General features: G+C 40.0%; 1 protein-coding gene across 2 annotated transcripts; it reads right to left on the reverse strand.

Moving 5' to 3' along the window:
• Window positions 1-25530: 25530 nt before the first annotated feature.
• snx2 (sorting nexin 2) lies at window positions 25531-53072 on the reverse strand. 2 transcript variants are annotated; one of them, XM_036980411.1, is made up of 16 exons: window positions 52768-53072; window positions 50443-50557; window positions 43144-43298; window positions 42805-42871; window positions 41176-41219; window positions 38432-38573; window positions 38135-38213; window positions 35004-35079; window positions 34404-34517; window positions 33805-33898; window positions 31247-31452; window positions 30750-30893; window positions 27795-27806; window positions 26901-26981; window positions 26508-26579; window positions 25531-26050 (listed from the first exon to the last, which is right to left on the reverse strand). In XM_036980411.1, exons 1-16 carry the CDS (start codon window positions 52873-52875, stop codon window positions 26000-26002), a joined length of 1560 nt encoding a protein of 519 aa, XP_036836306.1. In that variant the 5' UTR covers window positions 52876-53072; the 3' UTR covers window positions 25531-25999. The 2 variants fall into 2 exon arrangements, with proteins under 2 accessions (XP_036836306.1, XP_036836307.1); XM_036980412.1 differs by lacking the exon at window positions 27795-27806 and having other exon boundaries at window positions 52768-53063.
• Window positions 53073-55892: the final 2820 nt, after the last annotated feature.

Here is a 55892-nt window from a genome sequence, read left to right on the forward strand (position 1 = left end):
ATTTTTACAGACCACATTAACTCCTGCTATATTTTATTTTGGTCCTAACCAGGGATGTATAAGGTTCTAAAAAAGGTTTTAATACAACAACATTTGTTGAACACACTGAAACAACCAGTTTATAACAGCCAACTACTAGGACTGAGAATATTCTCAGCATCCTCACCAGAATGGTGCTGCTGCAGTTTTCCGGCAGTATTTGTCTCACTAATGTTTCTGCTCTGCAGTCATACACTGTGTGGCCTGGGCTTGGAGTAAGGAGCCCTCCGCTCCCTCTGAAACTAATTAACTGGGAAGGCAAGGAGGGGAGTGCAGGGAGAAGCGAAGGGCTGGGAGAGGAGTGACGATGAGACACAGAGGGCTGCGGGTGAGCTCTCTCTCAACCCTGGAAGCCCACTCAGCCGAGAGACAATGGATACTCCACTGTGTCCACCTATCTGAGCATCAAGGCCTCATTACAGCAATATCATTAGAGGATTATTTCCATTCACACTGATTTTGCCCCCAGATTGCCAATGGAAGCTGGTCAATATTCAGATTTAACTGAAACAATACATACTGTATGTTCATAGTTTAGTATGTATTTGATATTACATTAGTGAAGGAGATTATTAAAGGGTAAGATAGTCCTTTCTTTTCTCTGCTTCAAACCACTTTGGAAGAGGTCCATATTTCATCGACTGGATTAAAATGCTGTACAACTATCAGAAAAATCTGTCATAACTAATGGATTACATATGCAAATTATTCTTGCCGCATGGAGGAAGTAGACAAAGATGTTCATTATCTCTGCTGTTATTTGCTCTTTTAAAAAAAAAAACTTGGCTAACTCTACACAAGAGTGGTTAGTCTCAGCTCAAACTCCAGTGGATTATGCACTGTCCCGGTATTATTAGAATGGTGAAAGGTGAAGTTACCATCTAGTAGGCTCGCGACGAGCAATGGCGTTAGGGATGGGGGTGAGGATGGGCTAAAACTTTGAAGGTTCAGGCTGAAGTTTGGGTTAAAACAGAAAAAGTAAAGTGCCTAGCACCAGGATTGAACCCGCGATGTTCGGAGCCGTAACTCGCGTACAGTAGCCCCTAACCTAGGGATGGGCTAAACTTGGGGAGGGGGTCGCGTAGCCCCTAACCATAAACTGCAAGTTATGGCTCTGAACATCACGGGTTCAATCACTCTGATTTAATGCCTAAACTTAACCCTAGTGCCTAAACTTAACCCCAGTGCCCAAACTTAATCCAAACTTTAACAACTACTCTGAATGAATGCCTAAACTTAACCTTCGAGGTTAATAAACATGGGCTGAACCTGGGGAGGGGCTCGCGTAGCCCCTAACCCTAAACTGCAAGTTATGGCTCTGAACATCACGGGTTCAATCACTCTGAATTAATGCCTAAACTTAATCGTCGAGGTTAGTAAACAGACCGCAACAAACTCCGTAATTAAATCGGCAACACACTCAGTAATCTCTGTTGCCTGCAGTTATGACAACTCTCTCAGCTTGCCTTAGAGGTTGTGTTGCGTAGTTCCATGGTGAACTATCATGGCAACATTTAAATTTCTGCTGTGGGTTGGGTGTGATGCCCTCTGGTGCCCAATGTCAATGGGGAAGGAGGAAGGCAGGCCAAAGTAATTGTGATTTCACACACCTGTCTCTTCCTGGCCACGTATATCGTTTTTCTAATGAAAACTTAGTGAGAAATAGTGAACTTCCCCCTGTTGTTTCCCTTTGTTTAGCTGGCTGTAGCCTATGGGAGGATATCAGTGGGGATGGAGGGGCCCAGTATTGGTGCCCGCCCAACCCAGCCTGCCCCCCACTCGCCTGCAGGCCTTAGATCAATAACAGCTGAATGCCATCTGCTTGGGGCAGCAGAATGCCACCAGAGGTCCACGCCATGCATCTTCCCCTATTGAAAGGTTATTTTTATGCGAGTAAACAATTCATCCTCTGGCCGCATGCTTGATGCTCGTTTACCGCGCCCGATCAATACATTATGCAAAACGGGGGGGGAGGGGGGGGGGGAATTTAATCCTAAGAGCAAACCTGACGCCCAGGTGATGGCAAATCGATTCCCCCGACCACTAAACTCTGACATACAGTCAGGGTGTTTTATAGCCGGAGATGCAAATTATGCTCAACTCCAAATGTTGAAAATGTTTTGTCATTCCGAACATGCCTTAAACCTGCAAACAATGTAGACCAACGTGGAGAAGATGAAGATGTATTGCATTTCATAGAGATACGCTACAGACAAAGAGCAGAGTGGTAATGTTTAGGTATTACAAAAACAAAAATTGTCCCCTTTGGAATGAACTTCTCTATCTCACCTTTGCTTTAGCAGTTCCATGGGCCAGTGGCACCATTCTGCTGTCTGTCTAGTGGTGCTTTAATCCCTGCAGGGTTACAGGGGAGGGGGTTTAGTAAAGAAACAAGCGAGTGAGCGGCATGACGAGATGATGCGTGTGTTTGGGGGCATCATCGCTGTGATCTTGCCTGTCTGACATACAACACAGGCGTCGAGGGAGACAGATATTTCCAGCACACGCTCTGCTGGCCACACTGAACCTGTTACAGCTCCACAGGGGATTGTTCGCCTCTTATTAGATTTTCTACAGCACAGCCATTAGTGATAAATGTACTGGTGTATTCACTGTCAAGTTAATCAATGCTGCCAAAGTTTTGTTGACCTAACAGCAATCTATAAAGCAAACCGGCTCTTTTTTCTCCCCCACTATGACAACTCTGTCCACCACGGGGTCTAAACAAGGCTGATTCCCCTTCAAAGGGGGTAGTGCAGTTTGAAGTACTGTCTACAAATTGAAATACTGTCTTTAAAAGCACCCAATTGCTGTGACGCCTCGCCTGTCCAAGAAATTGTTTAAAAACCAGGGTCACTCAAATAGATCCAGTTTGATGGTTAAAACACTGGCAAATCGATAACTTCACAGATGATAGAACGTTGTCAAGTAAGAGAAAAAAAAATAATGCAATTGTCTTGACAACCAACTCCTTATTTCCAGTGGCGATAGCTGTTAAAAAGGAAAGGCGTTAGGTCAGGGGGTAGGCAGAATGGAGTATGGAGTAGAAATAAGACCTTGTTCTCCAGTCTCCATTGTAACCCACTGGGCACAAACTGGTTGAATCAATGTTGTTTCAATGTAATTTATCAACGTATTGTGATGTGGAATCAACGTGAAAAATACAATTGATTTGTAAACTGTTGTTTAGAGGGTGAAATTTCAACCACTGGATTATGTCATCATGGTAACCAAATTTCAACATCGACAAACATCGTATAAAATATGTTGAATTTGTACCTTTAAAACAACGTCAGATTTTCAACAGTACATCCAATATCAGGAAAAAAAACAATAGGCCGTGCAGCACCTCCTACTGGTGAATTGATCTAGCTAGAGCTACCCTCTTGTTTCCCATCCAAGGTTTTAATCAAGCTCAGCCATGGTATTCGTCTCTGACTATTACCAATGTGCTATCGTGAGAATGATTGTTGAGAGATCTCCACTTAAAAACGAAATAGATTCACTGTTTCTATAGAAGTAATTCCAAAGGGTAGGGTTAACAGAGGAAATTAAGTGTGACTATACTTTATTAATCATCAATGATGCTATTTGAGCAAAAACTGGTTAAATCAATGTTGTTTCCACATCATTTCAACAAAACAAATAAATCTGATGACGTTGAATCAACATGGAAATCTGATTAGATTTGCAAAAAGCCATCAACGTAGGGGAATTTCATTTTTTTTCCCACCAGACTATTAACCTAAATCCAATGATATGGTGACATTTTTTGTTGATTTCACATTGAATTCCCATTAGTTGACAACTCAACCAAATGTAAATCAAAACTAGACATTGAACTGACGTCTGTGCCCAGTGGGTAGCATTTGCAAAGTCATCAACAGCAATTGTTTGAATTCCTCCCAGAATTCAACTGAAAATAGACAATACAATAGGCTAGGGTTTCCAGCACTGTTTGATTTCAAATTGAATGTTATTTAGGGATATTGAATTGTGTTTGGTTGTCAACGCAACCAAATGTCAACATTTGAAGGAGATGTATCTTCTGCTTGGATAGTTCATACGTGCCACTTACTTAGCATGGCTTTAATTCCAGTTTGGCTTCAAATTAATAATTGATATGTTGGATTCAGGTCTCCATCTCAACCAAAAAAATCTAAGTAAAATAATAGGAATAAATAATATCAAACTTGATTTAAATTGTATTTAAAGTTTGATTTGATTTAATCCTATTCTTTAACTGAGATATATAATATATATATACAGTATATTATACTTTTATGTAATCATATAAAACGTGCATGTTCAAGATAGCATGCAAAGGTCATGCCAGGTCTCTGGAAATCTTTACAATTGCTGTAACAATCTTGCAGAATCTCAAACTGCATTTATCACTTGCAACATGTAGGCTGTTTTTATTGTAATCTCAACTTCGAACCAGGTCATTTGGTTCTGCTAGTAGAAGAAGAACAGTGATAAAACATTAATCTGTTATATAAATAAACAAATAATCTGACATTGTATTCCCATTTGAACTGCTGTGCTTTTAAATGGTTGAAAGCGTAGTGATAGACACTTGTTTGACAACTAAACCGTAAATCAAACACTTTCATTGGAATTGTTGTGCTTTATTATAATTATTTTGTACTTGTAGCCTATTCTCTCCCCAATTGGTAGTTACAATCTTGTCCTACCGCCACAACTCCCCTACGGACGCGGGAGAGTCGAAAGTCAAGAGCCATGCACCCTCCGAAACATGACCTTGCCAAGCCGCACTGATTCTTTACACACTGCTCACTTAACCCAGAAGCCAGCCACACCAATGTGTCAGAGGAATCACTTTCAGCTTGCAGGCGCCCGGCCCACCACAAGGAGTCGCTAGAGCGCATTGGGACAAAAAAATACCGGCCAGCCAAACCCTCCCCTAACCTAGACAACGCTGGGCCAAATGTGCGCCGCCTCATTGATATCTGAGCAGCTAACCGATCGCTGCAGCTGTACATAGTCTATTGGTAAATAGCCCAACCATTTTCACCTACCTCATTCCCATACTGTTTTTATTTATTTACTTTTCTGCTCTTTTGCACACCAATATCTCTACCTGTACATGACCATCTGATCATTTATCACTCCAGTGTTAATCTGCAAAATTGTAATTATTTGCCTACCTCCTCATGCCTTTTGCACACATTGTATATAGACTCCCCCTTTTTTTTTCTACTGTGTTATTGACTTGTTAATTGTTTACTCCATGTGTAACTCTGTGTTGTCTGTTCACACTGCTATGCTTTATCTTGGCCAGGTCGCAGTTGCAAATGAGAACTTGTTCTCAACTAGCCTACCTGGTTAAATAAAGTTGAAATAAAAAAATAAATAAATTGATCACGACACAGTCTGGGATCAAACCCAGGGCTGTAGTGATGCCTCAAGCATTGCAATGCAGTGCCTTAGAACGCTGCGCCACTCAGGAGACTTTATTGTGCGTTTAGATGGTTGAACATATTGGAACACATTGGAAATTCAACTAACTTTTTGCTGTCTTTTTGAGTGGGTGAATATAGGTTGCAATCTCATTGATCAACGTCTCAACCGAATATTACCCAATTACTCACGTTGAAATGGCGTAGTGTGCCCAGTGGGAAGGCCAGCCAGATCACCTGTGATATAAGTCAGTATTCGACGTCCATCCATGTCTGAGGATGTCAGGAGATGACGTGAAAACCGGCCACTAGGGGCAACAGTAAGCGCTGATGTCTTCAAGTAGGTTTCGGTTTTGTTAGGGCATTGTGGACTGGGATGGGTATCCGATTCTTAAGGTTGCAAGTTCAAATCCAACGATAGGAAGTTATATTTGTTTTATCCCAAACTTTAACCTTTATCTTAAAAAATGGAAGTTAATGCCTAAGAATTAGAGTTAAGGCCTGAACTTAACCTTAACTTTGAAATAGGACGTTGGGAACAACTTCGAAATTTGAAGTTTTAGAAACATGGATGGCCGTCTAATTTTGACGTGAGACTGTGAGAGCACCTTCCAAAGCAATTATAGATTTCTCTCATGGTCATTCTGTCACTTGTATAAACATTAAAATAACCTCTCTGTATAAATTGTGAGGGAGAGCTGACAATATTTGTGATTTTTGTTCTGTATTTTTGCCCTTAGTGAGAAATATAATCTCTGTGCAATCACAGATAATTAGTTATGGCTGGTCTGCAGTGAAGCCTTGCTCCGCTTTCCTTGCCGGTGAGGCCCGGGTTGATAGGGGGCGCAGAGAGGCACAATTACTCTGGAGAAAAGAGAGACCACTATAACCTGGCTGGAGAATACTGATTAACCTTTTTCACGCTGTTGACAAATGAATTGGATCAACGGTGTAAGACTGCATTTATCACGGACCTATCTGCACTTAGGCCCCCATTCAGCGGAGGAAAAATAAAAACGTTCTGCTAATAAACCCAACTAGCATGCCACAACGCATTACACTGTCATAGACCTCCCAGTGTCGCATCGATCTTCTTTGATCGCCCACAGAAAACCAGCAGACTGCTGTATTGACCAAACACATTACAGAATGTTGAATTATTACTGCATTTGTTACCGACATAGCTAGATATTAAACATTCAATACAGTACGTATACCATACTGTATATCATTGTAAATGTCCTGTGTCTAAATTGTACTATATAGTAGGCCTATAGTTTGTGTGAAACATGACTGTTTTCGGTGGTTTCTAAGATAGCACTTGATACACATTCTCGGAGTCTGTAACTGTATTGTAAATTGAGCATAAAAAATAGTTGGATGTTTTCTATATTACAATGTGGCCAGCAGGACTAGGTATGATATGTTTATTTATTTTTTATTATGCACTCTCGGGAAATGTCTAAGTATTAGTTGCAACTATCATTTCAAAGCTACTGAAATGAGCCTGTGAATCTGTCCTTCTTTCCCGCACAAAGGTGGCCTTCTGTGGCAGGTTACAGTGCCATTTGCATTTAAGTGTACACTCTATTGACCTTCAGTTGCAGTGTCCTGACTGCATGCCATTAATGTGTTTCAGGCTGTGATGTGTTCACTCAGCAGATGTAGCACAGAGGGTCAATTAACCATGCTTGCTAATTGCACATCCATTCAGCACCCTTTCCCTTTGCCATTCTGCTTGCTTTACAAATTAAGAACAATTGGGAGGGTGGTGTTAATTTGGTCTCTCTAATGAGTCATCTAGAGGAAATAGGCTCTGCAAATGATGATACAACTCTCACCGAACAATGTCCTGCAACCCTCATCCATTTCCCCCTTTATTAACTAGATTTGTTTTCAGGGTATCTGGCCGGTTTGAAAGTAACAGCCCACCCGGTAACGAGAACAAAGCTTTCCCTCCTCCTTGTCTGCACTCTGGAATAATTTCAGAATAGCAGGCGAATCAAGAAGAAGAAGGAATTATTTTTCTTTATTAAGTGACCCGGGTCCCTTGGGGGACAAAACAAAGCAAACAATTAATCTTTTCCTATTGGTTCTGTGTTGGGGCAGCTGTGGCGCTTGGTTCAAGGCGGCCCATACCTCTGGCAGGCCAGGCAGAGTAATTAGACTTGGCCTGGGAATAAATGGACTCGACTGAGCGGCCATGCTCTGCAGAGATTTTACGTCCAACAGCGAGCTTACCCTTCTAATAACATCACCCTAGCAACCATCAGTGAAAATGACCAATCAACAAGTGCATAATCAAGCAGGGCTGGCCATATTAGATGCGGCAAGCTTTGGACAATTTTTTCTGGAGAACATTACATTAATTGCTACAAGTAACAAAGTGTTTAATAAGATAAAAGCAAGCCCCCCTGTTCACAGTTGGCTTGGCAGCAAAAACCTCCTCTGGTTCAGAACAAAGACTCCTGTGGTTCAGTGACCCAAAATATCAATACAAGTGTTGGGCAATACTAGTCAAATGGACTACTGTTTTGCATATACCGTATGTCCCAAAATGTTGTTTTCTTTTTGATGAACTGAAGAAAAATAGCGATCTAGTTTTTCAATCTTTCTTTCAATTCAATCGTTTTCCAATATCTGTTTTGGATCCCAACAAATAGTGGGATACCTGTAGGATTGTACACAGAGAGGATTCAAATGATGAAACTGGACAGGTATATTGGAATTTATACTGAACAAAAATATAAAACGGTTTGCTGATGTCAATGTTGTGAACAGCGTGCCCCATGGTTGCAGTGGAGTTATGGTATGGGCAGGCATAAGCTACGAACAATGAACACAATTGATTTTATTGATTACAATTTGAATGCACAGAGATACCGTGACGAGATCCTGAGGCCCATTGTCGTGCCATTCATTCACCGTCACCTCATGTTTCAGCATAATGCATGGCCCCATGTTGCAAGGATCTGTACACAATTCCTGGAAGCTGAAAATGTCCCAGTTCTTCCATGGCCTGCATACTCACCAGACATGTCACCCATTAAACATGTTTGGGATGCCCTGGATTAACGTGTACGACAGCGTGTTATAGTTCCCGCCAATACCCGGAAACTTCGCACAGCCATTGAAGAGGAGTGCGACAACATTACACAGGCCACAATCAACAGCCTGATCATCTCTATGTGAAGGTGATGTGTTGCGCTGAATGAGACAAATGGTGGTCACACCAGATACTGACTGGTTTTCTGATCCACACCTTTTTTAAAGGTATGCATATCTGTATTCACAGTCATGTGAAATCAGTAGATTTGGGCCTAATTTATATATTTAAACTGATTATTGCATGTTACATTTATATTTTTGTTCAGTATAATTTCACTTTTCTCCTTGTCCATTGCAAGTACAGGATATAGGGCCACGGCAACTATAGTTTCACAGCCCATTGACAAATAATAGTCCAGCCTGTGTTGTCCTACATTCCTGGGCCTGCCCGCTCTCCAAAACCTGTGGACTCGGGAGAGGGAGAGAGCCCGGGCCTGATAGAAACAGTGATGGATTTCAGTTATTAGCAGATCAAAAAGATGGATGGTGCTCTGCTTCTTCCAATCAACATCATCATCTAGATCTATTTAAAGATAGTGGGTGTGCTAATCAACTTATTTAAGCCTGTGATAATATCAGGCAGAATAATCTTCTGTACTGTGCTGCATTCCCCAGTGATCGATAAAATCACTTGAGCCGGTACAAACCGAGGTAAGTAATGACTATCCCGGTCATTAATATTATTTAACACTCTTCTCACAGAGCCTAATGAAGAAGAAAAACTGTGTGTTCCTCTCCGCTCACTGTGCTTCTGTTCCAAATGGCACCCTATTCCCTGTGTAGTGCTCTACTTTTGACTAGGGCACATAGGGGTAGTGCACTACGTAGGGAATAGGGTGCCATTTGGGACGCATCCGTGTGTAATCTTACCGCTGCCTCCTCCAGACCCATCCGCACATCCTCTCAAGTTCAAATACAGGACTGTTGTATAATATCTCATGGAAGTTTTATTGGGGAGAAACTAACATTATAGTTAAAAAAATATAACGCTTCATCATTGGGACAAACATTGCTTCTATAAGAAAGGCAAAAGGTTGTAGCACAGACAGAATATGTTGACTACATTTAATAAAATGAAAGAAGTTTCACATAAAAAGGAAATTCATAAAACACAACAAATTAACAGACCAAAACTAGTGACATGCGTAATAGATAGTGCTGGTACAGTATGCTGAATAATTTGAAAGCAAAAAACTACCAACCAAGTTTTGTGTGTGAAATCCTTAGACATGAGATAATAACATGTCTAGCCGGATATCTAAAAGGTTGCATCTTGCTACAGATCTATAAAGATGGGTACCCTAAGACTGGACTAGGGTACTACATGACAAAGACTTGATGTTCTCTTGTCAGTGATAGGGATCAGCACTCTCCCATCATTCTGTGAAAATGTTCGTCACATTTCTGTCAGTTTCTCCCGCTTCACCAAATGACGGGGTCAGCTCCTCAGCTCCTCAGAAAACCTCCGATTAATGCACCTTTAAAACCATGACAGCTGAAAAACCCAAGTTTGATTCTTAGAATGTCTATATCTACATAAGGTCAGACACACCAGGAGCTGTGCCTTGGAGAATAATGTCTGCTCATCCTCTCAATTGATCACTATATGGAGTACCCTGGTTTAAATAGCAGGTTGCAAAAATCCCAATAAAGGACAGGCGCATAGAGCCAGTTTCCCGGACACAGATTAAGCCTAGTCCTGGACTAAAAAGCATGTTCAATGGAGATTTTCCATTGAAACAGGTTTTCAGCGCAGGACTAGGCTTAATCTGTGTCTGAGAAACCGCCCCACAATGTTGCATGGTTATGGCTTTCTCACCTTAGGTTGTATAGGTTGTATAATTTACATTGTCAGCCTTGTTAATTTTCCGTATTTTCCACCCACTTTGGCTACCCTGAGGTATCTGGACAGGTAGTGTGGCCGGTGACAGTCATTAACAATGGCTGGTGCTGAATGAAGACAAACGGTAGACAAGGCCAGTTTCCAGTAGGGCTAAGCTGCTTACAAGATAAATACTCACAGGGTGACCCTTCAGTCCATGATGAACAACCTCTTGTGCTCTGCACAGCCTCCGCCCACCACCTCCTATAGCCAGACCAGACGCTGGGGGAAGGGGCCACTATGAACTCACCTTCTTTAGCCCTAGATGGAATGTACCATAGTAGCTCATTAGGATACCTTCAGGTGAAAGAAATGGTGGCAAAAAAAGAAAAATAATATCATAGACTGGCAAGATTCTGTCCCCAAGAACGACTCAAGGTATTGAGCTACTTCAATTCCATCAACTCGCCAATCCGGTCATAAAGCAAGGACGAAAATGGATGTAAAGCAGCAGAGACGATCTCCCTTTTCACTTGTGATTGAATTACTTGGGCACTCTGGATACCTACAGTACACACTACAAACCCCAATATGTTCAACATTTACATTTAGAATATTGTATTACAAGGATGCTCCTGCCTGTTTAAAAAAAATGACTCATCAACTAAATGTTATATCAAGTTGGGCAAATGCTAGGTTTAAAGCTGTTTTTGAAAAGAGAAACACAATGCACCCCCTGCTCCTCCATGTAGTTACATCCAGAGGAACAAGGGCACTATTTTGGATGGTTTTCGACACACCTTGCCAATTAAATCTCAAAGAGGGATTCTCTGCTACAGTAGCTGTAATGTTTGTGGTTCCTGTCTGTTCGGGGACCAAGGTCAAGATAGGAACCCCTAGGCCACCCTAATTATGACCCAAAGCCATGCCACTCAAGAGCCACTGGGGTTGCAGGGTCAGAGGTCAAAATCAGAGTGGGGGTGCCTAGAAAGGGATGCAGTCCGCACCTATTGTCCATTGATGTCTAGTGCATACCTCTCTGATATACAAGACTTTGGTAGAGGTGTTTATCATTAACTTGTAAGATAGTGATACATTGATGTTGATATCTGGTGCAGATATTCATGAATCAATGTCACACACACAGTCAGTGTATTCAATGACTTCCTGACTTGATTAGTTTAGACATTGGATTTTCTTCTGTTCCATTGAATAGTACTTATAAGGCCTATATTCTGAGTACTTTGTGTACTTGATCTAATATCAAATTGTATTCAAATCGATGTCACAATAGATCCTTAGATTAAGGATCAACAATGTTTAAAGAGGAAGGCAAGACGTCTTTTTTTTTTTGTTTAAAAAATTTAATTGGTTATATTTGTATCGTCTGTATCGTCTGATCTCTGGGTGCTAGCTAGGTTGCCATTAAGAGCTTTTTCACCAGATTTTGCATTCCCCATACAGCAGTTGTCTTAACACCTATGTACTCCTGCATATGTTGTACATCACTTGTCATGATTGAGAAAAAGAAAACCCTCGTATCATTTCTGTAGATGATCAGCTTCACTTCTTGCTCAGTATGAAAACTATTTTCCTACTCTCTCCTACTGTAGAATCTAAAAATAAGTCAATAGTAAAGGTTCCCTGCTTCCCGCCAGCTTCCAGACCCCCAGCCCTTAACCTTTCCCAAAGTTGCAGATGAAATGTCAGCGGCAGACCCTCAGGTATAAGTTAGAGGCCTAACCGGACAGCACCATGGTATGAATCACTGTCATTCTAAATGTGGAATCAGCAATTCCAGACCCATCCTATCTGGACATTTAAAAGGGAAAAGGGCTGCTCCAGGAGCTTTGGTATTGATTTTTTCCCCGAACAAAGAGACTTTCTCTAATACATGATACATCATAATCACTTAATTTGTAACCTTGCCACAACAGATGTACAGGAGTTTCAAAACAGACATTTACCTGTAAGGGTACGGACCGACTCTTGTGTCTAACAATGACACACTGAGAACAAAAAGCATGTAGGCCCTAATGTATGGGGTATCTACAGTATATCCTCTATTGAAATTGTTTACACAATGAAAATGTTGGTCTTTATTTGGTCTGTTCATGTCCATTTTCCTTTTCTCAGTGAATTTGACATGATTGTAAGTCACAATGTACTGTCTATCTGTGTTTTGTCTTCAGTGTGTTACTGGTAGAAAAAAATACACATCTGAAAATGATGGATGGCCTCCAAACAAAAACACTGTTTGAGGAAAGGGGGACAGTGACATATACATAACTCAAAATCGTAGTGTCTGTTTTTGTTGCAGCATATTATAATATTGTATTTATTATTTTCTGTCCTTTGTCCAACATTCTGAAGTAGAAAATGACTATAATTTATCCTTGTGGATTGTATATGTTTTAAATGTTTGATACATTTTTTCCTGATATTTATTGTAAAGATGTGGGAATTTAAGCTTAAGCCAGGGTTCCCAAACTGGCAGCCTGCAGGCCAAATATGATTTTATTTGACCCCCCAAGTTTTCTGAGCAAACAAAGATAATATATATATATATATATAATTTTTAAAATTGTTGGCCATAAAAGAATGTAAAAACAGCAGCGAATCAGCTCCAAATAATTTCAATTTGGGAAATCTGTTCCAAAGTATTCCCAAACATAATAGAGAGATGATCATAAAGAAATGTGAGCAAGGTTTGAAATGATTATGTTTAAGTCAGATATTATATCTAATTGGGATTATTGAGGTCAATTTGCAGTCAATAAATTATTTTTAATTATGTTCCATTCCCCCTGACCATCCGTTCAAGAAAAAATCGTCCCGCGGCTGAATCTAGTTGATGATCCCTGACGGAAGCTATCATTTGCCAATAACTTCGTTAATTATTAATAGCCAGAGAAATGCACTTTCTTAACAACCACATTTACATTTTCATTTTGATTTCTAATAAGAGAATCATCAAACAAAAGGTTCAATCAGCCCCCCCCCCAGCCCCCACCCCTCCCACCCACCGACACACCCCACCCACCCTGAACACAATCTGGGCCAAGATGAGGATGGCGGCCCTTGAAGTGGCTCGGTGAACGATGTGAGACACACACTGATGCCTCCTCTGTCTGATCTGCACTGAATCTCCTCTCCTCCTCTCCTGGGCGGCGAGCCTTACAGCAGATGCCACACTGCATCAGAACCAGTTTGCCTTCCTCTCTCGGACAGTCTAAAACACTTTTCCTGATCTCTTTCATCTTGATGGATTGTCAATATATGGATTGTCTTGCTCTCTAATTCAGTGAAAAAATCTAGTTTTCCATTAGTCTCTGCCTCTCTAATTTTCACTACAGCTTTTCTAAGTGTAATTATTAAAGGCAGATTCAAGAAAGCAATTACTGAACTAGTGTTCGTATCTTTGAAATCTTAATAAGCAGACAGAATGGGGTGTGGAGAACACAATACGATGGTACAATTCCCTGCTAGCCTTGTTATCACCTGGCACTATCAATTTATGTTCCTCAAATTTAGCGTTTAAGGGTATTTACCAAAAAAAAAAGAAATTCAATACTAAGCCAACCGATGATGTGAAAGTAATAGCTATATTACATTGCATGACGCAGACATTCATTGGTCAAACATTTTACAATTAAATGTTACTGTATGAAAGGATAAACTCAGACCGGCATCTACAGATTACTGCAGTATTGAACTGCAAGAGATGCAAATTCATGTATTAGAACAACATGTAAAAGTATTGCAAACAATCAGGGATGGACAGAGACCAGAAATGGTCTCTTTTTTTACGAAGCATTGTCATCGAACTATACAACTGTATGTACAATGCGATTTATGCCCCAAGACAACAGAACATACAACACTTCCAAACTAAATGGGTACAACAAAAACATCATGAAAAGAAAAGGAAAGAAAAAAATCCTGAGACAAGACAAACAAAAATGTAAAAAAAATGTGTTACCCCTGAACCCCCTCAAGTTCAAATCAAATCAAATGTATTGGTCACATACACATGGTTAGCAGATGTTAATGCGAGTGTAGCGGAAAGTTCCTCTGCTGCTCAGGTCCAATCTCCTGATGAGTTGAGGTGGTCTGAGCATGGTTCTTCCTCTGACCCAGTGGGCAAAACTGGTTGGAATGACACCATTTCAGTGGGTCTTCAAGTCTTTGACATGAGACAGTATTGTTTTAGTCAATACAGTGGGGATGATCACAATGAAGCTATCTACACCACAGTAAACTCAAGCTATTGTACCACATTCAAAATAGATGCTTGGTACTGACTGCCCTGGTCCTCCCTGCAAAAATGTATACATCTTCTCTCTAGAACACAAGTCTCAACCATGAGGAATGGTTAGGCACTTTATGTTGGCGACAGCTCAGCTTTTCATTTATGATATTACGCCTCTCAATATACATCATTCACAACATCACATTGTTCATGTACTGATACTGACGTCGACATTTTCATACGCTTTTATGTGCAAGGTGTTGATTTGTCATGTCGTGCACTTCTAAGAACTTTGCTGCCATCGACAGAGACTACCCACTGGGCACGCCATGTCATTTCAACGTGGATAATTGGGTAACATTTGGTTGAGACGTTTGATCAACAACCTATATTCACCCGCTTAAAAAGACAAACAAAAAAGTTTGTTGAATTTCCAATGTGTTATCAATTCTAAAAGCACAACCAAATTCCGATGGAAAAACAATGTCTGTTTTTTGGTTCAGTTGTCACCCAAACGTCTTTCACTCTGCTTTCAACCATTTAACCAACACAACAAAATTCAAATGGGAATACAATGTCAGGTATTTTGTTTATTTATACAACAGATTAATATAATAGCAGAACCAAATGACCTGGATTACAGTAAAAGCACAGGGTACGAGTGATCAATGCCATTCGAGATTCTGTACAGATTAATACAGCAATTGTGAAGATCTCCACAGACCTGCGATGACCTATGCATGCTATCTTGAACATGCTTTATACGATTACAGAAGAAGAAATGTATAGTTGCAAGTAACCTCAACATTTAGCCATGGTTGTGTTACTCATTTTAAGGTTCATGTCACGCCCTGGCCATAGAGAGGTTTTTATTCTCTATTTTTGGTCCACACCTTCTTCATACGACGACCGTTACAGTTCAATGGTACATTTGTTTGTAAAAAAGCTTTCCCTTTAGGCTATTTATTCTATTTCAAAAGTGATATTGTGTTTGGTTGTCAACCAAAACTAAACATTTGAAGGAGATTTATCTTCTGCTTAGAAAGTTCAAATCTGTGCCACTGACTTAGTCTGGCTTTAATTCGAGTTTGTCTACAAATTAATCATTGATGTGTTGGATTCACGATCTCCATCTCAACCAAAAATCTAAGTCAAAGTATAGGGCTAATTCAAATCAAACTCTGAGATGGAGAGATATAAACTATTCATTTGTAGACAAACTGGATTAGTCTACAACTCATTCAAATTTTGATATTTGGTTGAGTTGACAACCAAACACAATTCAATATCACTAAATCTCTTACAATTTGAAATCAACCAGAGCTTGAAACCCTATACCGATTGTATTGTCAATTGTTTGTTGAATTCTGGGTGGAATTGAAACAATAGCTGTTGATGACTTTGCAAATGTTATATACAGTGCCTTCAGAAAGTGTTCGAACCCCTTGACTTATTCCACGTTGTTGTGTTACAGTCTGAATTCTAAATGGATTCAATTCCTTTTTTTTCTCAACCATGCACACACAATACCCCATAATGACAAAGTGAAAACATGCTTTTAGAACTTTTAGCAAATTCATTGAAAATAAAATACAGAAACATCTAATTTACATACAGTAAGTATTCACACCCCTGAGGCAATACATTGTAGAAACACCTTTAGCAGCGATTACAGCTGTGAGTGTCTCTGGGTAAGTCTCTAAGAGCTTTCCACACCTGAATTGTGCAACAGTTGCCATTATTATTTTCAAAATTATTCAAGCTCAGTAAAATTGGATGTTGATCATTGCTAGACAACCATTTTCAGGTCTTGCCATAGATTTTCAAGTAGATTTAAGTCAAAACTATAACTCGACCGCTCAGAAACATTCACTGTCTTGTTGGTAAGTCATAACTACCATCGATAAAAGACAGTACTGTGCAGCTGTCTTCATCGACCTGGCCAAGGCTTTCGACTCTGTCAATCACTGCATTATTATCGGCAGACTCAACAGCCTTGGTTTCTCAAATGACTGCCTCGCCTGGTTCACCAACTACTTCTCAGACAGAGTTCAGTTTGTCAAATCGGAGGGCCTGTTGTCCGGACCTCTGGCAGTCTCTATAGGGGTGCCACAGGGTTCAATTCTCGGGCCGACTCTCTTCTCTGTATATATCAACGATGTCGCTCTTGCTGCAGGTGATTCCTTGATCCACCTCTACGCAGACGACACCATTCTATATACATCTGGCCCTTCTTCGGACACTGTGTTAACTAACCTCCAAACGAGCTTCAATGCCATACAACACTCCTTCCGTGGCCTCCAACTGCTCTTAAATGCTAGTAAAACCAAATGCATGCTCTTCAACCGTTCACTGCCCGCACCCGCCCACCCGACTAGCATCACTAATCTGGACGGTTCTGACTTAGAATATGTGGGAAACTACAAATACCTAGGTGTCTGGCTAGACTGTAAACTCTCCTTCCAGATTCATATCATACTCACACCGTCAAACATACCCTCGTAAAACTGACTATCCTACCGATCCTCGACTTCGGCGATGTCACCTACAAAATAGCTTCCAATACTCTACTCAGCAAACTGGATGCAGTCTCTCACAGTGCCATTAATTTAGTCACCAAAGCCCCTTATACCACCCACCACTGCGACCTGTATGCTCTAGTCGGCTGGCCATCGTTACATATTTGTCACCAGACCCACTGGCTCCAGGTCATCTATAACTCTATGCTAGGTAAAGCTCCGTCTTATCTCAGCTCACTGGTCACGATAACAACACCGACCCGTAGCACGTGCTCCAGCAGGTATATCTCACTGGTCATCCCCAAAGCCAACACCTCCCTTGGCCGCTTTTCCTTCCAGTTCTCTGCTGCCAATGACAGGAACGAATTGCAAAAATCGCTGAAGCTGGAGACTTATATTTCCCTCACTAACTTTAAACATCAGCTGTACGAGCAGCTAACCGATCGCTACAGCTGTACATAGCCCATCAGTAAATAGCCCATCCAATCTACCTACCCCATCCCCATATTGTTTTTATTTACTTTTCTGCTCTTTTACACACCAGTATTTCTTCTTGCACATCACCATCTGCTTATCTATCACTCCAGTGTTAATTTGCTGAATTGTAATTACTTCGCTACTGTGGCCTATTTATTGCCTTACCTCCTCACGCCATTTGCACACACTGTATATAGACTTTATTTTTTTATATTGTGTTATTGACTGTATGCTTGTTTATTCCATGTGTAACTCTGTGTTGTTGTTTGTGTCGCACTGCTTTGCTTTATCTTGGCCAGGTCACAGTGGTAAATGAGAACTTGTTCTCAACTAGCCTACCTGGTTAAATAAAGGTGAAAAAAACTCCAGTATAGAATGGCTTTGGGTTTTAGGTTATTGTCCTGCAGAAAGGTGAGTTAGTCTCCCAGTGTCTGGTGGAAAGCAGACAGAATCAGGTTTTCCTCTAGGATTTTGCCTGTGTTTAGCTCCATTCAGTTTATTTTTCATCCTGAAAAACTCACCAGTCCTTAACGATTACAAACATACCCATAACATGATACAGTTACTGAGTGGTACTCAGTAACGTGCTGTATTGCATTTGCCCCAAACATAACACTTTGTATTTTTGACAAAAGTTCATTGCTTTGACAATTTTTTTTGCAGTATTACTTCAGTGCCTTGTTGCAAACAGGATGCATGTTTTGGAATATTTGTATTCTATACAGGCATTCTTCTTTTCACTCTGTCAATTAGGTTAGTATTCTCCTATCACAGCCATTAAACTCTGTAACTGTTGTAAAGTCACTATTGGCCTCATGGTGAAATCCCTCAGCGGTTTCCATCCTCTCCAGCAACTGAGTTAGGAACGATGCCTGTATCTGTATAGTGACTGTAGTGACTCGGTGTCAAAGGGACATTCAATATTTGCTTAAAAAATATATATTATTACCCATCTACCAATATGTGCCTTTCTTTGCGAGGCATTGGAAAGCCTCCCTAGTCTCTGTGTTTGAAATGCAGTGCTTGACTGTGGGACCTTACAGATAATTGTATGTGTTGGGTACAGAGATTTAAAAATCATGTTAAACACTATAATTGCAGACAGAGTGAGTCCATAAAACTTATTATGTGACCTGTTAAGCCAAATTTGACTCCTGAACTTATTTAAGCTTGCCACAACAAAGGGTTCAATTTGAATTCATTTGTAAACATTTTGAAAAACATAATTTCACTTAGACATTATGGGGTATTGTGTTTAGGCTAGTGACAAATAATCACAATTTAATCCATTTTAGATTCAGGCTTTAAGACAAAATAATGTAGAACAAGTCAAGGGGTGTGAATACTTTCTGAAGGAGCTGTAGGCCTAAATAGCATCATTGATTACATATGAGTCATAAAGTATGGTCACATTTAATTGATCTATTAAACCTATACCCTTTGGAAAGACTTTGATAGCAACAGTGACTCTATTTAGTTTTTAAGTGGTCTAATTAGTTCTCAGTCATTCTCATGATAGCACATTGGTAATAGCCTGTGACAAATATCATAGCTGGGCTGGGCCTGGTTAAAACCCTGGATAGAAGACCAAAGGGTGGCTGTAGAGAGATCATTCCATTCGCTCCTTGCCAGCCATTATTATGTGTCGTCCTCCCGTCAGCAGCCTCCACTGGTGGTTATAACTATGAAGATCTAACGTATTTTTAAATGTACAAATTCAACATATTTTATACAAGGTTTGTCTGTGTTGAAATTTGGTTACCATGATGACATTATCCTGTGTTTGAAATTTCACCCTCAAAACCACAATTAACTTTTTTTTCAAATCCAATGTATTTTCCATGTAGATTCCACCACCACAATACATTGACGAATAAACGTGGATTCAACTAGTTTGTGCCCAGTGGGAAGGAACTTTGTGTTTGAAAATGACCTCCGCAGTAGCCGTCAACGTTTGAGTAATTTCCAAAGTAGCAAAAGGAAAACTGTCAAGCTAGTTTCTGACATAAATTTCCATCCCTCAATGTCAAGTGACACCAGTGAAAGGCCAGGGGAAACTGTTTATTGATCCGTGTAAAACTATTCAAGGGAGCAGATGAGGTTATATCTGAGATAGGCACTTACCAACCAAGACATTATGCTGCCCACCAGAGTGCTTTAAAGAACACAACTTCATTACATCACGCCACTTGTATTTATATCATTTTAAAGACCCTGCTGATTGGTTTGTATAGGTGTTGATGGGAGCGGCTTCCTAGCACATCAGAGCTATTAACTGATAATCGTGCCCATTCATAATCTCCTGCATACTAAATGCTTGGATGTCACAGTGCATTTACAGGGCCAGGAATTGGAACGTGGCCAGTTAATGAAATGGGAAGAACTCCAGCCCAAGCCATTTGACACTGCCAGCTGCACCCTCTCACAATTAAATTAATTCAATTTGCAATTCTGACCTTTCCCCGAAGCGAACAAAGAAAATAGGCAGCAGGAGACTCGATTTTGGACCGCTCACAATGAGGCAAATGATCTTTTCTCAGCGCATTCATAATGGCTTTGATTGTTGGTGACATTAATAAAAGCACTTGATCAATATCTTAAATCAGATTCTCAAAGAAGTTCTATTAAAATAAAATAACAAACTGAATTTTATAACACCTGCACTCTATTGTTTTGCCATTCATTTCAATGGAAAGAGCGGAAAAGCAGTTAACTGCTCGTATTGCCATGAGTAGACAGTGAGGGAAAACTGTCAGAGTCCATAAAATGCCCATCACAAATGATAATGTGCTGTGCAGGAGTCAGCACCACAGCTCTCAAGATGGGAAAATATTGGCAAGTGTCAGATAGCCAATAGATTTATGTATGCAAATGCGCAGGATCAATATGTCTGCCATTGCTGAAATTCACAATGGCTTTTGTGGTTCTCAGGAATATTTTCTGTCAAATAAAATCAAGTCGCAGAAAAAACTAAATATGAAAGGAAAACAGTCCTAACCCAGAGGAAGAGCAGAGATATTGTGAAAAGGCCACTGTCAATGTTCCACAAGGACTATCAGCATGATTAAATCAACAATGAATGTCACCAAAAGGACAAGCGAGAAGTATAGCTACATCACTAAAGCATTTACATTGTGGTATTGAAATTCACTTTGTGTCCTTCAAAAACATTTATTACATTAAATAAATATCTCTCCTCCTCCACGCGTCCTACAAAATGGTACACCCGACTACTTTACAAATAAAGAACTGAATAGATAATATGAACGAGAAATAAAAAAAACTAACTAAGCACAAGGGGACAGACATGCTTGTAACAAGACAGTGGCATTGGTACCCATGGGAACTCAAGTCAAACGTAAAGGTTGTGGTATCTGCATAATCATTACCACTTGGACAGTAAGTCATTCTGTGAAGACAATCAATGTTTTTTTAAGGAATCTTAAAAACAAGGGAGAGTGCTTTAACGAAGATCTAGTGGTCATGTAAATGGCCAAGTTGACAATATTGCTATAAGCAATTGAGAAGTAATCTGAATTCACATACATATTCTAGTTTGTTAGCAAACAAAATACTATTACATTATTCGGAGTGGCTGCACAACCTTTGTTCGACCCATCCCTAAGGCCGCTTTTCCCTCATTTTGAAACCTCCTTTTAATGTCTATTATTCACCCCATAGGATGAGAAGCACCTCGTGTATGGCAGTCGCTAACTTTGACTAAAGTGATAGCACTCTAGGTTCAAATGCTCTTAAACAAAACACTTCAACTCCTTTAAATGCTGTGTCCACGCTTGCAGACAGTGACCCTCATTTGGAAGTGCAGATTGAGCCCAGTTTAATAGTCACCCATGGATAATATCACATCTTCTGCATTGAACCAGAACAGAGCGACTTGCTCATCTGAGCACTTTTCTAGTTATCAGGCCTCATCTCCTCTGACTCCAATGACCCGGAGTCCCTGACGCCAGAGGGCCACATGCTCAGTGTTGAGCTGTGGAATTAAGGTTAGGTGGTAAGACACAGAAACTAACGGGAGCGCAATGGGGAGTCATTTCTCTTCCAGCCACAAAATGAGCAGGCAAAGGATCATCCGAGACCACATGAGCCCCACTATCAACAGATAAGAGAAAGAAATGAATACGATTGGGCACTGAACTTCAGCCCTCCCTTATCCTTTAGTATATGAACTCGAGACAGATTTAATAGAAATTTGCGAAATCAGGAAACCCTAATATCATGCAATCTATCAGTGAGTTAGCTGTGGTACATACTCTTTGCTTCACACTAAAAGTCAGGAAAAAAAGACTAAAATCAAAAATCAAATTGTATTTGAAACAACAGGTGTAGACTAACACTGAAACACTTACTTACCGGCCCTTTTCAATAATGCAGAGAGAGAGAGAAAATAAAAAATATTAGAAAGATAATAACACGTAATAACAAAAGTAATGATAAATACACAATGAGTAACACTGTTTTTAAAACTTACGTCGTTCACATCATTTAAGCGTGAATGTCATGTAAGCGACTGAGCAAACACTTTGGAATGAATGATCACCCTGTACAACTTTGACTAAAATATGTAAAGAAAAACCAAAGGCCTAACCAGGCAGATTACACAAAGACCACCAAAAATAACCACTATGGGAAACAGTTTATTTTAAATCATGTCCACAATCCTGCATAATTACAAAATTGAACAATCAGATGCTTTCAAATATTTTTTATCTTTATTATCTCTTTATCAGCACAACCGTATAGAAAAATACAAAGCCCAGAGAGTAATCATTGCTCACTGATAGTGACAGTGGAAAGACAAATGTCTAACCACTGGGACGACCGCTAGAGATCTGGAAGAAAGGGGGCTCACATTTGCAAGCAAATTATATTTTGGGAGAGCTGGCAGCAGTGTGCATGACAAACTGGTGCAATTTCAGCCATGTCGCGGGAGCAGGGCGATATTTGTCTCATGTTGGCAAGGGTTAGTTTCCTGCTGTACGTAGTGCTCTCAGATTTGAATCGCTAGGGGTCCAGGGGCCTTCTCTTGACAGGGCACAAATAATTACAGTACACTCTTTTCAGTGTACTCTATTATATTGCTCTTCTTATCTGTGGGCTGAGGGTGTACTTGATCAAGTAAGGTCACTGTATTTTGACCACAACACACCATTACATTGCTATTTGGAGATATGATAAATAAAGCCAATGCTAGACAACATTTTTATCTGTTCTGTAGCTTTTTGTTCATTCGGCTCTTTTTTTTTTACCTCATAGTGTACATATACTGAGGAATGTTAAAACTACAAAGGGAAAATAGAGAGACATTCAGAGTGTTTTTGTGTAATTGATGAGGTAAAATAAATGTACCTACATTATTCTAAACCTGCACTGAATGCCTCCGATGTCAGGATAAGTTTTGGTCTATAGGATGTAGAACAGGCTTTTCTAGAATAATCCATGCGATCACTTTGTGTCTCCTTTACAGTGCAACTCAAACAGCACTCTTACAAACAGCTGATTTATTAACAATACGTTATTTACATAAAAATGTAATTGCATTTAACTAAAAGCAAATTACAACTTTAAATACAAATGTACAGGATATCATATCCAGAGTACTCAATACAGTGGGCTAGAAAGAGTTTTTTCCCCATAAACAATCACATATAAAAATATGTTTTGAGTAGCTCAACCCTGTCACAATTTATTTTTCCTTCTTTTTGATAATAAGAAGAGGCTATTGATGCATGTTCAATGCAGTTCCTACATGGAACACACGGTGTGTCAGTAAGAGAGAGACAATACCACAAAACAGTACGACAAAATCCTATAGTGAGTTAAGGTTCATACAAAATCAAATCAAATTCTATTTGTCACACGCTTCGTAAACAACAGGCGTAGACTAACAGTGAAATGCAGGTCCTTTTCCAAAAATGCAGAGTTAAAGATGAAGATACACATTTGAATAAAACATTCAAATAGTGACACGAGGAATAAATACATAGTGAATAACAATAACAAGTAAAAATCGCTATAAACAGGGAGTACCAGTACCGAGTAAATATGCAGGGGTAAAAGGTAATTGAGGTAGCTATGTACATACAGGGGTAAAGTGACTAGGCAACAGGATAGATAATAGAATGTAGCCGTAGCATATGTGGTGAGTGTGAAAGTGTGTAAGTTTGTGTGTGCGGCATCAGTGTGCATGTGTGTACATGTTATATGTGTGTGTGTGTGCACACAGCAGGTATCGTTCCTCTTTCCAAGAGTCAGAAGGGAATCTGAAACTACAATTCCATTTTCAACGCTTCTCTATGAGTACAAATTTGGAATTTCAGTTTACTTCCTGAATTGAAATGGAATTTACTCCCAACTCTGGCTCTAACTTTTATCTCACCAACAAACAATATCCTAACTAACCGGTTTAACTAACAATTGGTTGAATCAACCAAACGTTTGATGAGGTGGCATTACATGTCCCAGTGAAACTAACTATGGGTGGATATATTTCATTCAAGATGTAGTATAAGTAGTACAGTACGTGATAACTTGTAATCATTAGTACAAACGAATGAGTTTCTATTGGAGAAATTCAGGTGGGTCCCTCCCCGTTTTGTCCATTTAAGAACATTTTGCAACAGAATCGGCATAATGAATACACCCCTGATATGATTTTGGAGTGTTTCCTGTTTCAACAGCTTAGTCTCCTGCATTGTATCAAATCCTGATAAAGGGTAGGAATGTGTGTGCTATTGAAAACACCTGTGAGTTTCTCGTGAAACTGGGCTTTGTGGTTCCCTGCAAGAGCGCAAAATTGAGTGGTGTCAATAGTGACATGGTGCCATACACAAAGGCCCTTAAGGAGTGGACTCACTTCGTGTCTCTCATAATGGGCTGCCTCACATATGAATTTCCTCTTTTACAGATACCTAAAGCAATGCATTAATAAGACAGCTTGTCAATATGACAGCGACAATGCAAAGTCATGTGCACTGGACTTTCTGACAGCCTCTTTGAAGACGTATTATGCAGTTCTAAACACTGGACAGGACATGTCGGGATGGTTGTGTTCTGTATAAAGTTATTGGGCTACAAAAGAGACGTAATACTGGCCAGTAAAAGAAAATCAAGTTGTACATTAGCCACTGCTTATAACAAACTGGTAGTTCTATCAATAAGTGTACAAAACAATAGAAACAACTTCCTAATACGGAGTTGCACCCCCTTTTGTCCCCAGAACAGCCTCAATTCATGGAGTCCACAAGGTGTCAAAAGTATTCCACAGGCCTATGTTGACTTCCAATCCTTCCCACAGTTGTGTCAAGTTGCCTGGATGTCCTTTGGGTGGAGGACCATTCTTGATACACACGGGAAACTGTTCAGCTCCAGTGTTCACACTCCAGTGTGCCTGGCACCTATTACCATGCCCCATTGAAAAGGCAATTCAAATGTTTTGTCTTGCCCATTCACACATAAACAATCCATGTCTCAATTGTCTCCAGGCTTAAAAATCCTTAAATCTCCTCCAATTTATCGACACGGGTTGAAGTGGATTTAACAGGTGACGTCAGTAAGGGATCACAGCTTTCACCTGGATAGTGGATCTTGAGAAGACATTAGATGTATTCCCAATGTTTGTACACTCAGTGTATGTCTCAATAACATGTACAGTGTTAGTGTATTAAAGTATATTTTAATGAGAATGAATGGAACTGTTAAAGAAAATAAATAAGCTCTCCTCAAAAACTATCATGCATGAAATGCGTATGAAGCAGTAACCGAAAAAAAGTAGTAACCGAAAACTCCTTTGTGTACAGTACAAAGACAAGGCCTGTCGGCAAAGTGATATGCACAACGACAACACCATTTCAAAACATCACAACCAACACCGAGATACATTCCTTTATTAGAATTAAAGTACTCAAACATTTGCGGCACGGGAATGTAAAGTCAAAAGAAAAGGCTTTCAAATTAAACAATACAACAAAAAAATCTAGTAAAAGAAAATCGTCAACCATTGCACATTAGGTGGCAATTATTAAATGCACAAATCATAAGACAGAGTAGTAGTGTTTGATCAATCAGGAAGTGCGAAGTCCCTGGCTTATCACAGTCCTCGTGCGGTTAATCTCTCAACAGAAATGGGACAGGTGCTTCTTTCAGGTGAAATCATAGGGTAACAGAGCAATTCTCCACCAAAATTAAGTGGTTTTATTATGCATGTCAAAACGTGTATTTTGTTTCTCCATGCATTCTCTTGAAGGCGTGATCTGGACGTAAACATAAGAAAACGTGTGATCATCAGACAGGGGTGCTATGGTTGGCAAAAACGCAGGCAAGGCGGGCCATCCAGTTATTATGCGATAGCTTTGGCTTCGGGTAAGAACGCCTCCCAATACTTTATCAGCTGTGGAGCAGAAGGGAAAATACAGCGAGAATCCAATTAGCTACATGACCATGCGTTAGACTTTTAAGGTAATCCTTAGGAAAATTAAGTTCATGGATGTCTATTGTCAGTATAAAAAAAAAATCTAACAGCAAAACATTAGGTGGTATTGGGCCCATATGTTTATTTCCCTTTCAAATAGTATATTAAGGAAATATATTATTTCAAAGTATGTTTTCAGGCATATTTTATTCTAAGTAGAGTATTATGCTAATTAGATAGTATGTAGAATTCTGGGAAAACATGCAAGATAATCACTGAATTGTCAACATATTTTAATACATTTCATAATGAAACATAAATTATGACATTTGTTACAAGTTGGTGCAAGTGGTGTGTGTGTGTGTGTGTGTGTAGTTATGTCATTTTACTCTCCCACTACACTACCAATAGGAATCCAAACCCAGATATGCTGTACCTGCTGTTGTGTTTGCACAAGCGACTCCAGGTATTTAATAATGACAACTTTGAAGTCCTTCACTCTTTCTTTCTGTAACAAGAGAGACATGGTCACAGGTCAGACAAGATGACATTATGATGAGAACACATACGGTCGGTGTAATAAATCACTATCAAAACTATCATAATACTGCAGATTTTTTAAAATATATATATATTTTAGTTAGGGCTGTCCTGATATCACAAATCAACAATTCAGTGTTAATGGAAACATCAAACTACCAATAAGGGTAAACATTTGCACTTGTCTTATTTCTAAACTTTAGTTTAACAGGCCCCTCCCATCCACATGATGCCCATATTCTGGGGCGAAACCAAATACATAAAAGGTGTTTTATCGTGTTCATCATACCTCGAATCGGCTCACTTCTTTTCGAATGGTTTTGGAAATCAGCTCAAAGTCTTTTTCACCTTGCTGGACCTTCCCCTCCAACTGCAAAGACAAGATGACAAGTTCTCTCCACTAAGAAAGTCCACGGTCCAAAACAAGTACACAAGTGTACAGATGTTTTCTACACTGGTGTACTGGATTTATACACTAACCTGTTGCATAATTAACTGTTACTGGTCAGTTACTACTGTAGACATTATACATTAGTCAATTGCATTTGAAAAAAACATGTAAAAAAGGTATTAAGTAATTACTAGTAATGAGGATAGACAAATTCTCAGGAGTTGTGGGGTAAAGTAAACTCACTATTCACTGGAAATGATTGACAATACCAAGTTAATGGTGAAGCAATGAATATTAAGTTGGAGTAAAAAAAAGTTAGAATTTAAGACAAGCCCATTTTTTACGCTTGCAAATACGAAACAGTCCTGTTCGTATAGATAGTGTAAGACAGTCACATGAAGCAGTTTGCACAATGCTGTGCCAATTTGCACAGTCCATTTATATATTCAGTTCATTAGGTTTTCAACCCTCACTTTGTCAAATCCTCATCCCCTAGTCCAGCATTTCCCAAACTCTGTCCTTGGGACCACAAGGGGAGCACAATAACTAAACGTGCACCCCTTGGGGTCCCGGGGACAGAGTTTGGGAAATCCTGCCCTAGTCCCAAAGTGATCACTTGACTATTGATATCATTATAAGTTTCAAATGAACCAGCCAAACATAGTCTTTTGACAAAGATGATCCATGTGACACTAGATAGGCACTCCAATGGGTGCAGTTTAGTGGTGAAATGGAGGGAACTGTAAGTGATGAAGAAAAGTAAATACAAAAAAGCCAAGCCCAGGGTCCTACCTCCTCAATCTCCTTGGTAGAGGCATGGCAGGGAAAATGCAGAAATTAAAGAGGCTGAAAATGTTTTGTTCTTAAAATAATTCAAACATGAACCCACTGTTGCCAAACACAGGTGAACTATAGAGGAATGGCATTCCACTGATCAAAGCAAACAGTTAATAGGGTAGTAGCCGTTACAGGAGTCACCCTGGTTAGCATGCAATGCCCAAGACAGAAAGGGGAGATATTCAACTTAAACAACAACCCCTCTGTGAATATCTCCAGTAGCATGCGTTATGACAAAATGTCTGGATTAATCTACCACCCCCCGAATCTTATTGTCCTTAGTGTAATACTTAATATTGACCAGAGGGGGCAGTATGGTTCAAGATTTGGTAAATTAGTAAGTACATGGATAATACAAAAATATGTTTTATTGTCACATACACAGGATAGGTGCAGTGGAAATGTGTTGTTTTACAGGATCAGCCATAATAGCAGGCCCCCCCTGGAGCAAATTATAGTTAAGTGCCTTGCTCAAGGGCATAGATAGATTTTTCACCTTGTCTGTTACAAACATCCTAAGCAAAGTATTTCTTAGGTTTCTCATATTTAATGCAAACATTTACTTATGTTTAAAATAAAGTGTAAAGTATGTGCCTACAATTCAGAAGCGTTTTAACAATTGAATCGATGGCAATACACATAGGGAGGAGATGTAGCAGGAGAGGAAAAGGAGAGAAATAAATAGTGTTCTCATAAAGCTAATGACATTTAAGTTGAGTAGCGGAACATGTAATGATGGCCTAATTGTAAGCATGTCAAAACGGATCATATTCAAATTAGCAATATCAGCTAACGCTAATCATTTGTGACTCTTTAACCAGTTTTTCCAAGCTGATGCCCAAATAACGGATCTAGAGATGAGTGCCAAAATAAACTCAAGTAATTGTTTTACCAAAACAACCGACACACTAAGGTTGGCTTACTATTCCAAATCAAGGCGAGCAACTGGGGTTAACATGCTTCATTCAAGTTTAAACACCCCTTCAGGAGTACCTGAATTTCCAGTCAGTAATGGAATGTGAAATTAAGCTTTAGGAGGTGAATTTAATTAAGCTTATGTTTTGGGTTAGACTCCGCTTGATTGAGTAGCATCCAGATACTATTCTCAATACCATTTTAAATGTTGTCAACGTGAAAACTAACTTCTTGAATACATTTTTACATTTTGTAACTGACTACACTGAACAAAAATATAAAACACAACATGCAACAACGTCAATGATTTTACTGAGTTGCAGTTCAAATAAATTCATTAGGCCCTAATCTATGGATTTCACATGACTGGAATTCAAATATGCATCTGTTGGTCACAGATAACTTTTTATTATTTTTAAAGTAGGGGCATGGCTCAGAAAACCAGTCAGTATCTTGTATGACCACCATTTGCCTCATGAGGGCGATACATCGCCTTTGCATAGACTTGATCAGGCTGTTGACTGTGGCCTGTGGAATGTTGTCCCACTCCTCTTCAGTGGCTGTGCAAAGTTGCTGGATAATGGCGGGAACTGGAACATGCTGTCGTACACGTAGATCCAGAGCATCCCAAACATGCTCAATGGGTGACATGTCTGGTGATTATGCAGGCCATGGAAGAACTGGGACATTTTCAGCTTCCAGGAATTGTGTACAGATCCTTGCGACATGGGGCCAAGCATTATCATGCTGAAACATGAAGTGATGACGGCGGTTGAATGGCACGACAATGGGCCTCAGAATCTCGTCACGGTATCTCTGTGCATTCAAACTGCCATCAATAAAATGCAATTGTGTTCATTGTCCGTAGCTTATGCCTGCCCATACTATAACCCCACCATGTAGCACTCTGTTCACAAAGTTGACATTAGCAAACCGCTTGCCCACAAGCCGGCACAGTTGAAACTGGGATTCATCCGCGAAGAGCACACTTGTCAAAGGTGAGCATTTGCCGAATGAAGTCGGAAACGATGCCGAACTGTAGTCAGGTCAAGACCCTGGTGAGGAAAACGAGCATGCAGATGAGTTTCCCTGAGATAGTTTGTGCAGAAATTCTTCGGTTTTGCAATCCCACAGTGTCAACAGCTGTCTGGGTGACTGGTCTCAGATGATCCCGCAGGTGAAGAAGCCAGATTGTGGAGGTCCTGGACTGGCGTGGTTACACATGGTCTGCGGTTGTGAGGCCGGTTGGATGTACTGCCATATTCTTGAAAATGATGTTGGAGGCAGCTTATGGTAGAGAAATTAACATGGTAGAGAAATTGAATTATGGTAGAGAAATTCAATTCTCTGGCAACAGCTCTAGTGGACATTCCTGTAGTCAGCATGCCAATTGCCCGCTCATTCAATACAAATCTGTGGCATTGTGTTGTGTGACAAAACAGCACATTTTAGAGTGGCCTTTTATTGTCCCCTGCACAAGGTGCATCTGTGCAATCATCATGATGTTTAATTGGGGTGGCAGGGTAGCCTAGTGGTTAGAGCGTTGGACTAGTAACTGGAAGGTTGCAAGTTCAAACTCCCGAGCTGACAAGGTACAAATCTGTTGTTCTGCCCCTGAACAGGCAGTTAACCCACTGTTCCTAGGCCGTCATCGAAAACAAGAATTTGTTCTTAACTGACTTGCCTAGTTAAATAAAGGTAAAAATAAATCAGCTTCTTGATATGTCAGGTGGATGATTATTGGCAAGACTCACTAAGAGGGATGTAAACACATTTCTGCAAACATTGAGAGAAATAAGCTTTTTATGCATATGGAACATTTCTGGGATCTTTAATTTCAGCTCATGAAACACTTTACATGTTGCGTTTATGTTTTTGTTCTGGGTGTCCTGCCACTATATAGCTGCCCTCCCTTGCAATTCTATCCAGCCTATTTGAGCACACGTATCATTAAAATGTCTGTTTGCTTGTTAGTGAGGTGCACTTTTCTCTTACCTCTTTGATTTCATCCTGAGCCTGCTGTAGCTTGTCAGGCTTGTTTGCGAACTGGAGTTTGGACTCAGCCTCACGCTTCTTCTGCAGCAAGAGCTGGGTGTCCTGCCACTTGGACCAAGTCTTCATCCGGTGGTCAAATACACCCTACGGAAAGAGACAAAGCATACGTTTAGGTTCACTGCTAACCTCACATTAAAAGGAATCAAAATGGGAATGTGCCTTTATTACAACAGCCAAGACAAAATGTTGAAAAGCAGAATTAGGGCCTGCAACACGGTTTATAGCAGTAGAAGGCTGGTGTGTAAGTTATTTTACTCTAGGTGAAATTCAACAACTAAAGAACATTGGAAATGTATTGCAGATAATGAAGGTGTCCAAAAAAAGAAGGTGATACGCACATCCTAAACCTGAGAATATCAGTATGGGCTAAAAAATAATAGAATATATCTGTTCCCCAGTGCTTTATTCCAGCAGTGGCACAGGTCTCCAGTGAATACCTTGACTGCAGTGATGAGACGTACATAGTCCCCCAGCAGCTCGGAGAACAGGTAGAAATCAGCGTAAGCCTGGTCCTGGTGCAGCTGGTCGATCTTCTCCTCCACCTCGGCCAACTGCGACAGGGCCCGCGACAGAGCTGTGTGGTCCTCGGAGTTCCCAAGCATGGCTGCCGACTTGGCGAAGGATGCCGTGTTTACCGACAGCTCTGAAGATGACGAGAGAGGAGAAAGGAAGAGAAAGTGATCATGACATTGTTTAGAAAGAGAGCAGGTTCATAGGTGAAGAATTGCAAAGTGGTCCAATTTAAATGGTTCACAAATAATGTCCAAGACAATTAAAAAGGTCCAATGCAGCCATTTTATCTCAATATCAAATCATTTCTGGTTAACAATTAAGTACCTTACGGTGATTGTTTTAAATTAAAACAATCAAATATAAAGAAAAACAGCTTCTTAGCAAAGAGCAATTTCTCAAGCAAGAATATCGGAGGGACTGTCTGGGAGTGGTCTGAGTGGGGAGAGGAAAACGGAAAACTAGCTGTTATTGGCAGAGAGGTTTGGAATGCGCTTTCTTGTTGGTCTATTAACTGGTAACTCCACCAGGCAGGTCAAAACTCCATCCCGCCAAAACAGACTGAAATTTCAGGCAGTCTTTTCAAACAGTTCTTACACTAAAACGGGTATTATCAAACTTTCAAACATGTACAGTATCATTCTAACCTCAGTGTGGAAATATACAGTATATAAAACACAGGAAATCACGTTTTTGACTGCACTTTGTCCTTTAACAAAATAACAACATTGTTCAATTGAGAATTGTATTATACGTGGCAATTGTTTGATAATTGTAACACCAGACATTGTCCAGAATAAGACAGCACACAATATATATACAGTTGAAGACGGAAGTTTACATACACTTAGGTTGAAGTCATTAAAACTTGTTATTCAACCACTCCACAAATTTCTTGTTAACAAACTATAGTTTTGGCAAGTCGGTTAGGACATCTACTTTGTGCATTTCACAAGTAATTTTCCCAACAATTGTTTACAGACAGATTATTTCACTGTATCACAATTCCAGTGGGTCAGACGTTTACATACACAAAGTTGACTGTGCCTTTAAACAGCTCGGAAAATTCCAGAAAAAGATGTCATGGCTTTAGAAGCTTCTGATAGGCTAATTGACATCATCATCAATTGGAGGTGTACCTGAGGATGTATTTCAAGGCCTACCTTCAAACTCAGTGCCTCTTTGCTTGACATCATAGGAAAATCAACATAAATTAGCCAAGACCTCAGAAAAAAAATTGTGGACCTCCACAAGTCCGGTTCATCCTTGGGAGCAATTTCCAAACGCCTGAAGGTACCAACCACATTAATCTGTACAAACAATAGTATCTATATCCACAGTAAAATGAGTCCTATATTGACATAACCTGAAAGGCCGCTCAGCAACGAAGAAGACACTGCTCCAAAACCGCCATAAAAAAGCCAAACTACAGTTTGCAACTGCACATGGGGACAAAGATCATACTTTTTGGGGAAATGTCCACTGGTCAGATTAAACAAAAATAGAACTGTTTGGCCATAATGACCATCTTTACGTTTGGAGGAGAAAGGGGGAGGCTTGCAAGCCGAAGAACACCATCTCAACCGTGAAGCACGGGGGTGGCAGCATCATGTTGTGGGGGTGCTTTGCTGCAGAAGAGACTGGTGCACTTCACAAAATAGATGGCATTATGAGGGAGGAAAATTATGTGGATATATTGAAGCAACATCTCAAGACATGAGTCAGGAAGTTAAATCTTGGTCACAAATGGGTCTTCCAAATGGACAATGACCCCAAGCATACTTCCAAAGTTGTGGCAAAATGACAACAAAAGTCAAGGTATTGGAGTGGCCATCACAAAGCCCTGACCTCAATCCTATAGAACATTTGTGGGCAGAACTGAAAAAGCGTGTTCGAGCAAGGAGGCCTACAAACCTGACTCAGTTACACCAGCTCTGTCAGGAGGAATGGGCCAAAATTCACCCAACTTATTGTGGGAAGCTTGTGGAAGGATACATGAAACGTTTGACCCAAGTTAAACAATTTGAAGGCTGTGCTACCAAATACTAATTGAGTGTATGTAAACTTCTGACCCACTGGGAATGTGATGAAAGAAATAAAAGCTGAAATAAATCATTCTCTCTACTATTATTTTGACATTTCACATTCTTTAAATAAAAGTGGTGATCCTAACTGACCTAAGACACAGAATTTTTACTAGGATTAAATGTCAGGAATTGTGAAAAACTGAGTTTAAATTAATTTGGCTAAGGTGTATGTAAACTTCCGACTTCAACTGTAGTATATTAAATATACATTATAGGAAGAATTTTACTGCCAGTTTGTGAAAAAGCACTACACGCGGTGCAATCAAGTTTTGGAGTAATTGCAGAGTTGCAGATATTTTACGCACTGCTTGTGCATTTAAAAGAGCAGAATGTGGCCTTACATGTCTAGAGTATGTCTCTAAACTGGGGCTCAGGGTCATGACTCATGGGAGGATTACCTTTCCGGTGGCAGACCAGACACTCCACACTAGCATGCAGTTTTCTGAGTTGCAAGTCGAGGTTCTCAAACTGCTGGTGCTTCTCCTCAAACCACTGTTGACACTCACAGAAATAAAATCAAGCTGAAACATAATACCATTTCTCCACAGAATTAAATTATAATAGTATGAATAAGTAATGATAGTAACTAGTAACTATGTATGTTTTCAAAACATTTGCTATTATTGATTAATAAATAAATTAACACATTAAAATTGAAAGTATTTTGTACATACTGAGTCACCCTGTGCAAGATGCTAGGTTTACATTCAACACATTGACAGTGTAAGACAGGCCCCACATCCACAAGCTTTCCAATGCCAAAAACGCTTTTACAGTTTACAATGACAAGTGTATATCAAAAATAAAGGCAGTTAATAAATTGCAATGAAGTGGAAAATAAAAATAATATAGCTTTTCCCAGTAAGGAAGGAAAGGACCACCCCCCGAGCAGCACCTGGCTTGTGCCTCTACTTCTTTTCACTCACACAATCTTAGAATTCAAGTGGAAAGCCTCATTAATTCGTCTCATTATTCAAGTCCAAAAATCAGCCCTTACCGCATCCGATTCATTCATCTTGATTGTCATTTTGTTGACAGCGTCGGCAGCTTTGTTTACCATCCTCAATATTCCGGCCCCACTCAGCGCCTGGGTGCTAACCGCTCTCGGCAGCTGGGATAAAATGACAAATAAGTGCAAACAAACCGGTTAACAGGCTAGGGCTCCGACCCAATCCCAGAGGGAGCCCCGCGCCAGGAGCTGTGTGGGGTTTTCTCCACTCCCATACATTTCAATGTTGTTAGAATCTAATTTAATCCATTTACTGGGAAAACTCTCAGAGGAACAATGGGCAAAAATAGCTTTCAATTGCTTTCAGCCATTTATCCTTCTTTTCTACAGTGGCATTTCATTACATCTGGATTAATACAGTAATTTCATTGGAACATATTGCTGTGACACTGGCCATTTTCAAAACAAAGGTCACATATGTTCTTGAGCTTATCCCAAACTATTTCCAGAAGTTGGCTTTATTAAAGGATAGTGAAATAAGGGAAAAATATCACCACAAAATAACAAAAAATTTGCTTTTTTAAAATTCATTCTCAAATTGGGTGTTGTTCAATTGGGTGTCGTACACAGATTGAGATTAAATGCTACCTCTGAACTCTCCAGGAACATCATGACATCCGGATCCTTCAGCAGGATGGGATGTTTCACTGTTCTCATCAGATACCTATTGAGCATAAAAGAAAAGGTTACATTGTGTAGATAAATCATTACCATGCTCAGTGCAGAGGTAACAATTCATGAAAAAATATTAAATACAGTAGGGCTAGGAATTGCCAGGGACCTCACAATACCATATCACAATACTTGTTCCTGTGTGGCTCAGTTGGTAGAGCATGGTGCTTGCAACACCAGGGTTGTGGTTTCATTTCCCACGGGAGACCAGGATGAAAAAAATACAAAGATGTATGCACTCACTACAGTACGTCGCTCTGGATAAGAGCTACATGAATGTAAATGTACTTAGGTGCCAATACGATATGTATTTTGATTTTCACAATTCTATATGTATTGCAATTTGATGTTCCAAACAGATTGCTCTCTATATGTCTGCTACAGAGAGACGAAAGCACTTGAGAAAATTAGTTTTGATCCTTGTGCTTAAAACATGGCTCACCATTTAAAAAAGGAAGATGGAGAACAAGCAATCTATAGGATAAAAACACCAGAGTTTTGGCGCAGGTACAGCAAACTAGTGTTAACTAACGGTACCTAGCAACAAAAAAAAATGTATATATATATATATATATTTTCTTTTAGAGAAATCGGTATGTGGAGACAAAATATCGATATAATAGCATCCAAAATAATATTGCAATATGGAACTATCACTCAAAATGGTCATCCAATTCAAATTGGCTTTGGTAACCCCCCCCCCCCCCCCCAGAATAATACTAGAGGGGATGATTTATTTCAGCTTTTATTCATTTCATCACATTCCCAGTGGGTCAGAAATTGACATACACTCAATTAGTATTTGGCAGCATTGGCTTCAAATGGTTTAACTTGGGTCAAACAATTTGGGGAGCCTTCCACAAGCTTCCCACAATAAGTTGGGTGAATTTTGGCCCATTCCTCCTAACAAAACTCTGTGATCAAATACAAGAGGTGACAGGTATGTAGTTAGTGGTGATGGAAGTAAATTTTAAATAAATAAATCAATAAATAAAGAAATAAATCATCCCCTCTAGTATTATTCTGGGGGGGGGGGGGGGGGGGGGGGGGGGGTTACCAAAGAGTCAGGTTTGTAGGCCTCCTTGCTCACACACGTTTTTTTCAGTTCTGCCCACAAATGTTCTATGGGATTGACGTCAGGGCTTTGTGATGGCCACTCCAATACTTTTGTTGTATGCTTGGGGTCATTGTCCATTTGGAAGACCCATTTGTGACCAAGCTTTAACTTCCTGACTAATGTCTTGAGATGTTGCTTCAATATATCCACATCATTTTCCTTCCTCACGACGCCATCTATTTTGTGAAGTACACCAGTCCCTCCTGCAGCAAAGCACACCCACAACATGATGGTGCCACCCCCGTGCTTCACCCTTTTTCCTCCTAACATAACGATGGTCATTATGGCCAAACAGTTCTATTTTTATTTCATCAGACCAGAGGCCATTCCTCCAAAAAAAGCACGATCTTTGTCCCCATGTGCAGTTTCAAACCGTAGTTTGGCTTTTTTCTGGCGGTTTTGGAGCAGTGGCTTCTTCCTTGCTGAGCGGCCTTTTTAGATTATGTCGATATAGGACTCGTTTTACTGTGGATATAGATACTTTTGTACCCGTTTCCTCCAGCATCTTCACAAGGTCCTTTGCTGTTGTTCTGGGATTGATTTGCCCTTTTCGCACCACAGTACGTTCATCTCTAGGAGACGTTCATCTCGTCTCCTTCCTGAGCAGGATGACGGCTGTGTGGTCCCATGATGTTAATACTTACATTTGGAAATTGCTCCCAAGGATGAACTAGACTTGTGGAGGTCTACCATTTTCTTCTGAGGTCTTGGCTGGTTTATTTTGATTTTCCCATGATGTCAAGCAAGAGGCACTGAGTTTGAAGGTAGGCCTGGAAATACATCCACAGGTACACCTCCAATTGACTCAAATTATGTCAATTAGCCTTTCTAAAGACATGACATCATTTTCTGGAACGTTCCAAGCTGTTTAAAGGCACAGTCAACTTAGTGTATGTAAACTTCTGACCTACTGGAATTGTGATGCAGTGAATTATAAGTGAAATAATCTGTCTGTAAACAATTGTTTGAAAAATTACTTGTGTCATGCACTAAGTAGATGTCCTAACCGACTTGCCAAAACTAGTTTGTTAACAAGAAATTTGTGGAGTGGTTGAAAAACGAGTTTTAATGACTCCAACCTAAGTGTTCCAACTTCCGACTTCAACTGTATATATCATCCGCCCATTGACTGACATGAAGGTCAGCGTTTACAAGTGGGCAGGGTGTCAGCTTTGTACACCTCACTGTTAAAGAACCTAATCCTGATGGCCAAAACAATTAATTTGAAGTAAGTTATTTGAATGCATATATATTAAAATAACTTATGTTACAATTACAATTAATTGTTTTGGCCATCAGGATTCAGTTCTTTAACAGTGAGGTGTATAAATCTGACACCCTGTCCACTTGTAAACACTGACCTTCATGTCAGTCAATGGGCAGATGATAAAAAGGGCAGAGAAATGTCAGGGCCTCACTTAACGTAAATTGTTATTCGATTCATCAGAATGGGCTAAAACCAGGGATGGGGCAGCAGTAGTCATCCTCGGGCTGAACACCGAAAATGTTGGACAGCTCTGTCCAGAGGATACGGTGTGAAGCTCGGGAGGAAACCCCCCCATTCACTCGCGTGTTGACAGACTCGAATCCCTGGAGCGCTGTGATAATTATTTACCTAATATTTCTAGGTTAACCTTTCAAGCCACAAAAGACCAGAACAAGAATGCTCTTTAGACTGAAGGGGCTTTTCACGTAAACGTTTTGTGTAAGACATGAGAGCTGTCTCATCTGACAAGTAGGGCATTAAATGAGCTGCGTGGCGAGGATCATTCACTGTTGGAGGACAGGCGTGGATGTATGTCGTAAAGATCGCCAAAACAAATGAAACAGCAGAATAATGATTTGATGGAATGGTTACATGTTTGCAGTAGGTCTGAAGTACTGAAAAACTACTGATTTTGAGAAGGGTTTCTTGTATGTTCATAGATACCTTTCTAAGGCCGATCTTCTCTTCTCAACAAATTCTGCAGAAGACAAATCCTCTTTCCCAACTTTGACCTTAGTCATTCCTGTAGATGAAGACACATACAAATGTTTACACACAGTCATTCCTGTAGATGAACAACGTTGCCCAGGCAAAATGACTGCCCTCTTTACACACTACTGTAGGAAAAATCAGCTCTGCTGTTTTGCTACCACAATTCATGACATACATGACTAAACTAGCTGATGCAACAACAATAATACCGTATTCAATTCATTTCACATCCATGCAGAATTCACTCACCCACAATGCTTTTCTCTGGAGCGGGAGGGACTATGTATCCTATATGCAGGTACCTGGAGGCTAGTTTGCTGTGCAAGCCTAGAAAGTCACTAAACCTCCTCCTTACAGTGGTTTCATTCTTGCTGAAAATGGTCATAGAGGTCTAGAAGAAGGAGGAAGAAGACATTATTTGTTCTTTTTTCATTATAAGTTATTTTTTAAACTTATCACAAATAATAGAACTTATTATGTACAGTGCATTCAGAAAGTATTCAGACCCATTGACTTTTTGTCACTTTACAGCCTTATTCTAAAATGGATGAAATAGTTTTTTCCCCCTACACACACACACACAATACCCTATAATGACAAAGCAAAAACAGGTTTAGACATTTTTGCACATTTATAAAAAATTAAAAATAAAAAAGAAATATTACAGTTACATAAGTATTCAGACTCTTATCTCAGTACTTCATTGAAGCACCTTTGGCAGCGATTACAGCATCAAGTATTTTTGGGCTACAAGCTTGGCACACCTGTATTTGGGGAGTTTGTCCCATTGTTCTCTGCAGATCCTCTCAAGCTGTCAGGTTGGATGGGGAGCATTGCTGCACAACTATTTTCAGGTCACTCCAGTGATGTTTGATCGGGTTCAAGTCCAGGCTCTGGCTGAGTCACTCAAGGACATTCAGAGACTTGTCCTGAAGCCACTACAGAGTTGTCTTGGCTGTGTGCTTAGGGTCGTTGTCTTGTTGGAAGGTGAACCTTTGCCTCAGTCTGAGGTCCTGAGCACTCTGAAGCCGGTTTTCATCAAAGAACTCTCTGTACTTTTCTCTGTTCATCTTTGCCTCAATCCTGACTAGTTTCCCAGTCCCTGCCACTGAAAAACATCCCCACAGCATGATGCTGCCACCACCACCATGCTTCACCGTAGGGATGGTGCCACGTTTCCTCCAGACGTGACGCTTGGCATTCAGGCCAAAGAGTTCAATCTTGGCTTCATCAGACCAGATAATCTTGTTTCCCATGGTTAGAGTCTTTAGGTGCCTTTTGGCAAACTCCTAGTGGGCTGTCATGTGTCTTTTACTGAGGAGTGGCTTCCGTCTGGCCACTACCATAAAGGCCTGATTGGTGGCATGCTGCAGAGATGGTTGTCCTTCTGGAAGATTCTCTCACCTCCACAGAGGATCTCCAGAGCTCTGACAGAGTGACCATGGTCACCTCCCTGACCAAGTCCCTTCTTCCCAGATTGCTCAGTTTACTGGGTGGCCAGCTCAATCAAGAGTCTTAGTGGTTCCAAACTTCTTCCATTTAAGAATGATGGAGGCCACTGTGTTCTTGGGGACCTTCAATGTTGCAGAAATGTTTTGGTACCCTTCCCCAGATTTGTGCCGCGACACAATCCTGTCTCAGAACTCTAGGGACAATTCCTTCGACCCCGTGGCTTGGTTTTTGCTCTGACATGCACTGTCAACTGTGGGACCTTATATAGACATGTGTGTGCCTTTCCAAATCCAATCAATTGAATTTACCACAGGTGGACTCCAATCAAGTTGCAGAAACATCTCAAGGATGATCAATGGAAACAGGATGCATTTCGAGTCTCATAGCAAAGGGTCTGAATATTTATGTAGATAAGGTATTTCTGTAAAAAAAAAATAAAAAAAAAAAAAAAAAGATTTGCAAAAATTTCTAAAAACCTGTTTTCACTTCGTCATTATGGGGTATTGTGTGTAGATTGTGGAGTATTTAAAAAAAAAAATGTTTTAGAGTAAGGCTGTAACTTAACAAAATATGAAAAAAGTCAAGGGTCTGAATACTTTCCGAAGGCACTGCATATTTTTATGTCAGAAAAAGTCAGTTATCAATTCTTCTGTGCTGGTTAAAAAAAAAAAAACATTTTCATGCAATAGGTTTTGGTTACACTTGTAATATCTGTGCCCATATGGAAATTCTGTAAGAGTAATATGTGCCAATTATTTGACTGTCCGATCTCATTCTGTCTCCTATCAAACCCTTTACATTTGTTTTGGTGCCAGTGAGAATGACATAAGAAAGACGACTAGCTTGATTAATCCTCCATGTATATCTCACCAGGTCAGGATATTTCAGCCTCCATATCCATCCACTAGTTCAAATATATCCACGATATTCGTGATTTCCATAAGAGCATAAGGGTGATAGTTTGTAGTTTGTAATGTGATTTCCTTTACGGCCCACTGAGGTATTTAAAACCCTATTATAATCTCCCACCATAACAATAGAGTCTTGTATTGCTTGTAGGTTTGATAAATTATATGTATTTTCAAAGAAGCGTGGATCATCATTATTCAGACCATTTAGATTAATGAGCCAAATCTGTCCAAAAACATATTTAAAAGAATCGACCCATTCATCTAATAATAAAAACTTAACACAAATATACTTATTATACCAGGTACTAAAAAAGAAGGGAATCCCTTTGTTGTCTTGAGTCACCTCATGATACAGTTTACAAATAAGAACTACAGCGATATCAAATATGGGCACTAAAACCATGCCTATTAACACTGTCAATCTATTTGTTGCCTTCTGACCTAACATACAGCATATCCCACGCAAAGTGTGGATACGAATGTGCAGTACATGTGTATAATCTTAATATCAACTTCAACGGTAACCTTCCCTGATAACTTTTTGGGGAAAGTTACCAGAATTTTGCAACCCGACTCTGAACTTGTCCCAAGTGATAAAAGAAAAGTAGAATATGAAGATATTTTCCTTACCTTTGTAGTGACTTTGTATCCCATGTAAGCATTCATTCCATCCCCTTAAAGAAGAAACATAAATATTAGCGTAAACCAAAGTCACAGGATTGGTTGAACTATTCTCTCCCCGATACAACAGCATTGTCGCTCATTTTCTACTTGAGAGAATAATACAATGTATATCATAAGTATTCATCCCCTTGGATTTATCAAATTTTGTTGCGTTACAAAATGGGATTTGAAGTGGATTTAATTGTTTTCCCCCCTCACGGACCTACACAAAATGCGGCATTAATGTCAACATGAAAAGAAAATTATATAAATTAATAATGATAATAATGTCTTCACCCCCTTTGTTATGGCAAGCCTAAATAAACACAGGAGTCAACATTTGCTTAACAAGTCACATAATGTTGCATTGACTCACTCGGTGTGCAATAATAGGGGTTAACATGATTTATTTATGACTGCCCCCTCTCTGTACCCCACACTAACAATTATCTGTAAGGTCACTCAATTGAGTAGTGTATTTCAAGAACAGATTCAATCACAAAGACGAGGGAGCTTTTCCAATGCCCCGCAAAGAAGTGCACCGATTGGCAGGGTAAAAATAGAAAGAGCAGACAAGGAATATCCCTTTGAGCATGGTAAATGTATTAATTTGGCTTTACATGGTGTATCAATACACCCAGTCACTATAAAGACACAGGCGCCCCTCCTAACAGAGTTGCCACAGAGGAAGGAAACCGCTCAGGGAGGCCAATGGTGATTTTAAAACAGTTACGGTGTTTAATGGCTGTGATGGGAGAAAACTGAGGATGGATCAACAACATTGTAGTTACTTCACAATACTAACCTAAATGACAGAGTGAAAATGACAGAGTGAAAAGAAGAAAAAAAAATACTCCAAAACATGCACTCCTTTTGCAAAAAGGCACTAAAATGTCCTAAATGTTGTATTCTGGGAAAATCCAACACAACACATCATTGAGTACCACTCTATATTTCCAAGCGTAGTGGTTGCTGCATCATGTTGTGGAAATGCTTTTCATCGGCAAGGACTGGAGGAAATCTGGTTCAGTCTGCTTTCCACCAGACACTGGGAGACAAATTCATTCATTCCTTTTCAGCAGGACAATAACCTAAAATCTATACAGCAGATGCTTACCAAGAAGAGAGTTCATGTTCCTGAGTAGCCTTGTTACGGTTTGACTTAAATGTACTTGGAAATATTTGGCAAGACTTGAAAATGAATGTTTATGAACAACCAACTTGACAGAGCTTGAAGAGTTAAGAAAATAATAAAATGGGCAAATATTGCACAATCCAGGTATGCAAACGCTCTCAGAGACTTACCAAAAAAGATTGTATTGACTCAGGGGAGTGAATACTTATCTAATGAAGTTGGTGTTTTATTTTTCATTAATAACAAAAACAAAAAAAAGCATTTTCTTCCAGTCATTGAGCTAACGCTAGTTAGGATTGGCTCGCAAAACCACCTCTTACTTCCTTCAGACTGATCACAGAGACATAACAATGGTATCCATGAGTTCATCTGACTCTGGGGAAATAGACAAAGGGCTTCATTTCCAAAATCCCAAAGTATCCCTTTATTATATGAATACATTAACACGGTATTAAACGTACCAACTTTTTCTGGATCGGACACTGCTATATGCATGTCAAAGGTGTCACCACTTTCGTCCTCTTCAAGCTAAAAGGAAACAAAAATAAAATGAAAGTTGCACTCTCAACCTCTCCTTGCAGTGAACCTTTTATACTACCAATGCTTTGGAGGCTAACATTGGTGGTATTAAAAGTCCACCTTGACCTTTGTGTTATGAGAATGCTCCATGGTGAAGTTTCCCCAATGTACAGATCTAGGATCAGCATCTCCTCCCCCAATACGAACCTTAACCATTATTTGGGAAAATCCAAAACTGGCCCAAGATCAGAATCTAGGGCCAACTTAACCCAACTACTTACCTCATCCAGGGATCTCTCAAACATCTCGGCAGTGCCCAGGCCCATCCTGGGGGTGAGCATAGCTGTGGGGGTGACTGGGGTGATGGCCGGAGATGGACCGTCTGACAGTATGGGCTCCCTCTCTGGACTATCCAGAGAAACCTCCTCTGTTGCTTCTGAAATACAGACAAAGAATAGAGAATGATACAAACAAAACATTACACTGGAGAAACAAAACACAAGTGATGACTCCAAATGGAAAGGGAAACACTTGGAGAATTATGGTATTCACGTAGTGCTACGGTTTAACCTTTGAAGAGCGTAATACAAACGCTTCCGAGTTAAACGGTTTATTTTTAAAAAGGGATAGTTCACCCAAATTATAATGTGCATTTGTCTTGTTTCAAGTCCAAAACATCTTACAATAACTTTATTGAGCTAAACAATGAATTTTACACTTTGGGATGATTTGGACATAAAATGTGAAAAATTGCTATATTCCATTTGACACCAATCACTTTTTGACCACACACCTTCTTATTTGAACAAAACTTAAAGGACAGTTGAAGTCAGAAGTTTACATACACCTTAGCCAAATACATTTAAACTCAGTTCTTCACAATTCCTGACATTTAATCCTCATAAAAATTCCCTGTTTTAGGTCAGTTAGGGTCACCACTTTATTTTAAGAATATGAAATGTCAAAATAATAGTAGAGAGAATGATTTATTTCAGCTTTTATTTCTTTCATCACATTCCCAGTGGGTCAGAAGTTTACATACACTCAATTAGTATTTGGTAGCATTGCCTTAATTGTTTAACTTGGGTCAAACGTTTCATGTAGCCTTCCACAAGCTTCCCACAATAAGTTGGGTTAATTTTGGCCCATTCCTACTGACAGAGCTGGTGTAACTGAGTCAGTTTTGTAGGCCTCCTTGCTCGCACATGCTTTTTCAGCTCTGCCCACACATTTTCTATGGGATTGAGGTCAGGGCTTTGTGATGGCCACTCCAATACCTTGACTTTGTTGTCCTTAAGCCATTTTGCCTCAAATTTGGAAGTATGCTTGGCGATATTGTCCAATTCGAAGACCCATTTGTGACCAAGCTTTAACTTCCTGACTGATGTCTTGAGATGTTGCTTCAATATATCCACATCATTTTCCTCCCTTATGATGCCATCTATTTTGTGAAGTGCACCAGTCCCTCCTGCAGCAAAACACCCACACAACAGGATGCTGCCACCTCTGTGCTTCATGGTTGGGATGGTGTTCTTCGGCTTGCAAGCCTCCCCCTTTTTCCTCCAAACGTAACAATGGTCATTATGGCCAAACAGTTCTATTTTTGTTTCGTCAGACCAGAGAACATTTCTCCAAAAAGTATGATCTTTGTCCCCATGTGCAGTTGCAAACCGTAGTCTGGCTTTTTTATGGCGGTTTTGGAGCAGTGGCTTCTTCCTTTCTGAGTGGCCTTTCAGGTTATGTCGATATAGGACTCGTTTTACTGTGGATATAGATAATTTTGTACCCGTTTCCTCCAGCATCTTCACAAGGTCCTTTGCTGTTGTTCTGCGATTGATTTGCACTTTTCGCACCAAAGTACATTAATCTCTAGGAAACAGAACGCGTCTCCTTCCTGAGCGGTATAATGGCTGCGTGGTTCCATGGTGTTTATAATAATGTACTATTGTTTGTACAGATGAGCGTGGTACCTTCAGGTGTTTGGAAATTCCTCCCAAGGATGAACCAGCCTTGTTGAGGTCTACCATTTTTTTTCTGAGGTCTTGGCTGATTTCTGTTGATTTTCCCATGATGTCAAGCAAAGAGGCACTGAGTTTGAAGGTAGGCCTTGAAATACATCCACAGGTACACCTCCAATTGACTCAAATTATGTCAATTAGCATATCAGAAGCTTCTAATGCCATGACATCATTTTCTGGAATGTTCCAAGCTGTTTAAAGTCAACTTAGTGAATGTAAACTTCTGACCCACTGGAATTGTGATGCAGTGAATTATAAGTGAAATAATCTGTCTGTAAACAATTGTTTGAAAAATTACTTGTCATGCACAAAGTAGATGTCCTAACCGACTTGCCAAAACTATAGTTTGTTAACAAGAAATCTGTGGAGTGGTTGAAATACTAATTTCAATGACTTCAACCTATATAAAATAGCCGAATCTACTCATTTGAAAGGGTGTCCACATACTTTTGTATATATAGTGTATGTACAAAATTACATGACTGTTGCTCAAACATGGGCAGGAGAAATGCTTGTTCAAAGTTTGGTGGGAGACAATTTAATTTGCTGAAATTCTAATGGGCGGAGCTTATAGGTCCTTATAGGACACGTTGCTCATGAGGGGCTGCATTATTGTACAACATTTCATGACTGTAGCTCTAACAGGACAGGAGATATGCTTGTTCAAAATTCAGTTGATTACTATAGCACCCCCCTTGGGCCAATCAGTGTAAATGCCGGTCCTCTATGGCAAGACGCATCATTCACCCAAGTTGAGTCAAAATCAGGCCAGCGGTGTCTGAGATATCTCGTGTGATTAATGTACGTACGAACGGAGACAGATCTATTCATCGTGGGGGAGAATTACAGACATAATGTACGAGTCACCAGACCTCATCACAGGGATGACGAACTCTTGAGGTCCCGTTGATTATTACAGAATTAGGTAAATCTGCATTTCGTTTTTTGCAACCCGTGTATGGAATGATCTGCAGAGCTCTCTGCACCTTGATGCTCTGGTGCCTCTAGTAAAGTTAAGGTTGTTAATGGAGGACCTCATTGTTGTCATTGTTGAGGAATGGGTTTCTTTCTTAGGGGGCTTTCACACACCCTTAGTTTGTTTCATTTGGACTGGTGTGAACACCATCTGCACTTGGGAGCACACTAAACAACGCACTGTGGTTTGTTCAAAAAGGGTGGTCTCGGCCCGAACGCAGACCGGACCAAACACAGGAAAAGAACCAGAGTTGCACATTATTATTGGTTGTGCAGCTATAGTCCTATTCACGTCGCAGTTAGAGCAGCTATTGAACTATTTACTCCTGCATGTTGTTGGAAGACAAGTGATGCTTCATGACAAATCAATAATAAATGGATTTAACTTGAGTATTTTTGTCCATTAAACAAATGACTTGCTGGACACATGGTTTTGTTTCGGAATTTTGTTCATTTGACATTTGGCAATGAGAAACCAACCAGACCAATTTTTTAAAATTTAACCAGGCAAATCAGTCAAATTCAAATTTAACCAGGCAAGTCAGTCAAATTCTTATTTTCAATGACGGCCTTATTTTCAATGACGGCCTTAGTGGGTTAACTGCCTGTTCAGGGGCAGAATGACAGATTGTACCTTGTTAGCTCGGGGGTTTGAACTTGCAACCTTCCGGTTACTAGTCCAACGCTCTAACCCCTGCCGCCCCTGAAGAAAAATACAAATGTAACAACAAATAGTCAAACTCGGATTTGAACTGTAGCTCAAAACTGTGTGAAAAATACCTTAAATTGCTTGTAGCACTGTATGCTTTTATTACACTGTATGTTTGAATGATGTACATTTGATAAATTGTGTTAATTCAGGGATCCCTTGAAAAAGAGGCCTTGGTCTCAAATGGGACCAAAAATAAAGGTGAAATAAAAAAATGTAAAATACATTTCAGGCACATAAAAGAGAAGGACTACTCCTTAGTGTATGGGTTGCTCAGTTGGGTGTCTAGGGTATAGGGTTGGAGACCGTTCCATCATGATAGGAGAATACATTAATAAACTATATTTCCAATTTAAAATTGTATACCCCTTATCTGCACAAAGTGGAAAGCTCTCTCTCACAACGACTCCCATTGTTAGGGCGGAGACATGAGCATCTCGTCATTATATAGAGATCTCTGGTGTAAATGGGAAGATGCACAACACAGAAGGAGCAAACGAGACCAAAAAGACAACATGAGAACAAGAGGACAGAAACTCTCATAAAAACATTAAATACAAAAAAATTAATTAGATATATCGCCCAGCCCTACTTCAGACTAGGGCTGTTACGGTGACCGTATTACCGCCACACCGGCGGTCACGAGTCATGATGGCAGTCAAATACAACATTATCGTTTAGTCACGGTAATTATGCTTCTCCAAGCTCTGATTCTGCTGATTGTCATTAGTAACCTACCAAACTTGCTAAGGTTTGTATCACAACTAAAGTGGCCAAATTACTTAAAATGAAGCACATTAATTCGCTTTACAATGGGTGTAGAGCCTAACTGCCATTCAGGCACAGCGCGTGAGATTCAAGTTTGGGAAAGATAATTTTCAACATAATAAAAGCATTAAATGCATAATCTCATTTGTGGTCACTTTTGAGAATGGTGTTTTCCTGCTAATGGAACATATGTGCCGTGTGCGCCTTGCTGCGCTTTTGTAAACAAATAGCCTAACAGTTTATCAACATTTTATGCTTAACGTTCTCATCTGTTGCATCAGCCTCATTGCTTAAAACATGTTTTTTGATGCTAGTGGTTGTATTCATTTGGGATTTATCGCATCCCACAACTGTTCCAGACTATGTTGGAAATATTTATTTATAGCACAGAATAGGTCAACTTTTGTACCATGGGGCACAGTAGATTGACATAGCCTAGTGCTTTTGCTAATAGAGAGCCTACTCTTGTGTTATTCAGCAATGTTTAATTGTATTCTTCATACTATAAAATAACACAATGGAATTCTAAGCAAATCTTGTCTGCTAAATGAACTAGCATAGCCAGATCAGGGCCTAACATAAGGACAACTCAGAGTATGCTATTCTGAAATAGAATACATTTTCTTCATATCATAATTCTTTGGACCTGTCTAAAATAAATAATGGCTTGATTGAGGTTATATTACAAGGATTAATTGGACATTTTCAAAAGTACATGTTCCAAAGGCCTGCATCAGAGGCTTGTAAGGCTATGCGTGGAAGCCAGGAGACGCTAAATGTGTTTATGTTAATGAACAGCCAATTACTGTGAGACTGGCAGTTATTTGCATGACAATCACCGGCTGAGAAAATGTCACGAACGCCACAGCCCTACTTCAGACTAGAGGTCGACCGATTATGATTTTTCAACGCTGATACCGATATCGATTATTGGAGGCCCAAAAAGCCGATACCGATTAATCTGCCGATTTTTATTTATTTAATTGTAATAATGACAATTACAACAATACTGAATGAACACTTATTTTAACTTAATATAATACATCAATAAAATCAATTTAGCCTCAAGTAAATAATGAAACATGTTCAATTTGGTTTAAATAATGCAAAAACAAAGTGTTGGAGAAGAAAGTAAAAGTGCAATATGTGCTATGTAAGAAAGCTAACATTTCAGTTCCTTGCTTAGAACATGAGAACATATGAAAGCTGGTGGTTCCTTTTAACATGGAGTCTTCAATATTCCCAGGTAAGAAGTTTTAGGTTGTAGTTATTATAGGACTATTTCTCTCTATACCATTTGTATTTCATTAACCTTTGACTATTGGATGTTCTTATAGGCACTTTAGTATTGCCAGTGTAACAGTATAGCTTCCGTCCCTCTCCTCGCTCCTCCCTGGGCTCGAACCAGCAACACAACGACAACAGCCACCATCGAAGCAGCGTTACCCATGCAGAGCAAGGGGAACTACTACTAGAAGACTCAGAGTGAGTGACATTTCAAACGCTATTAGCGCTCGCTAACTAGCTAGCCATTTCACTTCGGTTACACCAGCCTCATCTCGGGACTTGATAGGCTTGAAGTCATAAACAGCGCAATGCTTGACGCACAACGAAGAGCTGCTGGCAAAACGCACTAAAGTGCTGTTTGAATGAATGTTTACGCGCCTGCTTCTGTCTACCACCGCTCAGCCAGATACTTAGATACTTGTATGCTCAGTCAGATTATATGCAACGCAGGACACGCTAGATAATATCTAGTAATATCATCAACCATGTGTAGTTAACTACATGTGTAGTTAACTAGTGATTATGATTGATTGTTTTTTATAAGATAAGTTTAATGCTAGCTAGCAACTTACCTTGGCTTACTGCATTCGCGTAACAGGCAGTCTCCTTGTGGAGAGCAACGAGAGAGAGGCAGGTCGTTATTGCGTTGGACGAGTTAACGGTAAGGTAGCAAGACTGGATCCCCCGAGCTGACAAGGTGAAAATCTGTCGTTCTGCCCCTGAACGAGGCAGTTAACCCACAGTTCCTAGGCCGTCTTTGAAAATAAGAATGTATTCTTAACTGACTTGCCTAGTTAAATAAAAGGTATACTTAAAAAAAAAAATATATATATATATATATATATATATACACACACTTTTTTAAAATTTTATTTATTTTTTAAAACGGCAAATCGGCGGCCTACGGCCTACTGACTACCTACTGAGTAAAGTATTTGTCACCATTTAATTTTAGCGAATCACACGACTGAGGCACGAGGAGGGTTTGGGGAAAGGTGTTATGGGAGATGATTGGTTGGGAGATTAAAGGCATTTCCATGGAACTGTAATTTTGCTGAGACTCATTTTTTTACTTTAAAATGTATGCCAACCAAAATCCTTTGATATAAAAATGTTAAAATCATACAACTATGTACAAAGAATACTTTTAACAACTCGCACAGGAAATTTAACAAAAACACTTGAGGAACAGTGCAGATGCAAAGCTTGGTAACAGAATGACAGTTTGTGCTGTTGGTGCCATCATTCTGTTACCATGCTTTGCAGCTGCACTGTTCAAGTAAATCTGTTTTTGTAAATGTCCTGTGTAAATTGTTAAAAGTAGTCCTTGTGCATAGCTATTTTGCATTTGCATTTATACCATGGACAAATATGTATAAAAAGTTTCATTCAAATCAAAAGTCAAAAAGTGATTACAATCAAATGGAATGACAACCTAGGGGATATCCACTTGGATTGGTTTTGCGCCGTAAGTGCAAAAAAGGTTAGCATTTTAAGACAGTGGCCAGGTAAACAAAACCAAAAAGAATAGATTGGTGTCTTATCTTCCATAGACTGCTTACAGCAGGGGTAGGCAACCCTGGTCATGGAGTGCTACAGTTTTTGAAGACCAGGTGTGTTGAATTTAGGCAATCACTGAACTGCTCAATTAGCTCAGTTGGTCAGGTGTGGTGCCTAGCTGGAACAAAATCCTGCGGCACTCCAGGAACAGGGTTGCTTAAAGGGTAAGGAAACCAATAGGACATTTTGTAATTTAGGTTAACTATCCCTTAAATAATAGAGTTAAGCGAGGAGAGGCATTTAATCAGAGGTGATGGGAATACCTGCAAACAGATCCTCTGGGTCATCGTCCAATGAAATGTCTTCTTGCTTAGGTCCATTTGTGCTGATGCCTTCTGCAGGCATGCTGGGTGGATCTGGAGATGAGGGTTCTGGAGACTGCAGAAAAGCACAAACGTAATAAAAATAACAGAAGCCCAAAGACCAAAATAAATCTGATCAGTTAAGACTAATTTTATTAGGGGAACATAGGCCTATATAAAAAGTTAAACCAATGTTAACTTAAAAAACAATGAATTTCAGTATAGGTCTATTATGTGACATGTTGGAAACAAACTAGCATATGGGCCTACAGGAACTAAGTACAAAAACTGAAACTGTTGCATCATCACGTCCTCAGATGACAACATTATTTTATTGGAAAGTAACACAAAAAAAACACATGTCAGGTTCCAATGAAATAGGATATGAGCAACCATACTGTAAAAAGGAGGAATCATAATGGGCAGTAAAATATTGTTTTAAATTAATTTAAAAGGTGCAATATGCAGAACACTCAATTTCCTGGTTGCTCAAATTCTAATAGTTTGCCTAATTTCAGTTTGTGATAAAAAAAAAAAAATTAAAAGCCATGTATAATGTAGAGTATCATTGTGCCATCTAAACCGCTGTGAAATTTATTTTCAATAACCAAAAATGTTATTTTCAGTTGGTGTACAAAACTAAAAGTAAAAGACACCGTCACAATTCAAGAACACTTTAGAGTGTACGTAAATAAAAGCTGAGCTAAGGAGAAAGGAGCGGAAGTGGGACTGATAATGGGAGGTTTCCTCCACCTACTACTCAGCACAGGATAAGAGAAAGCAGGAAACTCTCCTTGGCATCAATGTTTGTTTGCTGCTGAGTTCAAAATTAAAGTCCACCACAGGCGAAAAAACAGCAGCAGCAAAGCCGTATGCCTCGATCACACTTACAGCGTGTTTGCGCAAAATGGTATGCAGCATGATCTGGATGTGTGCAGCAAAAGTTCCGACATTCACAGAATGACGCTGTAGGTGTAACATGTTAATGAGGCCTCGATCACACATACAGTGTCATTGCGTTTTGGTACACCAGAAGTACATTCATTTCCAAAGGAATGCTGCGTTTGCCTTGCAGCATTGCGTTGCAGAGAGTTGCATTCTGTGTAGTGCATAGGTTGGATTTATCAAACGTATGCATCAAATGGCACGCGTAGATGGCTTGACGGAAAGGGTAGCAAAAGGTGAATGTTGAACTTTTGCTGCACACATCCAGATCATGTTGCACAATGAAGCTGTAAGTGTCTTATCTGATGGGCCTTCAGGCTTCACATTCAATCAACATTTTTAGCTTTTGAAAAGTAAAAGTTACCAAACTAGGTTGGGGCAAAAACCTACCACTTCCTTGATAGTAGAAAAGATATGACAGAACATTAATAAAAAAATAAAAATAATATATATATATAAAAATTGTGTGTGTGGGGGGGGGGGTGAGGCAGCGGTCAATGGAGACTACTCTTAACCTTAGTCCCACTCCACTTAAAAGTGCAGAAAGAGGTCCACTTAGTTAACATGTATGTTCATTTTTCATTTGTTTATTGGAAATTTCCAAGGACCATTATGCAATAAACACACACCTGACTTACACCTGTAAATTCACAGCTCACAAGGGAAATGTATGACTGACGGAGAGATTATGGTCTACATTTCAGAGAGCGAGTCAACTTCTAGGATTGGGCTCGTGCACTCTCCCATAATTGGTAATATTCCAAAGAGATATTTCTAAACGTTTGTAGAATATTAGGCTTTTAGCATTTTACAACTAAGAGCATAAAACCGTCTGTTAAATAACTAATATCAAATATAAATTGCACAGCAACAAATTCGGCTAAAGACCAAGCTAATGTTTGTAGAACTCCAATTAGTGTCCCATTGTTGGTTTATCTCATTTTAAACAAATAATATGAAATTAAAATCGTACCACACATGTGATTATCCCCTGATCTATTGAAAACCCGGAAACCAGTAAACAGCGCAGATGTCCTGCGTTTTTCTGACGCACGGCTGAATCTCAAGAACAAACCCCCTCCCAGTATGCGTTATTGGCCATCATCAGGATAGTGAGCTGGCTACAGATTATCATTCATGATTATAATAAACTGTAGTGGCTACTTTGTTGCATGATTTTCATTTAAAGAAACTAACACCCGAAGCACAACCATGTCATAAGCCTAGCAGCATCTAGCTCACAACAACGGAAGGTCGCCTGACTTACTTGTCGTCTAGTACTGTATCAATGAGCATCAAGCCCCTAGTTGCTTTCAAACCTCGGCCTCGGATCACTCTTACCTCTAGTATAGTGACAGTACTGACAAAAAAGCCTTCTCCATCTTCTATTTCCCTGAAGTCAGTCTGTCCTGCATCTCCCAGTGGTGGCGGTTCCATCTCCGCAGCCATCTTCCTTTAGCAATAATATCCGAGTAAGAAAACAATCGACAGAAAGGAGTCAGGAGGTTCGCTAGTTGTCATGTGACTCACAGGAACAGTTTAGTCAGAGAGGAAGAGGCGAAGCGAGAGCATTTACTCCGCCCAAAAATCTGTCCGCGTAAACTATGCCCTGTTTGTATCGAGGTACACGAGTGAGTGTTGAATTACGTGAGGCTTATTTGACCGAATAGAAGTTTGTAACAGAATACTTTTGTACTGATATAAGGAAATGTACGTGGCATTACGGCAACTTTGAGAAAAACGACCACGACAGTTGTACCTGTTGTTCACAAGCGTATCTGCCCTCTCATTGGCTAGAATAGTCACCCCTGATCTCGCCCTTCTTCAATTGAGGGCGTGTATGTTCATTGTTTAGAGCTGTCACTTGGCTCTCTTGTCCATATAATATATCATCTTTGATTTAGTCTTGTGACAGCTGGCGCTTTCATGGAGATCATATTTCGCTCTGGTCGCAGTAACTCATTTAGTTTATGCTGATGACGAAAAGGACGATGACCAAGTGCAGTGTTTGGGTGAAGTGAAGTAACATTACATGTAATTCAACTAGTAATTTAACTACATTTTGCAGTAGTTGAACTAAATTCAAATCTGGTTTCAGTAGTTAATACAAATTGTTTTGCCGTGTAAAGGTGTAGCTAACTACTGGAACTACACACTAGTTATTTTGCTAAAAGGCAAGAGAATATGGATTAAGTAGGCAGTCATTTCCTTTCTTTTTCGGCATCAGACCTGCCTAATTCCCACTTGACACATTGTTTTAGTGTTTAATACATTGTTAACATATGACCCTAAAGTGATATGTTCTTGCAATTTGTAGTCTATGAAATTTAAGATTTACAGTTTTTCACAAAGTAGTTTGGATCTAGTGAACTTCTTTTTTCAAAGTAACTTTGGTTAAGTAAATAATAATTTTCTTAAACTGATTCTATAGTAATTGCTAGCATGCTAGTAGATAACAGAATTCCAGTCATTGTCATTGGCTCACACAACTACTTCTAACTTCCTTATTACTGGATGTAGAGACATAAACATGGTATCTGTGAGTTCATCTAACTCTGGGGAAGTAGATAAATCCGGAACTGTCACTTTTTAAGGGTAGATTTAGTGTAGCTAAACTTCTTTCAGTGTAAAGTAATTGGTAGATGGTAATTCTCTCTCTCTCTTCTCTGAGGACCTGAACCCTAGGACCATGCCTCAGGACTACCTGGCCTGATGACTCCAGTCCACCTGGTTGTGCTGCTGCTCCAGTTTCAACTGTTCTGCCTGCGGCTATGGAACCCCGACCTGTTCACCAGACGTGCTACCTTGTCCCGGACATGCTGTTTTCGACTCTCTCTACCGCACCTGCTGTCTCTAACTCTGAATGATAGGCTATGAAAAGCCAACTGACATTTACTCCTGAGGTGCTGACCTGCTGCACCCTCCACAACCCCTGTGATTATTATTATTTGACCCTGCTGGTCATCTATGAATGTTTGAACATCTTGGCTGTGTACTGTTATCTCCACCCAGCACAGCCAGAAGATGACTGGCCACCCCTCAGAGCCTGGTTCCTCTCTAGGTTTCTTCCTAGGTTCCTGCCTTTCTAGGCAGTTTTCCCTAGTCACTGTGCTTCTACATCTGCATTGCTTGTGGTTTGGTGTTTTAAGATGGGTTTCGATATAGCACTTTGTGACATCGGCGGATATAAAAAGGGCTTTATGAATACATTTGATAGATAGCTTGGTAAACTATACTGAACAAAAATATAAACGCAACATGCAACAATTTAATTGATTTTACTGAGTTCATGTGAAGAAATCAGTCAATTGAAATAAATAAATAAATTAGGATTAGGCCCTAATCTCTGGATTTCACAGATAGCAGATGTTCTGAAAGAGTTGCAAAACCTGGACCCGTACAAATCAGCTGGGCTTGACAATCTGGACCCTCTATCTCTGAAACTATCCGCTGCCATTGTCGCAACCCCTATTACCAGCCTGTTCAACCTCTCTTTCATATCATCTCAGATCCCCAAGGATTGGAAAGCTGCCGCAATCATCCCCCTCTTCAAAGGGGGAGACAACCTGGACACAAACTGTTACAGACCTATATCCATCCTGCCTATCTAAGGTCTTCAAAAGCCAAGTCAACAAACAGGTCACTGACCATCTCGAATCCCACCGTACCTTCGCTGTGCAATCTGTTTTCCGAGCCGGTCACGGGTGCACCTCAGCCACGCTCAAGGTACTAAACGATATCATAACCGCCATCGATAAAAGACAGTACAGTGCAGCCGTCTTCATCGACCTTGCCAAGGCTTTCGACTCTGTCAATCACCATATTCTTATCGGCAGACTCAGTAGCCTCGGTTTTTCTGATGACTGCCTTGCCTAGTTCACCAACTACTTTGCAGACAGAGTTCAGTGTGTCAAATCGGAGGGCATGCTGTCCGGTCCTCTGGCAGTCTCTATGGGGGTGCCACAGGGTTCAATTCTCGGGCCCACTCTTTTCTCTGTATATATCAATGATGTTGCTCTTGCTGCGGGCGATTCCCTGATCCACCTCTATGCAGACGACACCATTCTGTATACTTCCGGCCTGTTCTTGGACACTGCTATCTTACCTCCAAACGAGCTTCAATGCCATACAACACTCCTTCCGTGGCCTCCAACTGCTCTTAAACGCTAGTAAAACCAAATGCATGCTTTTCAACCGTTCGTTGCCTGCACCCGCACGCCCGACTAGCATCACCACCCTGGATGGTTCCGACCTAGAATATGTGGACATCTATAAGTACCTAGGTGTCTGGCTAGACTGTAAACTCTCCTTCCAGACTCATATCAAACATCTCCAATCTAAAATCAAATCTAGAGTCGGCTTTCTATTCCGCAACAAAGCCTCCTTCACTCACACCGCCAAACTTACCCTAGTAAAACTAACTATCCTACCGATCCTCGACTTTGGCGATGTCACCTACAAATTAG

The sequence above is a fragment of the Oncorhynchus mykiss genome, chromosome 6 (genome assembly GCF_013265735.2).
Source record: "Oncorhynchus mykiss isolate Arlee chromosome 6, USDA_OmykA_1.1, whole genome shotgun sequence".
NCBI lineage: Eukaryota > Metazoa > Chordata > Actinopteri > Salmoniformes > Salmonidae > Oncorhynchus > Oncorhynchus mykiss.

Bases quoted from the DNA above. Each gene is read 5' to 3' on its own strand.
- snx2 (XM_036980411.1), bottom strand. From the start codon at position 52,875: ATGGCTGCGGAGATGGAACCGCCACCACTGGGAGATGCAGGACAGACT. The intron at 34,518-35,003 runs GTAGCATTTAAT...ATTTTATCCCAG, and splicing joins TGTTCCTGGAGAGTTCAGAG to CTGCCGAGAGCGGTTAGCAC. The intron at 33,899-34,403 runs GTAAGGGCTGAT...GAGTGTCAACAG, and splicing joins AGATGAATGAATCGGATGCG to TGGTTTGAGGAGAAGCACCA.